At 24.7% G+C, this 72,089-nt stretch overlaps 3 protein-coding genes across 3 annotated transcripts; 2 read left to right on the top strand and 1 right to left on the bottom strand.

Annotated features, from left to right (window-relative positions):
• Positions 1 to 6,252: 6,252 nt before the first annotated feature.
• Positions 6,253 to 7,437, top strand: LOC134837983 (serine protease easter-like). Its single transcript, XM_063853396.1, has one exon. The coding sequence runs from the start codon at positions 6,277 to 6,279 to the stop codon at positions 7,432 to 7,434; it is 1,158 nt and encodes a 385-aa protein (XP_063709466.1). The 5' UTR covers positions 6,253 to 6,276; the 3' UTR covers positions 7,435 to 7,437.
• A 33,439-nt stretch (positions 7,438 to 40,876) lies between these two features.
• Positions 40,877 to 50,495, bottom strand: LOC134837869 (cilia- and flagella-associated protein 44). Its single transcript, XM_063853261.1, is given in 10 exon segments — positions 40,877 to 41,908; positions 42,524 to 42,946; positions 43,006 to 43,343; positions 44,188 to 45,383; positions 45,602 to 45,709; positions 46,032 to 46,661; positions 47,566 to 47,878; positions 47,881 to 48,957; positions 49,692 to 50,263; positions 50,326 to 50,495. Coding segments are annotated over 10 exon segments (5,859 nt in total).
• A 14,618-nt stretch (positions 50,496 to 65,113) lies between these two features.
• On the top strand, positions 65,114 to 71,330 carry LOC134837868 (spermine oxidase-like). Its single transcript, XM_063853259.1, has 5 exons — positions 65,114 to 65,382; positions 65,438 to 66,671; positions 68,922 to 69,199; positions 69,255 to 69,672; positions 70,515 to 71,330. The coding sequence occupies exons 1-5, from the start codon at positions 65,141 to 65,143 to the stop codon at positions 71,322 to 71,324; spliced, it is 2,982 nt and encodes a 993-aa protein (XP_063709329.1). The 5' UTR covers positions 65,114 to 65,140; the 3' UTR covers positions 71,325 to 71,330.
• Positions 71,331 to 72,089: the final 759 nt, after the last annotated feature.

Genomic DNA, 72,089 nt, shown 5'->3' with positions numbered 1-72,089 from the left:
ATTATTACGACAAAAAGCCTTTTGTTCTTTTTTTTATTTTTTTTTCTGTTAATATATTTTTAATCTTTGTTATTATTATATTAATGATGATTAAAAATTAAAAATAATTGATTTTTTACACTGAATCGTATTATTGTTTAAATTTTCGTTGAAAAAATATTTTTTTTTTCAATCACATTTCACAGTATTTTATTTTTTTATGAATATTTTTATTCAAGTGTCTCATAATTAATTTAATTATTTATTATGTTTATTTATATTTTTTCGTGCATATATTTGTCTTTTTCAACTTTTTTACGTTATTTAATGTATCCATTTATTTATTTAATTTTTTTTTCGTTCAATAATTTTTTTTTCGATTTTTTTGTTTAATTTATGAATGTCTCCCATTGCACACGTTCATTAAATATTGAACAAAAATTATTTATTTCTGTATATTTATTAGTTACATTCGGCAGTAAATCCTTTTTTATTTCGTGTCAATATGATAAAAAAGTGAATCACGATTTTTATTTTATTTTATTTTTTTTTTTAGAGGAACATATGTGTGATGGTTGAGTTGATGATGATGATGTAGTACAAAGTAAACTGGCGAAAAAAAAATTTAAACACGGATGAGGGATGGATTTAAAGATTTTTTTGTATCAACAATTTTTTTATTTATTTTTTATTTTTGTTTGTTGATTTTTTCATTTTATTTTTAATTTTTTTTTTTTTTTGTTTTTTTTTTCGATAATTTAAATTATCTTTTTTTTTCACATAATTAAATATTTTTTTATCAGCTGCGAAAAAGGAGACAAATCACCCATACACGTCCGGTTTAAAACGTTAACAGATGCAAACTACCAGAGATTCCTCAAACTGTAAGGAATTTTGCATCACTTTTTCCTGTATTACGGTACGGGCATGGAATTTCTGTAGGCAAGAGGATATCATCACATGTTTATGTTTTATTACAAAAGCCGAACGGAGGAAATGACGCATGCGCGGTTTGTTTGAAGTTTTCGTGGATCCTTTGAAGAGAGAGAAATTTTGCAAAAATGAAGTAATAGATTTTGTTGTCGGTAAAAATTTGAAGTAAATTTTTGTTTTTATATTCGTGGAATGCCGGTTGAAGTAAAGTTTAGAGAAAAAAAATTGTTGATTAGGTTTTCTTGAAAAAATATTGGATTTCATAGGAAATTCAAAAGTTTGATATTTGAAGCAATAAAAAAGTATGTAAAGGAAACAATATTGCAATTTTTTGTGGTTTCATGGTTTTTGCTTCATATTTCATCAGAATCAGAAAAATTTTTATATGAAAAATAAATGAATGCAATTTACGGATTTTTTTAGGATTCGTAAAATTAAAAGGTTTTAATATGTTTCTTAATAGTAAATATTTATATTTATCATTAAAAAATTAATAAATTCAAGAAAATTAAATAAATATTTAAAGATTTAAAAGAAAAAAAATAAAAAATAAAATGGAAGGATTTTCTGCTTAAAAATAGCTTCTTGAGAAGAATTTTCAGATTTCAAGTATTTATTATTTAATTTTTTGTACAGAATATTTCTTAATACATATTAAATTTAAAATATTAAAAAAAATAAAAGTTTAAAAAAAATTTTTTTTCTTTTTTCTTTTTTATTAAAACTCAAATTAAAGTTATTGAAATATATAAAAATATTTTAGAAAATTTATTTATTTTTAACTATTTTTTTTTTAAAGTAAAAATTTAATTCGAAAAAGTAATAATAAAAATAATTTTACGAAAAAAATATTAAAAAAAAAAATTAAAATTTTCAAAATTATTTTTTTTTATTTTAAATTTATTTTTATTAACTTTTGTTTTCAAAAAAAAAATGATTAAGATAAATTTAAAAAAATTAAAAATTAATAAGAAATATTTTAGAAAATATTTTCACGATTTTTTAAAAAAAATAAAAATTTAAAAAATTTTAAGTAAAAAAAAATCATTGCAATTCGCCTGAAATAAAATTCAATAAAAACCTGCAATTAAATTCCCAAACAAAAAAAAATGATTTAATCAAAACCCATATTTTACAAACACTTATATTGAACACTTAATCAATTACATCAACAAAATGCATGTCAAGTTGAATAAACATAAATATTTGCATGTGAAAAACAAAACAAATATTTGTTTCAATTTGTTTTGTGTACGCTACAGATCTCCCCGACAATATTTATTTAAATTTTTTTCATGCGATGTAAAATATTTACAATACCAGAGAATTAATCAACCATTTTTTGTGTCTCAAAATTATTTTATTTTACATTATTTTTTTTTTTTGTGAACAAAGAATTTCATTTATTTTTTTTTCCTTTCATTCCACAGAAAAAAAAGAAATAAATTCGTCTCCAAGTCTCTAAAAAAATGATTTACCGAAGAAACAAAATAATTATCTCCGTGCAACTGCGTCGAGACAACGATAAACAACATTAAACCCACAAACTGACATAACTGGTAAAGCCTTTGCATGGCTCGAAGTACGCCCGATGTACGGATAATAATTTATTTGTGCGAACCAGTTATAAATAAATTTATTTATTTTTCAGTAGCTTGGCAATATTTATAACTTTTACATTGACTATCAGGCTCGTGTGGCAAAATAATAATAATAATCATCCCGTTCTCCCATTTTCTCTTCGGACAATGCAATATACTCGTCTAATGATGCATTAAAATTTAATGCAGTGCTGCTTAAAAAAAAGATAAACTTTCCAGCCGGTTACCAACATTATTTGATTTATTACGGTTTTTTTTCATGACTTTGTATTTTATTTAATAAGAACAGCAATAAAAGTGAAGTCTAATCGATTTCAGACACGTGCTTCGACTTGATTGAAAAGAGAGAGAGAAATTTGAAAGCGAAGCTATTTTTCTGAATCAATTAATGACAATCGCACTTCTGACACTTTTACCAACTCACCTATAAATTTCCCGCAATTACAAAAGTTTTTTTTTCGTCATTGTTCGTAACCACTTTTGTACAGAAAAATACAAAGTTCTTTTTTTTATTGTCCATTGTTCGTTTTAAATTTGTATGAAAAAAAATGCTTTTTTACTCGCTTTTAGTGTGATTATAACATATGTATTGTTAAAAAAAAGGTTAAAAGGCTTAAAAAATTACGAACTAAACCGCATTTATTTTTTTAAAAATATATTCACATTTTCGTACTCCTCAAATTGATAATTTTTTTAATTTTCATACTCCTCATAACCTAAAAAATTTTTTTTGTATGAAATTCAATTTGAAAAAGCAAATTTTTTACCATTTTTATGTGTTGAATTAATTTTTTGTATTGAAACAAACAAATTTTAATATGAGGAGTACTAAATTGTAAAATGAGGAGTAATAAACTGTGAAAATTTTATAATTTTGTTATAAAACCTCACTTAATGAACGATAATAAAAATTTTCTTACTCCTCAAATTGATATTTTGTTCAAATTTCCATACTCCTCAATCTTAAAAATTTTCTTTCGTATGAGTTTTAAATAAACATACAAATTTTTCACAATTTTATACTCCTCTTTTTACAATTTTTAATTTTTTATAACTCTCAGAACTTTAAATTATTAAAATACTTTTTTTAAAGTCATTAATAGTATTGAATTGTAAAGTGAGGAGTACGAAAATGTGAAAATAAGGAGAAAATTTAAATAAAATAAAATTATTTACATTGAAAACTTATTCGTATTAAAAAATTTTATTAATGAGAATCTTTTTTTTTGGTTATGAGAAGTATGGAAAATTTTTTAAAATTTAATTTGAGGAGTAAGAAAATATTTTTTATTGATATCTTTATTAGATTTGGTGAGTTTTTCGGCAAAATTGTAATTTTGCACATTTTCATACTCCTCATTTTACATTTTTTTTTTTAATTTTTAATGATTCAGAAGTTGAGAAATTTTTGAGGAGTAAGAAAATGTATATTATCGTTCATTCAGATGGGTTTTTATAACAAAATTATAAAATTTTCACATTTTGTTACTCCTCATTTCACAATTTAATACTCCTCATATCAAAATTTCTTTAATTTAATTCAAAAACTGACACATTTTCCTCATAAAACCAAATTTTTTCTTCGAAATGCGTTTTTAAAAAGTGTTAAGTTTGCATGTTCTCGTGCCAATTTGCAAGTCTTTTCATTTTGTGCTAAGAGTCGCGCAAACATTAATCCTTTACAAATGACTGGATTCACTCAACATCGCGTTGTCGTTGTTCCTCCTTCATCCTCCTGCAGAACAATGCAGACAATTTTTTTGTTTCGCGATTGTGTTACAAGGTGTTAAACTCCCCACAATACTTACCATTCGGCGAAAAAAAGCATTGCTACAAATGTGACGCAAAATTGCGTGTTTCAAAACAACAAAAGCGAACAACAAAAAAATTTTCTCCGGGAGGAAAGTTAAAAAGTCATAAATCATAAAATTTTCCGTTGTGCAATTCGACTGTTGTAATTTTTTTTTTTTCGTGAGTGAACAAAGGTACACGAGACATCATCTCGTCAGTTAGTTACACAAGTAATATTTGTTATGTTTGAGGAATAACAACACTTGTGCGTAAGTGTCATAATGCCATCGCACAGGAGGAAGAAGAAGAGGAATTACGAAGACAGTCAAATGACAGACATCAGAGTATTATTATTTGAGGAGTAAATGGAGGGCGAAGAGTATGCTTGTATCAAGATATCATTTATCATCTGTTTGAAGCAGTTTGGTGTCATGTCGCTTCGTGCTGAAAAATATTTATGATGGAAAAAACAACTTTAAATTGGGGTTTTGTCTGTTTTTGAGACGACATTTGAGTCAATTGAACTTTCGTTTGACCCGTTAACTTTAAACAGAGTGAAGAGGAAATTGAAATTGGCAGAAAAAGTATTTGACACGTGTCAAAATTTGTTGTAAATCGGCAATTTTTATCGAAATATTTTTATAGAAAGTGTTTAAATTTTTTTAAAATTAAAAAATATATTTTTTTAAATATTCATAAATGCTTAATTTTTCAATAAATAATTTAAAATAAGTTTAAAATAAATAATAAATTTATAACATCAAAATTAATTTTTTTTAAATAAAATTAAAATTTTTAAATAAATAACAAATTTATTCATTTTTGATAAAAAATTTAATTTTAACAAAAAATATAAATTAAAATATACTTAAATAAACTAAATTTAAATTTTTAATTTATTTTTTTATAAATCAATTAAAATAAAAAAATTTTTTTAAATAAATAAAATATTTTTTTAATTATAATAAAATTTTAAATAATTTAGAGAAAAAATAATTTTATTTTTTTAACTTAAAAAATTGTTTTTATTTTTTTATTAATATTAAAAAATAATTAATTTTAACAGCTTTTATAGACCCAAAATAATTAAATAATATATTAAGTTAAAGTTTTTAATTTGAATGTTAAAAATGAATTTCAATAATTAAATAAATAAATAAAAAAATAAGAATTAATTAATAAGAAAAATAATCTACGAAAAATTTACTTTCATATAAAATTTAAAAAAATAATTAAAAAAAATATTTTTATCATTTGAACGTTAAAAATAAATAAATTAATGAAATTTAAACAATAAAAAATAACTAAATAAAAATAAAAATAATTTTAAAAAACATTTAGGTATAGTAAAAAATTATCATTTGAACGAAAATAAATAAATTTTTAAAAAATAAATCAATAAAATAAAAAATATGTAAAAAAAAATTATTTTTTTTATAAAAAAAATATTGGAAAATAAATTTAATATAAAAATTTAAAAAAAAAACTAATTTTTAAGAAAATTTGGAATAATAATTTTTGATAAATTTAAAAATTTATTTTTGAACAAATTTAAAATAAATTTTTTTTAACAAACATAAAAAAAAATTTAACAGAAGTTCAAAGTTAATTTTTTTTCAAATTCTGGAAAATTCGCGAAATAATTTTTAATAAAATTTAAAAATGATTTTTAAAAAATTTAAAAATTATTTTTTAAAAATTTGAAAATTATTTTTAAAAAATTTGAAAATTATTTTTTAATAAATTAAAAATTTTTTTTTTTTTTTTAAATTTTAAAGTTATTTTTTTTTTTGCAGATTCTTATTGACTCACGTACACATCAACAGATGATTCATCTCCGTTACCTTCCTCAAACGCCTATCTTGCCTCTCTTTCTGCACAATTGTCCATAAAACAAATAAATTTCTGTACCTGCCTCGCATCTGACGTAGTACTATTGTGTCGCATTGACAGTTGACATCCAAACAAAAACATGACAACATTTCACAACATTTGTTTACTAACAACCATCATCGTCGTCGTCGTCGTTTCCATTGCATTTGCGAAGCCCTTCACCGACGACTGCCAACAAGCAACGTCATCGATACCCGGAAAATGCGTGCATCTCACGAAATGTCGTGCGCTCTTTCAGCTTTTGTTGCGACAAAATCTCACGGAAACCGAAAAGCAGTTTTTGCGTGACAGCCATTGTGGGAATCGGAACGAACAACCGCTCGTTTGTTGCTCTCCCGATGCCATTCAGCGAGAAATTCCGTCGCAACAAGTCGCTGCCCGGCAATCGGAAACGCTTTTTCCCGTTCCTGGAAGTTGCGGAATTCAATCGACGGCGCGAATATTTGGCGGAACAAAAGCTACAATCGGGGAATTTCCATGGACTGCTTTGATAAAATATCGGAACAAATTCAATCAGAGCTCGTTTCAGTGCAGCGGCGCTTTAATTAACGCAAAATATGTCGTAACAGCGGCACATTGCATCAACGGGGTAGAAATCCACAAATTTTGGTATCCGATGGAAGTTCGTCTCGGCGAATGGGATTTAAGTACCGGCATCGATTGTATCGTCGATGGCATCGATTTCGATTGTGCTGATCCGCATCTCGATGTAAAAATCCAACAAATTATCGTTCACGAAAGTTACATTCCAACATCGCCGAATCAATATCACGACATTGCTCTTCTCAGATTGACCGAAAATATCCCCTTCACAGAATTCATTCGACCCATTTGCTTGCCATTCGCCGATCATTTGCGGAAACAAGACTTCACAAAGCTCAAATTTTGGGTAGCAGGATGGGGTCGCACTGAAAAATCCGGTAAAAGTAACGTTTTGATGAAATTATTGGTGCCGGGCTTCGATACGCAACAATGCAGCAAACAGTATAAGGGCGAGAGAATTTTCATCACGTCAAATCAACTTTGTGCTGGCGGGCAAGATGGCAAAGATTCGTGTTCGGGAGATTCGGGTGCAGCTTTGATGACAATCGATACGGAAGAAGGCGAGCAACCGTATTGGTATCTCGCTGGAATGGTTTCCTTTGGACCGAAGCCTTGTGGGATGAAAGGATGGCCTGGCGTTTATACAAAAATTAGCGAGTACATTGAATGGATTGAGGCGCATGTGAAATATTAAAAAAAAAAATAAGTTTAAAATTAAATTAAAAAAAAAATATTTTTTTCTTGAATTTTTTATATTCTTACCTTTTTGCTCTATTTTTTCCATTTTTATTTTTATTCATTTCCGCTTTGTATTTTTAAATTCTCCTGACTTTTATAATTAATTTAAATGATTTTTTGAACATGAAAAAAAAATTATTTATTACTCATATTTTTAACAAAACTTATAAAAAAAATCATTTCACAAAAAAAAAATCAAATATTAATTTTTCACATTTTTTATAAATTAATTTAAGTGTTAAGTTTAATGAAATTAAAAAAATATTTAAAAATTATTTTTTTTTTTCATATTTCAATGCTCAAAATAAAAAAAAAATATATTTAAAAGTAATTTATTTTTTTTCAATTAAATATTTATTCTAAAGCCTTAAACATATTTTTAGAAAAAACCAAAAATATAATAAAATTAATTCAATTAATTACTTCAAAAAAAAAATTATATATTTTAATTAATTTAATTTTTAAAAAAATTAAATTTTTTTTTTTTTTTTTTTTTTTTAAATTTAATTTTTTAAACACCTTAAAAGGTTGTAAATAAAAAAAAATAAATTTAATAAATAAATAAAAAAATTTAATTTTATTATTTTAATATTTATTTTTTCAAAAATAAAAAAAAAATTTAAAAAAAAATTAAAAAAAAATTTAAAAAAAATTAAATTTAAAATTAAATAATTTTATTTTTTTTTTAATTAATTAATTTTCAATATTCAAGTTTTTAAAGAGAATATAAAAACTTGAAAAAAAATAAAAATAATTAAAAAAAAAATTAAAAATTAATATAAATTGAAAATAATTAAATTAAATAAATAATTAAATTGTTTTAATTTAAAATTTAAAAAAATAAATAAATAAAAATTTTAATGTCAAAAATAATAAAAATAATACAAAAAAATAATAATCAACCAGTCATCTCCACACTTAAACTCGTTTCGCTAACACAATCCTTTTTTTAAATACAATCATTTATCATGATAAAGTTCGTCTTTCTTTCAACTTTTTTTTTTGCTCAACTTTTTTTTTTCGTCTAAAATTTATCTCCCTTTGTACCGTATAAAAGTCAATAAAATTTTCAAATCAAGTTACATAAATTTCAGCAAAGTCTTTATATTTGAATAAAGTGAACAAATATATCGGAAATAAACAAAATTCTTTTCCCATCAAGATGATTCATGGTTTCTTCATGTGCGGGTACAAGGTCGAGTTAAACAAGAAAACAGCAAAAATGGAATGAATATTTAACTGACATCGATATTTACCTAATCTCTATTTAATATCAAAGATTCCATTTGACATGAATTGGCATCGAGTACCAGATGAAAAATCTAAATAAAATGTAACGATGTATTTGATTTGATGTGACTTTGTAGCAAAATACGAAGAAAATGGGGAGAGAGGAAAGGATTGAAAACGTTTCTTCAATGAATGTTGCTTGGTAACTGCAATTTTGCTGCCAACGCAATTTATTTTTGATTTTCCATGAAAAACTAATTTTAGTAAAAATAATATTATATTTTGTCATAATGAACCAACGCGATTTGGAATTTGAATTCTTGGAAAAAAATATCTTTTGAAGTTATTTTTTTGTTTTTATAGTTTTTTGTGGTTAAGAATTTCTCAAAATTTTAAATAAAATTTTAATTAAATAAAATAATTAATTAAAAAAATTTAAAAAAAATATTTTTGTTTTAAATTTTTAAATTAATTAATTTAAAAAAATAAAATTTTTAGTTAAAATTTTAAATCAATTTTTTTTACAAAAATTTAAAAAAAAATTAAATAATTAAAAAATAATTTTTAGTTAAAATTTAAAATTATTTTTTTTTTACAATTTTAATAAATATAATTTCGCCAAATGCAATTTTTTAATAATTAAATTAATAAAATTTATTTATTTAATTAATTTATTTTTTTAATTTAATTAATTAATTTATTTATTTTGATTAATTAATTTTTTAAAAATTTATTTAATTAATTCAATTAAAATAATTTAGTTCTATTCATAAAATAGTTTTTTTGTCATTACAAAAATTTGTTTTACTTTTTTCAGTTAAATTTATTTTTTTTTTTAATTTTAATTATTTTTTTTTTAATTTAAATTTAAAAAAAAATATTAATTCAATAAAAAAAAATTTAATTAAAAATTTTTATTTTTAAAATCGTTGAACAAAATTAAACGAAAATTTGTAACAAGTTATTCAACAGAAAAATCTTGAAAAAAAAATTTTTTTTATTGTCAAGCAAAGATCATTAAATTATTTATTTTACAACAAAAACAAAATAATAACAAAAAAACCCTTTGAGCAAAATTTTCCTCTCACGCATTCCAATAAAATTCATCAAAAACAAGAAAATTGCATTCTCGAAGCGATTCAACGGAAAATGCATCCGCCCAAGTTACCTACCAATTAAATATAAAATACCCTTAATGGCATCAGTAATTATTGATATTATTTCAAACGCAAATTCTCGGCACATTTAAATTCCTTCATTGTGCGAAAATGTGCATTGTTTGCTGTTAATTAAGCAGATTCCTCTTAAAATTCTCGAGAAATATAATTTGCTAAATTTGATAAGCATAATTATAACATTAAAATATTAAAAACTATCATCAACGTACTTTATTTGTTTGGATAGTTTAAAGTTTGGCTAAGACAAGTGAGAGTTGGAAAATGAGTTGAAATTAACGTCCAAGGTGTCTTAAAATCTTTTTAATTTTTTTGTTGCCATAAAATAAAAAAAAAACTTTATCTCATATTTTTCTCACTTTTTTTTTGTCTTGAAAAATTTTCCGAGAAGTAAAAATATTTTTTTTTATCTTGCCAGACATTTTCTTAATTATTCTTTCTCGGAAGTTTAAATTTTTTTTTCGATTTTTATCAAAAATTTTCATCATTAAAAAAAAATTCCTTATTTTTTTTTTTTAATTTTTTTTACTGAAAAAAATTATTATGCATAAATTCAATCGAATGACGATAAAGAAGTCAAACGCCAACAAAGAAAAAATTGCGCACAATAGATATCTAATGTCAAACCTTTTTCACCTTTTCCATCGGGGATGTGCCCGAGCAGCTTGATTTTTGTGATTTATATAAATTTCCTTTGCATCAATGGCATCCGCATGGCAAGCGGGAGGATATGAGAGTGATTGATTATGAAATGGAGTCGAACGCAGAGCAAAGTTACGAGGAAATGTGAATATGAATGTTGTGGGAACGCCGATAAGAATGGGGTTGACATTCTTTTTATTACGAGATAGCTTCTTGTGATGACACGTTAGGCAAATATTTATGAGATCCAAGCGATCGTTGTAAAAATTTCTTTCAACAAAAGTCCTTTTTACTGTTAAAAGCCCTGAAAAAAGAGAAAAAAAAATTTTTTTTTCATAAAAACGTACTTTTACCGATTAAAAAGTATAATACCGCCATCCATTTGGGAATTGGGAGTTTTATTGTCATCTCTGTGAATTGTGACAACTCCTGACATGTGACATATTTATGACATGTTATTCTACTTGCCATTCCAAAACGTGGCTTAGGATGCCAAGGTTGCTGTTAAAAGTCGAAAAAATTGGGTCAAAACTTTTCTCATAAAAAACGACGAGGTAACACCCTTGAAAGAGAACGAAAGGAAAAACAAACAAAAATAAAACAATACAAAAATAATTAACAAACAAAACCTCAACAAGAAGAAAAAAAAAGTTTTTCCACAAAATTTACCGCACGAGTAGCAATAGTATCGAACAATAATAATCAAAGATATTAACTTGAATATTTGTTGATGGGAAAGTAATCCAACCGCAAGCCGAATATCTGCATAAGAACAACACTAATTTCAGTAGAAAAGTTTCTTTTTTTGTTTCCTCTTTTTTTTCTTCCTTTTTTCCTCAAACAACAAACAACAACTTCAACACTTGAACAAACACAACTAGCTTATGTCTAATTAAGGTTTCTGCTACTTAGACATTGTTTTTTCCCTTTTTGCTTGACTCTCATGTATTCATATGGCGAAACATGTGCTCGTTTGTAATCTTTTTGTTGCTAATAAGTTAACTAATAATAAACAACACGCATGGAAATAAATGCGGAGATAATGACATTGAACAAAAGTTTCGTTTAAAGTTTGTGTTTTTTTTTTCGGTGTGTTTATTAAAAAGTTCATCGATTTTTCCGTTGAATGACGTCTCGCAAAGTTAACTCTTAGAGACGAAAATTCGTCTCACGTTTTATCCATACAAAAGGTATTCAAATTTCGTGCCTTTTGCCTTGGATGGTTAAGTTACTTGCACTGCGGGGAGGAAATGGTTAAGTTTAAATATTTTGAGGTTAGTTTTGAGACCTCAAGAAAAAAATTTAAGACCTCAAGAGAAAAATTTAAGACCTCAAGAGAAAAATTTAAGACCTCAAGAGATAAATTTGAAGCTTAATGGAAAATATTGAGACCTCACGAGAAAAATTTAAGACCTCAAGAGATAAATTTAAGACCTCAAGAGAAAAATTTGAGACCTCAAGAGATAAATTTGAAACTTCAAGAGAAAAATTTAAGACCTCAAGAGAAAAATTTAAGACCTCAAGGAAAAAATTTAAGACCTCAAGAGATAAATTTGAAACTTCAAGAGAAAAATTTAAGACCTCAAGAGAAAAATTTAAGACCTCAAGAGAAAAATTTAAGACCTCAAGAGATAAATTTAAGACTTCAAGAGAAAAATTTAAGACCTCAAGAGAAAAATTTAAGACCTCAAGAGATAAATTTGAGACCTCAAGAGATAAATTTGAAACTTCATGAGAAAAATTTAAGACCTCAAGAGAAAAATTTAAGACCTCAAGAGATAAATTTGAAGCTTCAAGGAAAAAATTTAAGACCTCAAGAGAAAAATTTGAGACCTCAAGAGAAAAATTTAAGACCTCAAGAGATAAATTTGAGACCTCAAGAGAAAAATTTAAGACCTCAAGAGATAAATTTGAAACTTCATGAGAAAAATTTAAACTTCATGAGAAAAATTTAAGACCTCAAGAGATAAATTTGAAACTTCATGAGAAAAATTTAAGACCTCAAGAGATAAATTTGAAACTTCAAGAGAAAAATTTAAGACCTCAAGAGAAAAATTTAAGACCTCAAGAGATAAATTTGAAACTTCATGAGAAAAATTTAAGACCCCAAATTCAAAAAATATCGCTCAATAAGTAAAATTCGTCTCAAAACCAACAACAGAGCAAAATCCATACACGCATCATCAACATTTGAAGTAGGAAAAAAGTTAAAGACACGTCTCTTGAACCAAGAGAAGAAGCAAAAAACGCATCGACTTGAAAAGATGTAATATTGAGGTTTATGATGTCTAAAACGATGTGACGTGAGCTCCGTATGTTGTGACGATGACGACGACGAACTCATCCAAAAAGACATGGGAAACAAGAATGTTATCATTATTAGTTTGTGGTAAACATCTGCTGTCTCTTTTCTATAATTTTTGTCATTTTTGGTCAACACACAAGAAAACTTTTGCCGGAGAAAACTTTCTCTCACACAATTTTTACCACAAATTGCACCTACTTTTAATTACAATTGATGAGATTGGTCCATTTGACATCCATTATAATCAATTTTCTCCAAACCCATTGAAAATATATTTTTGTTTACCGAAACGTGTAATAATTTACCACACACACAAGGGCCGAGAGTTGTCTCGGAATCCACAACAAAGCCACAAATTAAAAATAAATCCAACTCAATAAATGACAAACAATATTAATTGACCAGTCTGACCAGGCACCATAAATCTCCTTCGTTGCCTTTCACGCATCTGACTTTGTTTGCGAAAACTGATAAACAACTTTAAAGCCATTAGATAAACAAGGCGCACAAAGTATCAACAACAACAACGGAGCACACATGTGTGCGAGCGAAATGAAAAAGTTTAATGAAAAACAATTTATTTGTTCTACTTTAATTTTTTTTTAAAGCAAGTGCAAATGTGAAACTAAAAAAAAAAAAAACAAACGAAAAAGAATCGAAAAACAAGACGATACATTTTTATTTATTGGTTTTAAATTGCTTTGGTCTAATTTATTTTCTATTTTTTCTGTTATTGCAAGAAGAAAACAGTGACAAGACAATATATTTTTCAATTTATTTCAATTTGGGAACATTTTTAAATGTGATACGCTTGTTTGAAAAAATGCTTAAAACTTTTTGAGGAGCTTAAAATCGTAAAAACCATATGAATTTTTACAGTAACACTTCAGATTATTATTTTTAAAAAAAAAAGTGAAAAAATATAAAACTTTATTTGTATTTTTATTTATGAAAAAAAAAATTGAGTACGTTAGAAGAGGCAAAAAAATTGATCTATATAGTAATATCGCACCGTTTATTAAATAAAATAAATACAAAAAACGAGGAAAAATTTATTTTTCAGATAAAAATGGATTTCATCGCATTTTTAATAAAAATGAAAATAATTTTTTAATTTAAATAATTAATTTAAATAAAAATTAATTAATAATTAAATAATTTTTTTTAATTACAAAATTTATTTTAATTATTTTATAAATAAAAAACATATAAAAATATTTTCATTCATTAAAAAAAATTAACAATATAAATTTTATTTTTGTAAAAATAAAAAAAAATAATTTTATTAATTTATTTATTATTTAAAAATAAATTTTTAAATAAATAAATATTATCAATACAATTAATTATTAATACAATTTTTCAAAAAATTAAATTTATATAAATTTTTAAAAAATAAAATTAAAAATTAAAAAAAAATAATTAAAAATTAAAAAAAAATATTGTTATAATAGTTTTTAATAATTTTTTTTTTTTTAATTAAATAAATAAAAATTATTATTTTTAAAAATTAAACAACATCATAAAAATATAATTAAATCAAAAATAAATTTTTTTTTCTTGACTTTTATAATTTTTGGTTTTATAATTTTTTGTATTATATTTAGTATTTTTTTAAATTAAATTAATAAAAAATTAAAAAATAAAATTAAAATTAAAAAATCTTGAGTTTCATAACTTTCGAAAATTTTTTATTATTTTTTTTAATTTATTTTTTAATATTAAAATATAAAATTTTATTTAAAATATAATTTTAAAAAAATTAATAAATTTAAAAATATTTAACGAATTTCTAAAATTTTTAAAAATTTTACAAAAAAATATTTTTTTATAATTTTAATTTTTTTTAAAGACTTTCAACGAAATGAAAACATCAATTAAACGACTTTTTTTTAAATAAAACACTTTTTAAAAAAAAATATTGTTTCATTTTGTTATTTTAGCTGTTGAGTTGAGTTGCTCCGCTGTCACTGCCAGGCTTATTTTTTCAAAAACTTTAAATTCATATTCATATTTTTTTCATGTTTTATTTATTTATCATCATAATATACATACCAACCAACTCTCTATGCGACACAGATACTCTACTCATGATTTACATAAACGGTATTATCCGGTCAGTAGGTTTTTTTTTCATTATTTTCCAAAACTATTATTTTAAGTTTCTAATTTATGATTTTTTGTGCGGAGTACGAGTGTGTGCAAATTTTCAACAATTGCCCCGTTGCGAAGTGTGTTAAAAATATTTTATGTCATTTCATAATATTTTATTTATGTTTGAAGCAAGCTGTAGTTTACACATCCCTTCGTTAGGCTGTCACAAAATTCGGGGGGATTTTTTGAATGATGTTTTGTTGAAAAATTATCTTTTTGCTGAAAATGCTGTTGATCCAATTTGCGAAGAATAAAATTTGAATGCAGCAACCTAATGAGCATTGCAGTAATTTTTACATGCACACATGTGTATCAACAAAATATATATTTTTAACCGTAAATATTGTTTTAGCACATTTTAAATATGAATAGCGGCAGATAGATTATTCACGCTGGCAGACAAAACTTTTTAGGCACCGCACGCAGCCATAAAACGAGTAAAAATTTACAATTGAAATGAATGATGATGGTAGTTGTGTAGAGACAATTGGCTTAAATTGCATTTTTCTCTGTGAAAAAAAATTGCAAAAATTATTCGATATAAAAATATTTTTGACACGAAATGTAACAAAATAATTTTGCAAAAAATTCCTCAAAATAAATTTACGGAGAATTGATTAAAATCTGTTACTTTTTTGCGAGTTCAGTGCGTTGGCGCTAATGAATTTATTTTAATCTTAATTAAATTCGGGTTAATTGAGTCAACGTTGATTATTCAAATTTTGCTTAATGATTAAATCAAATCACACAAAAACTTGATTTAATAATTAGGCGAACGTAATTAGTTAATGAAGTGTTTATCTATCTCCGTAGTACCGAGAAGGAGGTGACGCAGAAAATTTGGCGCTAATTTCTGCGTAAATTAGTAATAATGATAATTTTTTGGCAAATCATGCTAATCATGTCTTGTGACGCAGAGCTTCGATGAAAGGTGTCATGAAATTTAATAATAAATGAGAGAGTTTTACGAGATTTTTCGTTACAACTTGTTAACATCTTGTTATTTTAGAAATTTCGAGACAAGGCGTCTCCATTTGTGTTAAGATATTTTTTGTGAGGTTCTGAAAGAAAAAAATTCTAAAGGAACGTTAATGGATTTTTTGTTTGCTTCAATTATGATTAAAAGTTCCGCATGAACTTGAACTTTTATTTATTTTTTTTTGTAAAAGAGAGAAAATAAAATTTATATGAAAAACTTTCATTTTTATGCCTGTTTTAGTTCAAGAAAAATATATAAAAAATTTTGTAAAAATATCAGGCGTCTCCATTATGCGAAATAAATAGGAATTTTTAATAAAATATTAATAATATTAATAAATAAATTATTATTCTTAATTTAAGTATAAAAAAAATTTTAAAAATAAATTTTTAATTAAAATTTTAATTATTTAATTTTTTAATTTTAATTTTATTTTATTTTTTAGTTGATCAAAAATTAAAAAAAATAATAATAAATTATTTTTATAATTTTTTATTTTTTTTTTTTATTAAATCATTGTTTAAAATAATTTTATTCAAAATTTTAAAAAAAAAAATAAATATTTTTTTTTAATTAAATAAATTTTAATCAAATTTTAAAAATTATTTTTTTTAATTAATTTTAATTTTTTATAATAAAATTTTATTTTTATTATTTATTTTTATTTAAAAATATTAAATTAAATTAAATTAATGTTAAATAATATAATTAAAAATTAATTAGAAAAAATAATAAAAAAAATTAAAAATAAATTAAATTAATTATTTAATTAAATTAAATTTAAAAAAATATTTTTTATTTCTTTTTTATCCAAAAATATTTTTTTTTTAATTTAATATTAATTAAATAATTAATTTAATTTACTTCTAAATTTTTTTTTATTTCTTTTCTATCCAAAAATATTATTTTCACGTATAACGTTAAATTTAAAAATATACGAAAACTAAAAAAAATCATGATATTCCATACTCCGAAACAACTTAACGTAGGTCAAATAAATCTATTAAGATAATCCAATAACACCCCCGAGTCATAACAATTCACCGTAAGTTAATTAAACGTCTCGTCTTCTCTCTGATACACAAACAAAACGCACACTCACCTCGTGAACAATAAAATAATCCGATAAGTGGTTTCGGATATTGAAGACGATATAATAAAACAATACACATTTCCGTTCGCACGGCATCATAAACCACATCACTTATGATATTTCAATATTTTTTTTTTGTTCGTTCTTTATTTATGGTTATTATTATTTTTCTCCTTAACTCGAAACAGCACGAAATATATTTTCGCACAAAAAATATACGAATATACGGTAATAATAATATAACAATCATCATCATCATCATCATCATATACCTATAAATAAAAATATATATTTTATTGCAATATATTTTTGATTAGCTTTTATTATATATATTGCAAAGAGACGTATTTAGAAAAAAATATAACAATGTGTGGTATAAGAGTCGCACAAAAGTCGAATTTTATTGTGATGAAATATGAGTCAACTGCTTTTTGTTATTTTTCTTGAAAAATTATCATTTGAAAAAAAAATTTCTTTATCTTTAACGCAATTTTAAGAAAAAAAAATAATAAACCACGTGGTTAAAATTTTTCAAATGTGTATCAAGAAAAAATTTATAAATGTAAGTTGGGTCAAAAACAAAATTAAAATATTTGGTAGTTAAAAAAAAAATTAAATTCAATAGGAAAAAAATAAAAAATTCTTTAGTTTAAACCACGTGGCTTAAAAATTTATAAAAATTGATCACGTGGTTAAAGATATTAAAAATTTATTAAAAATCATAATAAATATAACCAAAAATTATATAATATGAATCCGATGAAAATAATTTTATTTAATAATTTCAATGGATTTTTAAAAAATTATTTTAAATAATTAAACCAATTAAACCACGTGGTTAAATATTTTAAAATTTGCTTTATGAAAAAAAAATTAAATTTGAGTTAAATCAAAATAAAAGATATTTTGTACACGAAAAAAATTCAATTCAATAAGAAAAAAAAACCAAAAATTTTACTAATTTAAACCACGTGGTTAAAAAAAATTAAAAAACTTGTCACGTGGTTAAAAATTTTAAAAATTATCAAAAATCATAAAAAAAAATGACAAAATTAAATAATACAAAACTGATGAAAATATAAAAAATTTTTAATGAATCCAAAACTTTTATTAAGTAATTATTTAAACCACGTGGTTAAAAATGTCACGTGACTTAAAATCAAAATACGTTATAATTTTTTGTCATTTTTCAAAAAAAAAAAATAATATTTTTTTATATAACCAAAGATAAATTTCTTTTATTAAAAGCATAGATAAAACTTCAAGTAATTAAAAAGAATAAATTGTTCAATTATTCGATTTCCGCACCTTATTGAACAATTTTATCTTGAACACGGAAACATCTGTTGCATTTTCTTGCTTCTTTCAATTATTTTGATCAAAGATTTTTTTCTATCAACCAAGAAATATTTTTTAAAAAATGAAATGCGGAGGCAGGGAAAGTTTTATAATTACATCAATTAGAATGGTTGAAATAATTTTCATGGATAACGCTTGAAATAAATAATTATCGCTATTTTATAAAAACTCGCATATTTTCCATGTAATTGATACTGAATTCGAGATGAATTTTGTGGCTTCTCTCATTATTATTTTTTTTAAACTAACAACTTCAATAATTAGCTTAAAAAAAGTTCTCCGTAAAAATAATAAAATTTTATCCATTATTATTATATTTTATTATTTTGAAAGCCTTCTCGAGTCGACTCGTTATTTATCCACTTTTTTCATTTATTTAATTTGCACGAAGGCAGAAAAAAAAGAGTATAATGTAAAGCTCATTTTCAAAAGTTTCGGCAAATCTCTCGTTTATTGCGCAGCACGTTCTCCAAAGCAGTCTCCCAAATAGCAACAACAGCAGCAGCAGCAGCAGCCTGAACAACAAAAAAAAACTTATCAAAAAGTTTTTATGTGATTTTGTTATTATTAGTATCACGATGGCTCGTTGGCTGGCAGGCATGGTTGTTGGACTACGAGGTACAATACACATAAATAAACAACAACAAAGAAGCATCATAAAAACTTTAATGAAAAAAAAACTCGAGATACAGATAAAAAGTATCCATTTGTGGATTTTTCTTAATGTTTTAAGAAAGTGTATAAATGTTTGACTTGAGACCTTTGGGAATTTCTTCTACTTTTTTTTTGGTAGAATTAGAACGTGTCTCCATTACAATTTCAAAAGATTAAAGTAATTGAGAAACGTTTAAAATATATAAAGAAAAAAAACTTCATTAGACACTCTCGTGATTACAATCACCTACATCGTCTCCTACCTGACACACGATTCAAGACGAACGAACCACTTAAGTGACCTCACAATTTTTAGTTTTGTCACGAACACAAATTTCATCCAGCAAATGGAGAAAGAGAGAGAGAGAGACAGTCACAACCTGCAATAAAATCCAATTAAATCAAATAATTTTCTTGTGTCATTTTCATGGCATAGACCATTTTATCCGTCACTCAAATACGAAATGCTCTCTCTCACACACACACAAGAGTGACTTTTTTGTAACCCAATTAATTTTTCTTTCAAGTATTGGTAAAGATATGAATAGAATAGGCGAAGGAGAAAGAAGAAAAATGTCGGAGAAAGGAAAGATGTGTCCATTTTCATTAAATCTACCTTGAATTTTTTAATTGTTTTTTGTTATGTTGTCGATCTGAGGACTTGTTAAGTATTCAAAACGAGTTCAATTGCGTCTTTCGAGTGAATGTAATGAAGTTTTGTTTTGAAAGAAATGAAATGAATTAGATTTTATATCAATAATGATGGAAATTGGCGCCATTTTTGTCATAATATAAATTTTGAGATCTTAAGATCAAAGAAAAATTTTGGATGATCTGTGAAAACTGACTAAAAGATCAAAATTTTGATGTAAAAAAAATATCAGCTTCAATTTTGATATTTTAACACTAACAAGAAATCAAGATCCAAACTAATCAATTTTTAGATCTTTTATGATCTTAAGATCAGATTTTGAAAGATCAAGCCAGATCGTTTTATCCTTTGACTCAGATCATGTTTAAAAATTTTTATATATTAAAATTCACATTCTTGTGCGCCATTTTGTCATAATAAAAAATGAGATCTTAAGATCAAAGAAAAATTTCGAATGATCTGTAAAGATTGATCTGTATTTAATCGTATAAGATCTAAAATTGGATGCAAAAAATTGATCAGTATGGATTTTTGTATTTTAAACAAGAACAATAGATCAAGATCCAAACTGATCAATTTTTTAAATCAAACTTTCGATCTTTCATGATCTCATGATCAGCGTCAAGGATCAGAATTCGATCAGTTTTCGATAGATTTAAGTTTATATTGTCTTTATAAAGGATCTTGATATAAAGATCATTCATAAAAATTGGAGATCTTAACTGATCAGATCTTGTTGGATCTTTAAGACTTAGATCTAATATTAGATCAGTTACTTTTGATCTCTTAAACTTAAGATCCTTTAAGATCAACAAATTTCATGATATGATCTAAACTTCAACTGATCAGTTCAGATCATATCATGAAATTTTTGATCTTATACTGATCAGAACAGATCTATCTTGATCTTTTGTTTACAAGCTCAGGATCTCATGATCTTTAAATCCTTAGACAACCCTGCTTTAAAAAAAACGTTTCCCGCTTAACTCGAAAATATTATTTTTTAAAAAACTTCCCAAAAACTTTGTTTATTCTTCTGTAAACAAAAAATATGAACTTCGTGTGACAGTTTTTTCAATTTATTATAAACAGACTCCATTTCTTTCTTTCTGAAAAAAAAATAATAAAAAATGCAGAAAGAAAAATTGTAACATATTTTGTTCGTGACTTTTTCCAAATCACGTTTCACAAACTATCTTTGCAAAAGGATGGCGGGAGAGAAAAGGAGAAACGAATCCGCTTGTCTTGTGCTCTCTAACAACATTCAGTTTAATTAAAAATACATGGCTTACGTTTGTTGTCATTATGAGAAAAAAAAACGGAACATATTGTTACATAAGACGCTGCTTCTTCAAAGGAGTCGAGCAAAAAAATGTTCTTTTTGTGTGTTAAGTTAAGTTCCTTTTGTTTGTCATTATATTTTGTTGTCACAAAGTAACTAACGAACTAAGTACAAGACCGAACGAAATGACTTTCGAGAATGATTTATGACAGAAACGCATGTGAAAGAGACAGACATTGATCGAACTGCGGGGGAGTGATGTAACTTTTTGCACGAAATTTGCATCACACACGTCATCTGCCGCCATAAAAACACGAAATTATCACTTGTAAAAAGAAAACTCGTTTTATCACATCGTTTCCCCGCTCATTATGTAGATTTGCACTTTTCCTGCCTGAGTGTTAGAACAACTACACTTTGTCACATCTTGTGTAACACAAGAAATGTTTTCGTGCAAAAAAAGCGAAAGAAAAGTAGGTACGAGATCATTTTTCTTTCAAAAACACAGCAACGAAAGCATTTTTCTGAACAACATGTAATAAAAAGCCAGAAGCAATACATCAAAAACATCTTATAAAACGAAAAAATTTTCGCAAACAGATGCTTCTTGTAACACTGCGCGAATGATATATGCTGCATGAAAATGCAACAAGAAGACGATGATGACGACGCGAGTGACGCTTACTGCCTGTTTGGGATGCTGTGCTAAGTGAGAGGAGCGAGCGAGAAGTAAATGAAAAAATATGAGGCAGAAAATTAAGTTGCATCTTTATGCCGCTACTTGCCGCTGTGTGTGTGTTATGTGTGATGAATTTATAAATTTTTTCAACATTTTTCATGTTTTTTTACTGCCAAAGTAGGAATTTTAGAAGGTACTTTGAATTAGCGAACGATTTCGGTTGAAGTAGAATTTTTTATTAAAAAAATAATTCTTAAAAAAAATCAAAAAAAAAAATTTTAAATTTACTAAAAAAGAACTTTTATAATGTTTTTTAAATTTCAAAAAATATTTAAAATTTTTTTTAAATTTTAAATTTTATTTTAATAAAAATCTAATTTTTTAATTGAATATCAACCTATTTAAAAATTAAAAAAAATAGGTTTTTAAAAAGTTGCTTTAAATATTATTAAAAAAATTATTTTAAAAAATATAATTTTATTAATTGAATAAAACGTTTGAAAAATAAAATTTAAAAAAATAATTGAAAAAAATTAAAATAAAATTTAATAAAAATATTTAAAAATTTAAAATTTATAAATTAAAAAAAAAATTTAAAAAAAAAATTGAAAAATTTTTAAAAAAATTTTTAAAAAAATTTAAAAAAAAAAATTAAATTTTTTTTAAATAAATAAAAATAAATAAAAATAATTAAAAAAAATTATTTTGAGAAAATTAAGAAAATTTGTGGGAAAATTTTTAAAATTAAAAAAAAATATAACATAAAAAAAAAAATTAAATAAAAAATTTTTTAAAATAAAAAAATCCCTTATAAAAAAATTATTTTTAAAAAAAAAATTTTTAATAATAATTTAAATTAAAAATTATGGACAAAAATATAAAAATATTTTAAAAAAAAAAATTAAAAAATTTTAAAAAAATAAATTAAATGAAAAAAATTTAATTTTTAAAAAATTAAATTAAAAAATAAAAATAAATATTATGAATTAAAAATTAAAATAAAAATAATTTTATTTAAAATTTTTAATTTTAAATTTTATTTTTTTAAATATTTTATTCAAAATATTTTTTATCAAAAATCAGGATATAAAAATGCATTAAAAACAAAATATAATATTTTTCGCATAAACATTTTAAAAAATCTGTTGTGCGGAATTAAAATGCACAAAAAAAATAAAAAAGCATCCAAGGAATGAATGAAGTGCATTCCAAATTACCAAACATTAATCTTGCTTATTGTTTGACGCTTCATTTTTACACAACCAGCTATTTCTTGAAAAGTGTGTTAAATTACAAGAAGAGTTATGCAAGTACTTTATTTTAATTTTCCTCAGCGTTAGATAAAGTTTTCTTTTTTTTTTCTTGAGAAACTTTGGCATTTTTTTTTGGTTTCTCCGAAAAAAGAATCAAAAAATGGCAACAAAATGAACAGAAAAAAAAATAAAATGTTTCATTGTGTGAAAACAATTATTTTTATCAGATTCTATAAATCTTTGGACACAAAAACCAAAACGCAAAAAAAAAAGAATCGAGAGACCTAAAATACCGCATCGATATAAACATGGCTTGTCGGTTGTGCTTGGCAACGGTGACGGTGTGGTCTGATAAAAATAAAATCAATGTAAAGTATGTCCGGTGTGAGTGTTTGTGTTTGTGCGAAAAAGTAATTCTGCGAGTGAAAAAAAAAATAAAAAGGGTTTATTTTCTACATGCACGACAAGAGTAGAGAGAGAGTTTATTGATGAGTGTGGGATTTTGTCTCGATTACCTATCGGAATATTGGTTAAATTTCGATGTTTGTTGTAAAATAAGTAATACGAGGCAAAATAATGGAGGCAATTACGATACAAATTGGAAGTGAAGAGGCGAGTAAGTCGTTAAATGAAACGAGAATTGCTCGAAACGATCGATTTTGCTGCAAAGTTTTTTTGTACTTTAAAATTTTATTAACCATTGAATTGTTAAAAAATTGACATTTTTATCTAAAAACATTTTTTTAAATAAAATAAAATAAGCCTCTTGAATAAAAAAAAATAGAAAAAAAAGAACAAAATTATTGAAAATTGTTAAATTAAAAAAAAATCCTACAGAGGTCGCTTTTAACAAATTTTTATAAAATCTTTAGTTTTGGCGCCAAAATTTGTTTTTATTTTATTTATTTATAACTATTCTGTATTTTTAATTTTTTTAATATTTTTTTGTGAAAATTGAAAAATATATAATTTTTAATTCAAAAAAAAAAAAATTATTAACACAAAAAAAAATTTTTCAGAATTCAAAAACAAGTTAAAAAGAATTTTTTATATATTTAAGTTTTGGCGCCAAAAATAATTAAATTATTTAAAAGATCAATTGATCACAAAATATTTATATTTATTTAAAATAAATTAAATAATCTATTTTTTTTTGTTTAATAAGAAAAAAATTATGAAAGAATCATAATAATTATTTTTTTTTAAATATTTAAATTTTGGCGCCAAAATAGTTAAAAAAATTTTTAAAAGATCAATTGATCAAAAAAGGTTTATATTTAACTAAAAATAAATAATTAATATTAAATAATAGTTGTATAAAAATTATTTAAAATTTTAAAATATGAAATATTTCATTTACTGATCATTAAAAACTTTTAAAAAAATCCGCAAGAGGTCCTTCATAGATTTGGCGCCAAAAAAGATAAACAAACATTTTTTCTAAGAATTTCTTCAGTTTTCATTCAACTTTTCTGTTTTTTCTTACGATTGTTTGTCTTTACATTAATTCTCCAACCTTTTTTAGCTCGAAGAAGTAAACATTTTCATAACTGAAGGACCTTTGAAGCGCAAAACAAACAAAACCTATTTATTTGCACGATGCCATAGATCAACTCTTGATTTTGTCAACTTTGTAACGATATCAAACTAATAAAAGATACGTCGTTGAATTAATCTAAACGATAAGAATCCTTTTGCCTTTATTCTGCAAATGCGGTACGCTTATTTGAATTTGTATAGATCTAATTTAAGGCAAATATTGAAACAGAGTAAAATCACATAACTCCGTATGAGGTACGCTTTTAAGCAAATAAAGAAACATCTCAATGCGAGTGATGTCTGTGTAAATATTTATTACACACTCGCACACACACATTCCGTGATAAATTACGAAAACTATGTGATGTGAGTGTCTCCGTTAAAATGATACTCCAAGAAAATTAATTAAAGATGTTTCCATTTAAATTGTGGAAACTTTTGATTAAGTAATTTATGTTTTTGATTAGAATTTAATTATGTTGACATGGAGTTCGTTCGGATTCGGCTCCCCGTCCCGTTGCGATGCGACAAACATTTATTGCGCGTCACTTAACTCGCAAAAACGGATAAAAAGTAATTAACCGCAAAAATATCCCCTGGAAACGCACAGAAAAAGTTTTGCGTGGGAATTTTGGATGGAGAGGAAATTATCCAAAAATATCTTGCGTTTAGCATCAAATAACCATAATTAAAGTGCTTAAAATAGATTATTATTTGGGTGATGACCTCGTTTGATGCGAATATTGTTTGAGCCGAGATCGATAACTACGAGCCATTGTTTGCAGAGACACTATTATTATTTTATTAATGAGCTACGATGATGATAAGATTTCATTCAATTGACGAAGCGTCGGTTAGTCGAGTGTCCTTCTAATCTATTAATATCTTGAATGTTGTCATAATTTTGTCATATAGAGTTAATGCTCTTAATTTCATTGTGAAAAAATGATAAAATGGTAAGTTGAAAAACCGCGAGATGGCGTGAAAATTAGATCAAAAGTTAAAGATCGATTCAGACCAACAGATCAATTATTTCGAATTTAATTTTTATTTATTTATTTTTTATATTAATTTTTTCAAAATTTTATAAGTTTATTAAAAAAAATAAAAATAAAAATTTCTTAAATAATTAAAATTATTTTTAAAAAATTGAAAATAAAAAAAAATTTAAAAAAAATTGAAAATATTGAATTTTTCTTTTAATTTTATCTAAATTTCGTATTTTGTTTTTTTTTTTGAATACATTTTTTTTATTAAATATTTTCTTAAATTAAAATTTTTATTTTTATTGCAATTTATAAATTTTTTTGTAACTAAACTGCCATCTGACGGATTTTCGTAAAGCTAATACAAAACAAATTTTCGCGCCAAAACTATAAATCAAAATAACTTTGCAAATTTTGACACTTTTTAGTTCAAAATTATCATTTTAAGCATTTAGATATAAAAATAATGAATTTCAGAAAGTTTTAATCTAAAAATTAAATAGGTATTAATTAAAAATAAATAATTAAAAAAACAATAAATCAAAATAAAAAAAATTTAAATAAAAATTTAAAATAATTAAATGTAAAATTTACATTGTAGGTAAATAAATAAAAAAAATTAATTAATAAGTTAAAATAATAAATTTTTAATTTAAAAAAAATTAAATTTTTAATTTAAATTTTTTTTAAAATTTTTTTTTAATAATTAATTTTTATATTTTTTTTTTATAAATTAAAAAAAATTTTTTATTTTACCGAAAAATTAAAAATATTTAATAACAAAAAAAATAAAAATAATTTTTTTTTTCTTAAAAAATAATAAAATAAAAAAATTCAACAAACCTCAAATTTCGCTTCAAAAAAAATCCTTCGCGAAATACAATTTCATCACAATCCACGCCGCAATAGCCAACAAAAGAGGAATCATTGACCCAGGAAATGATTGTAATCGTTGCTCATGACACAGCCTTCAACTCTTTTCTGCTTGTGTGTCTCTTTGGCTTCCGCATCAGCAAGTCATACGTCACTCACAATCGGGCAGCACACCAATTTGTAACTCATAAAATTGTTGTTGGAAGAGATAAATATGAGAGCATTTAACATGTGTCGTGCCTTATTCTCATCGTTCTCCGTCAGAAATTGTTTCTGATTTTTTTTCATCTTTTTTTTGTCCTCCGAGGCAATATTAGAAATGTTGTGCGAGTCCAAGAACGAAAAACAGAACAGCTTGCTACAACATTTTGATATTTATATAAAATAAATAAATGAAAATGAAGAAAATTAACGTAATTTATTATTGTGTCTATTTTTCTTCCTTCTTTTTCCGTCTGTTTTCCTTTCTTTCCATTATTTTATTTTATTTCTGATATTTTATTTTTGCCCGTACGACGCGGAGTAAAAAACAAATATTTTTCGCCATTGTCTTCAATTATGTTCCTATTGTGACTCATTTTATGGACATAAAGATTTATAAAATTTAATTGTGCGCTTCGTTGCTGCTGCGGAACATTTAACGCCGCATTCATGAGTCGACAAACAACCACAATAAAGATAAAAAGAAAAACAATCTTTCAACTAGCGAGCATTTATCGCTGCGAAAATGGCGAATTTCGGAGTTGTAAATTAGAGAAATAAAGAAGAAGAGATGGAAATGTGGTCATTTTGGGTTTTTTTTTTTAAATAAAAGGTTGAGAAAAAAAACGCAAAATAAATAAAGAGTGAATTATGAAGTGTGTCTTGGGTACTCTTTATTAACTTTTTTTCTCGTTTTTCAGGAAGAAGAACCGTTTATGCCTTTTGTTCATTCACACATTGTTCCAAAAATGACAATAAAATGATGTTCGTGATAATGTGAAGAAATATTGTTTCCGTGTTTAAATGACTTTTTGGGGTTCCCTTTTGTTACACGCCGTATGGGAATTCGTGCCAAGGAATAATTTTACTCGTCGTTTAACTTTCAACTTTTTTTTTTAAATTATCTCAATGAGGATTGAAAGTAGAAATTTTTAAAGAATTTTCGGAAAAATCCGTATTATTCATAAAATTAAGGCAACCTTCATCTTTATCATCTACGCTACGTTTTTCAGCTACAATAGGTGCACACACACACATAAAAATTAACATCTTTCAAAGTTATGCATTGCATGTTCGAGAAAAATTTGCATACAAATTTCTTATCTTTCAGCGCACAAACATGCTCGGGTAACTCTGTGAGTTAAAAAAAGGTAAACTTAACTACATTTTTAACCTCAAAATTTCAATTTAGTTTTAAAATAAATTTTTTTAGACCCTGAAAGTTAAATTTAGAAGTGAACAATTAAGACCCCAGAGAGTTCAAATTTAGACCTTCAAGAGATAAATTGAGACCCTTGAAGTTAAATTTAGACCTCAATGTCTTAAGATTCCAAAAATTTTAAATTTAACCTCAGGATCAATTAAGACCCCATAAAGTTAAATTTAGACCTCAAGTGAACAATTAAGACCCCATAAAGTTAAATTTAGACCTCAAGTGAACAATTAAGACCCCTGAAAGTTAAATTTAGACCTCAAGTGAACAATTAAGACCCTTGAGAGTTAAATTTAGACCTCAAGTGATCAATTAAGACCCTTGAGAGTTAAATTTAGACCTCAAGTGATCAATTAAGACCCCTGAGAGTTAAATTTAGACCTCAAGTGATCAATTAAGACCCTTGAGAGTTAAATTTAGACCTCAAGTGATCAATTAAGACCCTTGAGAGTTAAATTTAGACCTCAAGTGATCAATTAAGACCCCTGAGAGTTAAATTAAGACCTCAATTGAAGAATTAAGACCCCTGAGAGTTAAATTTAGACCTCAAGTGATCAATTAAGACCCTTGATAGTTAAATTTAGACCTCAAGTGATCAATTAAGACCCTTGATAGACCCCTGATCAATTAAGACCCTTGATAGACCTCAACTGATCAATTAAGACCCTTGATTTAGACCTCTAAATTTAAAATTTTAATAAAAAATATTTTTAAAAAATATTTAAGGCTCTCAAAAATTCTATAAAAATTTAAAAATTCATAAAAAAGTCTAAAATCTTTCACTTTTCCATCCACAGCGAATATACAATAAAATTGTGTGCACTTTTAAAGAGATGCAAAGCACCTACAACACATTTCATTGATGTCAGTCGCTGTATGGCTGTGAAAGAGTGTATGTGTGGTAAATAAATGGCAAATTGCATAAAAGATTCATGAAGCAACGACGACGGTGTACTTTTAAACTGAACCATTTTAAAAACACGCGAGCTACTTTTGTTATGAACTACCTTTTTATAAATTCCGTGTCTTCAATGGGTTTTGAGATATGAAATATTTTGGTAAGTAATTTAAATTTGAAAAAAAAAAATAAAAAAATAATTTTAGAACCCTTTAAAATTTTTTTTTGTCCGTCTCTGACACAAAACAAGTTATGTGTGAAAATCTCCATAAATTCACATTTCAATTCTAAATTTTCAGCTACACACACCAATAAATTAACTAAAAATTTTTAGAATCCTTCCTGCTCTTTGTCGTCGATTCGTGTATATATGCGAAAACCGTGCCAAATTTGACATCCTCGAGCAGTGCAGCTCATACAAGGTAAATAAATTCGTAAATTTTTACATACATACAGCAGCGAGCAGTGAAATGGAGACAATTAAAATCGTAGAACATGATGGCATTTTATTTGACATGAGCTTAGCACGTTACAGTTATATGGCAACACTTGAATAAATTTCCCTGCGAGAGTATTCGTCGCGTCTCTCTCTTGATAAATGCGAGGAATAAATTTTTCGGGATGCAGTGGCAGCAGCAACGACAACGCAAAACAATCATAAATAACATTTTATCTAGTTTTATAATATAAACAAAAATCCTCTTTGTCACATCATAGTCGTCGTCGTCGTCGTTCGTTGTCGTCGTCGCTCGAAACACGAAACAATGATATAATAAACCTTCTGTACGAAATTCGGTTGTAACTAACTGGTTTCACATGTTGTCGCCGCAAATTTTTGGGCAAAAACAGCGAAAAAAAGGCGTACGAACGACGACAGGTATTTATTTATTTGCCGCACTGTTTATAATTCCTGTTGTTTGGTGCATGTCAAAGATGTGTAACAAATTTTCCACGGCGAATTTCTCTTTTGTAGCACGTTTGTTACAAACACACACAAAAAACAAGAGTTTCGTAATGAAGGTAAAAACCAACAAAATTTATTGCATTAAAATGTCAAGAGGGGTTTTGTTCATTTCGTGAAACTTCCTCCCGAAAAATGTCATGATGAGCAGTTAATTACACGAATGTCACGAGGAGTTTTGTGCGTGTCAAAAAAAAATTTTTAGATGTGCGAAAATTTTTATTTTTTTTTTTATTTTTAGAAAAATTTAAAAATTAATTTGAAGAAGAATTTTAATTATTAAATATTAAAAAATTAAAAATAATTTATTAAAACTAATAATTTTGAAAAAAAAATATATTTTTTTAAATTCTTAAATATTATTTTTTTATTTAAAAGAAATTAATAAAAATTAAAAAAATTATTTAACCTATAAACTTTTGTTCATTTTTTAATTAATTTTTTTTTTTTTGAAAAAATTTTTTTTTTTTTTGAAAAAATCAATCTTACCTTATTTTTTTTATTTAATTTTTTTTCTTTTATTATTGAATTGCTAAGTTTAATTTTTTATTATTTTATTTTAATTTCATTTAATTTTTTTTTCATTTTATTATTACAATCTTTATCATACTTTTTAAAGCTAATTACAATTTTTTTTTTCATTCAAAGAAAAAAATGAAAAATTAATTTAAGGAAAAATTTTAATTTAAATGTTATTGAATATTTAAAAAAAAATTAAAACAAAGTTATGAAAATTATTTTTATTGAAAAAAAAATATTTTTGTTATTTTTTTTATTTGGTAAAAAAAATTAATTTATCTAATTAAAAAAAAAATCTTAAAATTTATATTTATTTATTTTTATTATAAACTTTGATTAATTTTAATTATTTAAAATAATAAAAATATTTTGTTTAATTTTTATTTTTTTTATTATTTGAAAGTCAAAAAATAATATAACATATTTTGCAAAAAAATGAATACTAAAGTACAAATAAATTAAAATTTTTAATACATAAAAAATTTAAATTTCAATATTAAAAAAAATAAATAATATTTCATAATTTAAAATTTATTAAATAGGTAAATATAAAAAATTAAAAAAGTAATAAAATTAAAAATTAATTAATTATAAATTAAAAATCAATTATTAATTAAAATTAATTAATTAATGTTGATGTAAACATAATTTTTCGGGATAAAATTTCTAAACTCTAATTTTAAAAAATATTTAATTTGTTTAAAAAAAAATTAAATAAAATATTTTCAGCGACTAATTATAATTCTTGAAAATTTTAAGAAAAAAATTAATTTCTTAAAAATTTCATAGTTAATTAAAAGAAGGTACAATGTCCCCTAATTTTCTCGTTCTTTCACAGAAAAGCCACAAAAAGAAGTCTGTAAGCAAGTAAAACTTTTGTTGAAAAATATTTGCATAAAAAAGCAGATTTTCACAAAAGAACGAAACAAAGACACAAAGTTTCCATGTCGCAACAGCAAGACAAGGCAAGTTCAGACACTACTTACTAATTATTGTTATTATTTGAGATAAAGCAAGACAAAAACTTGTTTTCTCTTGTTAACTAATTAACCGCACAGTTTTAAGTTAATTGTGTGTATGTTGCTCCCGCTCTCCGAAGTAAACACAGAGACAATAAAATAAAATTATAATGAGATTGTACCCATTCGACGTTAATGAATGAATGACTGAATGGCGAATGAGTTCGTCGGCAATAATAATTAAATTAACAACATCTTTACAGTTTTGTGTCTCAACCGTTTTTTGTCCTTCGTCATCGTCAGCAATGCGAAAGAAGACGTAGAAGATGCTTATCGTCTTAGGATTTTGCTAGTTTTAGCGAACAATGAGAGAAACAGCTTGAAAAGGAAGCAAGACAACAAAAAAATGGCAGTAATACCAAATTATTATATTTTTAAGCTGTTCTAAAGCATAAAAGGCACCGTAAAATGATCACAAAGGTTTAATATGGAGAGTTATGTTGTGCGGTCTTTGCTAAATCCAACGTAATTGTTGTCTCTCCGGGTATTACTTTCATGCCTCTTGTTGTTAGTTATTCTTGTTAGGGAGGGACATTTTCATTTTTTGACGCTAATTGGATGCTCAAAAGACACAACTGCTCAAAAATTGTCTTCAAACGTCAATTTTCCATCAAAAAAGAAAACTCATCAAAATTTTCTTTAAAAAAATTCTAAAAAAAAATTTATCCTTCAAAGCCAAGAGGGATTAAAATTTGTCATGAATATCAGGATGTTGTTATTAGAAAAAAAAGAAAATGCAAACGACAAACTTTCCTCACTCAATTTTAATCATCATCATCGTCGCTGTCGTCTCAACAAACAAGGAGGAGAAGGCGGAAACGTATGTCTCACCCAAAACACACATAAAAACAAAGATTAAATTATTTATCTCGAGAGTGTGTGTCAATTGTATCTCGCATCTCAAACAACAATGTTTCCTTCCGAGCAAAAAAAATTTCAGGAACAACAATAAGACAACATCAGAACAAGCCACAGAAAGAGGAAGAATCACATGACAAGACTACTGCGGAAGATGACAATTTGTTAAATGAATATTTTTGTTATTTTGAATAATTTTTAAAAGGTATTGTTGGGGTTGTAAAAGTCGTCGTTTTATTAATTTATAAATTGGGTTTTAAATTTTTTTAAAAAATATTTTAATAAATTTTTTTTTTTAAATATTTATTTATTTTTTTTTACAAAAAAAAAAGAATTTTTTTAAAGATTTTTTTGTAAATTTTATTTAAAGTTTTTATTAATTTTTTTAAATTATAAGAATTTGATTTAAATTTAAAAAAAATAAAATTAATAAAAAAAAATGATATTAAAATTTTTTCAGATATTAAAATAAATTTTAAATTCACATGTAAAAAAAAAATAAATTAAAATAATATTTCTTTTAATTTTTTAAATTAATTTTCACATTAATTTTTAAATAAATTTTTAATCTGTTTTAAAAACCGATAAAATTTTATTATAAATTTTTTAAAATTAAAAATATTTAAAAGTCATAAAATTTTATTTTAAAATAATATAAAAAAAATTATTTCGAATTAGCATGTAAAAAAATTATTTGAAACAATATTTTTTTATGAATAATTTTTTAATTTTATTTAATTTTATATAAATTTTCTTAATTATTGTTTTTAATTTTCAAAATTTAAATTTACAGAAAATAAAATGATTTAAAAATCTAAAAAAAAAATTAAAAAAAATATCTCAAGCATTAAAGAAAATCAAATTAAAATATTTTGTTTTTTACTTTTAAATTTATTTTAAATAATTAACTGTATAGTTTTTATTAAATATTTTATTATTTTTATTAAATCATATTTTAAATAAAATAAATATTTAAACTTTTAAATTAAAAAAAAATAATTTTTTTTGTTCACATTTGAGATTTTTTTATTTTTTATAATTATTTTTTGAAAAAAATTAAATTTCAGATGCATATTTTTTTACTTTAATATTTAACTTTAAATTCTTAAAACTTTATTTTTTTTATTTATAAAATTTTTTTTCTTAAAATTTTGATTTAAATTATTTTTTTATTTTTTTTAAAATAAATTATTTATTTTAATAATTTTTATTTAAATTTTAATTATTTAATTTATTTTTCTATTTTATAAAATAAAAAATTTTTTTCAAATTCTAATACGTTCGAAAGACCGACGACAAATTAACAGACAAAATACCATGAAAAATATCTCAACATTTAATTCTACCTCTCATTTTCTCGGTATCTTCATCTCTCTCGTATATATTTTTCAAATGCAAATATTTCATTTCATGTAAATGAAACAAAACTAACGACGCACAAGTTTACATTCATTAGTAACACAGCAAAAAAAAAAGAAGTATCTCTCTGCACAGCAATTGCGGTGCTCAAACTTTATTTCGGCTTGTAAATGGAAGAAGTCATGTTGTGTTTTTTGTATAAAGGACCACATCCGGACACCCTGTTGCGATTCACCTCACAACATCACACCTGATAAAATTACAGTTAATGAAGAAAATTACTCATTTAATTCATTTAAATGCAAATGCCATGCCATAATACTTTGTCATGTTCTCAGTAATTTATATAGCATTTTAAATGGAAGATTTTTGGGTCACACAGAAGAAGAAAGTCGTTGAAATGTGGTTTTAAATTAAGATTTTTGATGAAAATTTACAAATTTGCACAACGAACAAAATTGACAATTAAATTCCGCATTAAGACCATTTTGAAGAGGGAAAATTTTTGGGCATTGATTTATTTGTTTTTCGTGAAATTAGGGGGAAATTGTTGATTTTCACAACAAAAAAAGAAAAATTAGTTTTAATTTTTTAAAAATATTATTAAAATAATTTTTTAATTCAAAAATAAAATAAAAATAATTAATTGATTAAGAATAAATTTTTTGAAAATCACAAAATTAGAAAAAAATATATTAAAAAAATTAAAAATTTAAAATAAAAAAAAATTAAAAAAATAAAAAAATTTAAAAAATAATAAAATTAAAAATTTAATTTAAATTAAAATTAAATTAAAAAAATAAAATTATAATTCTATTAGTTTAATTTTTATTTATTTACATATTTTTTTTTAAATTTTATTTTTAAAAATTAAAATAAATTCAAAAAATAAAAATTTTAAATTTAATTTTTTTATTAAATAATTGTATATTTAAATAATTGTTTATTTAAATAAAAAAATTAAATTTAAAAAAATAATAAAAAATAAATTTAAAAAAAAATTCGTTAAAAAAGAAAATTGTCATTAAAGAACATTGAAACAATAATCAATCAACTTCTCTTTTCCTTGCAATGCCACAAAAACCAATAATTTACTCTATTTTCTTTTTTTCCTCTTTTTTTGTACCACAGCTGCATTTTTCTTCTCTTTCCTTTAACTAGCCTGACATCCAATATTGCAACAATGAAAATAATTGCATTATCCTTGTTTCGTTTTTTTTTCGCTTCGTAAACAACTTGTTTTAATAATGCCTTGCGAAATTACTTTCCTAACGAAAAACCCTAAGTATTAACTATTTGCGATTGATTCATCTTGTTACCACAATTCCTCTTCTTTTTTTTTGCTAACAACGTGTCGTGTCCTGTCTCGTGCTTTGTTGCCTTAATTTTGAATTGAATTTAATTCAGCTGCCTGACTGAGAAGGAAACGAAACCAAATCCATGGGAAATTGTTACCGCACATAAATTGGTAAAGGAAGTAAAATAACAATAAATAGAACAACATCGCTGAGAGAGAGAAAAAAAGAAATGAAGAGCAAAAAAAATACGAAACGATAATTGAAAAGGAAGTTGCAATGGTGGTTGAGCGGTTCTTCAAAACAAACGCGCTTCTCTTCATTTATAAAAAAAAAGTTAAAAAAAAAAAAAGTAGAAGACTTGCATTTGTTAAGCTTATTTACACAAGAGAATTCCCTGTTTTTCTGCTTATTTAAAAAAATAGAAAATAATGAGATACAAAATTGTCGTGAAATTGAAACTTGAACGCATTTACTCTATTTTATATTTTTTTTTATAAAAAAAATTTATGAGGTGTATTAAAAAGTGAGATTGTAAAAATCCCAATGCACAAAATTTTTAATCAAAATTTACAAATTTCAATCATTAAAAAATTATTTATAATTAATTTTTTTTTAATTTTTAATAAAAATTTATTAATTCTAAAATTATTTTTAATTTCTATTTTATTTATTATTTATTTTATTTTAATTTTTAATCAAAAATTTTAATTATGAGTCCATAAAAATTTTGTAATTAATTAATCAAAAAATTTGTTTATTATAATTTTTTGAATTAAAAAAAAATAATTTTAAAATTTATTGATGTTCGAATTTAATGAATAATTATTTATTTACATTAATTTATTCCATTTTATTTTTCTTTAATTTTTTTTATTTATTTATTTTAAATAATAATTTTTTTAAACAAAATTTAATTTATTAAATAAATTTATTTTATTTTTTTAAAAATTTATTGTTAATTAAAATTAATATTTTTTTATTTTCAATTAAAATTTTTTAAGTTTATTTATTAATTATTTATTTTAATAAAATTTTTCATATTTTAAATTAATTTATTTTTTAAAATATTTTTTTTTAATTTTTTTTAAAGTTATTAAAATAAAATGTGCATTGGGATAATTTTATATTAAAAACTTTAAAATAAACATTTTCGTACTCCTCAACTTCACGCAACAGACAAACGAACAAAATCCATATTTTTAATCGAAATTCCTGAAAATGCGGTTAAAAGTTTATGATGATGCAGCAGTAACTATACGGAAAAACTCAAAACAAAAAACAAAATTTTTACTTAAATACCTCACAATTATTTTTAATAAGGTATTTTTTATGGCATTCTACTAAAAAATATATTTCCTTTATTTTTTACTCTTCTTCTACTTTTCTCGCTACTCTCGCACTATTATAGCTGCATGCATTGTTTCGATATTATTTTCCCTTTTTTTTATTTTTTTTATTATTCAATACTCTCAGTTGATTGAAATTAAATTGATAAAGAGTTGTGGCAACACTCGTTCGAGCAATTCGCAATTCGTATCGCAAGAGAGAAAAAGCAGCGTGCAAAGTAAAATTAAGAGGATTCCCTTTTATTTAAATTTAAATTTAATGCGACGTTTATTGTTTGTATTGATTTATTCACTGCAGTTTTTATTATAATCGGAGGCAATGAAAGAGAAGACAATTACCGATAATGTCATGGTAAATTGAGTTATATAACTCTACAATGAAGGCCGTTTTTCCATTCTATAAGCGAAAATTTTATTCCATTTTATTCTATTTATTGCGAATGCAAAAAAAAAAAAATAAAATTATTATTATTATCATCGAGGGAAAAAATTGTGTTTAAACTTGAATTTATCATCAAGCAGCGCACCGTTTAAATAAATCATATTGTAATCAGGGAGAACACCTTACAATCGCAAACTAATAAGTCAAATATTGAGAGAAACAGAGCGTTTTCTTTTTTTTATTTTTTACCGGTTGCTTGAAAAATTAAATTCGTTAAATTTTTAAATGTGAACTGAGTTCAAAATTTAAACTTATTAAAGAATTTTTATTTAAAAAATTGATTTTTTTTTTATTTTAAAAATTTTTAAAAAAAATTATTTAAAAAATTAGTTTTTTTTAACAACTCTTCCAATGAAAAATTTTTGACCCAATGAACATTATGAATAAAAATATTTTAAAATGTTTATTGGGTCAAAAATTTAAAATGTGCAATGGGCAAAGAATTTGAAAATTTACAAATTAGAGTTGAGACAAAAGATTAAAATGTTCAAAAAAATTAAATGTAAACTGGGTTAAAATTATGAATTATATAAAGCTATAAAATGTTCATTGGGCTAAAAATTATTCAAAATGTTAATATAGAATTCGTAAAAAATTGCCAATAAAATGTCATTTGGGATTTTTTTCGAATTCAAAAATTTTAACCTAATGAACATTCTGAGTATAAAAAATTTTAAAATGTGCATTGGGTCAAAAATTAAAAATTTGCGTAAAAAATTGTCAATAAAATGTCATTTGGGTTAAAAAAATTTTTTTCACTGGTTTAAAAATTTTCATTAAGTCAACGATAAAAATGTTAACTGGGTAAAAATTTTTTAAATTTGTAAAAAAAATGCTATCAAAATGTTTTTTGAGAATTTTTTCGAATTCAAAAAATTTTAACCCAATGAACATTCTGAATAAAATGTAAAAGTATGAAAAATTTTAAAATGTGCATTGGGTCAAAATTTTCGTAAAATAATTTTTATGATTTTTTTAACGAATTTGTTGACAAAAACGCCCTGTCCTCCGCCGAAACAAATGGTCTTGTTGCAGATAAACAAACACAATCAAAATAATGTCATTGCTTTTCTCTTATCTCTCTAATGGCACACGCCACAGTCACATCTCGCACCGTAAGAAGCCATAAAATATATTGGAGGAGAATCTTATTTAAGCAAACAATCAGGACATGATCTCTCGAACAGACTCGCACACAGACACCCACACATCTAGTTCAAGGTAATTTGTTCTCATAATTTGGCAATAAATTTTTTGAAAATGTTACAAAGTATATTTATCTATCTCTTCTTCTCCTTCACGTGTCATTTTACCTGCTCGCCTATTACCGTTGATGCATCTCCGTTTTTCATGAAGAAGAACAACGCACGAAAACGACAAATTTATCGAGAGAGAGAAGATGGGTTTGTTTGTTTTCAGAATAATAATAAATTCACGAGAAAAGACGGAAAATGTCTGCGGTTTGCCCATTACCATAAATGTGTGTTGTGTATGTGTGTCGAAAAATGGGTATGAAACACAAAAACATTTCCAGACAATTCTCATTTAAAGTTCAATAAACATGAAAATTTTCCCAACAAAAAAATTCTTGATGTTTGTTAGTCAAGGCAAGAGGAGGAAAAATTTACATTTACGAACGAAATTTGATTTATTTCTTCTGGAACATGCATCATACGTTACTCGTTCACAACTTTTTGCACTTTTCTCTCTCTCTTTTTTTTTTTTTGTCTTCTAGTTGAGCTGCATGTCGATATTTTATTCATTCAGAGTTCTTATGAAAATGGAAATATTTAAAATTCAAGATTTAAAAGTTTTTCCAATGAAATTTTAAAATTTCACATTTTTGTACTCCTCATAAATTTTTATGTTAAATGGCAAAAAAAATCACTTTAAATTGTTGAAAATTCTAAAAAAAATTTTGAATGAGATTTTAAATTGAAAATAATTTAATAAAATTATTTAAATTAAAATAATTAAAATTAATAATTAATTAAATTAATTAAAAAAATATTATTTAAAAATTTTGAGGTTATGTTTGATCAAATTAATTTTAAATTTTAATTATAAAAAAAAATATTTTTATTAAAAATTATTTTGAAACATTTTTTATGTAATTTTTTTTATTTTTAATATTATTTTTTTTTTAATTTTTAAAATAAAAAAAATCTAAAAATATTTTAAAAATAATTAAAAAATTAAATAATTAAAAAAATTTAATTTATCAAAATTAAAATTAAATTAATTAAATTCATTATTATTATTAAATTATTTAAAAAAAATATTTAAATATTTAAAATTATTTTTTTTTAAATATTTTTTTAAATTCTTGTCAACTGTGAATTTTTCATTCCATAACTTGTACAAACAGATTTTTATATTATTTTTATTATTATTTATATGAAAATGGTGAAAACAAACATTTCTTTCCATCATCCATAAATCTGCTGTGAAATGTCTTTAATGGAGACGCCTGATTTTTCATAAAACTTTGCATCAAAAAATTATTTTTAATTTATTTTTTTTTATTTTATTTCTGCGTGTTCATCAAAAGTGCATTAAAGAATCTTCTGTCGCCGCGTGTCATGTCATGCAAAAATTTATTCTAAACAAATTCAGCTGTCACTCGCTCACAACTCTTCTTCGTTTCGAGCAAAGCAAAGCGTAAATCCTGTACACATCACAGCGCACAAAAAAAATTCCTTTTAACACAAATTGCTCCGTTTTTTGCTTGCTTTTGCTCAAATTTTCTGAGAAAACGCGGAAGTTGCACAAAAAAAAGTGTCGTTGTCGTCACTCACTCACTCAACTGACATAATTTATTATTTTTCTTGCGATTTTATTGTTGGAAGTGTATTTTGTGTGCATGCATAGATATGGGAACAAAATTGAGAAAAATGTTGCATGTCACCAGAGGATTTAAAAAGTTTTATTATTGCGAAAACTGACCTTTTTCCTACGAGAAAATCTCGTATTCACGAGAAGTTTAAAAAGTTATGCATGATTTTATGGGAAAAGTTTTGTTTGTGACAAAATTATTTTTACGACGAACGAGAGTAGAGAGAATTCAATTTTCGATACCAAATCAATCATAACTGGATCAAATAGTAAAAGTTCTTGAATTAGCAAGTAATTTTAATTGTAGTATAATTTTTCATACTAAATAATATTTTTAAAAATCTTGAAAATGTTAGAGTAAAAAAATTAAAATCAATAAAAACTTGAAAATTAATTAAAAAAAATATTTTTTTTTTTAAATTTAATCTCTTAAAATACTAATTATTTAATATTAAAAATTAAATATATTTTTAAAATTAACCAATAAATAATATAATAAAGATTTTTTTATTTTATTTTATTTTTTAGAAAATAAATTTTGATTTTTTTTTTCTAAAATTTTAATTTTTTTTTATTTTCAGAATTATTTTTAAGAAAAATATTTTTCTTTGATATTTTGACAAAATTTTATAAATTTTTTATAATTTTATAAATTTTATAAATTTTAAAAACTTAAATAAATATTAAATTTTCTTTCTCGTATAAAATTTATAATTTAATCTGTTTTCTAAATTTAAAAACTTAATTTAAATTAAATTAAATAAATAAAAACTTTCATGAATAATTTTAAATAAAAAAATTTATAAATAATTTTTATTAAGTAAATAATTTTTTTTTAAATAAATAAATTTTCAAGAAATAATTTTTTTTTTTTGGTAAACATTCAGAATTATTTTCATAAATCCTTTTTTTTATTTTTTATAAATACTTTTTTTTAATTTTATTCAATAATATTTTTTTTAAATCTTAATTTTTAAAATTTTAATAAAAATTTAAAGAAATATTATTTTTTAGATTATTTTATAATCTTACAGACTTTCAATTTTTTTTTAAATTATCTGGATTTCCTCATTTTTTAAACATTTTTTTTATGAATTTTCTTGACCTTATTTTTAAATTTTTTCTTAATTATTTAAAAAAAAATCTATTTTTTTTTTAAAGAAAACTTAAAATTTGAAAAAAAAAATAATTAAGTTAAAATTATTATTAAAAAATTATTAATTTGACAAAAAAAGACATTAATTTTTAATAAAATTTATTTTTTTTTTAATTTTTTGTAAAAAATAAATTTATAAAAATGGAAAAACGTGCACTTAAAATAATGTAGAACATGTGTCATACAAAATACGATAAATAGAGTGTGATAGGATTATTTGCTGCATATTTATATGGCAAAACTGACAACAAGCATCAAGCGACAATAAATTTCCCCCAACATTGATGTGAATTGAAACATATTGCCCGAATGATGTTGTTTTCCGAAGAAAATCTTGATTAACAACGGATTTTATTGTTTATGCATCAAAATACTTGTCTGCATCTGCAACAAATATCAAAAATTCATGTGTCTTAAATCAGCTCACGTTCTCTCCGCTCACTTTTGCTGCACATGATAAATAATTTTATCGATGAGATTTTTGATGAAATCCTGATCGAAATCGTCCAAATAATTTTCGACAGCGTATTTTGCCACATCTTGCACCATTTGCCGCACATTCAACGAGCTCACATTGAATTTCTTTCCACGAATTTCCTCCGCCACTTGTTTCAGGCGTTCGTCGTCGCGCACATCGTGCAACCGCAACGTCACAATAAGCTGCTTGCAGATTTCCGTGAGCAAATTCTGCGAATATTTCGGATCGTTTTTCGTCATGTCGCCGAGGGCATTTGCGATAATTTCCTTTACAACGTCTGCCGGCTCCATGTCGTACTCATCGGGGAAATTTCCGACAATGTTCTCAATTAACTCGGCAATGTCCTTCTTGCGGATCTGCTTCAGCACATCTTCCGGGAAAAATTGTTGAAAATTCTCAATTATGTCGGGAAGGAGTTTTTCCGTGTGTGACGGAGGGAAATTTGCCGCAATGTTCGTCAAATAACGCGAAAGAGTGCAAATTAACGTTTGAACGACGCGACTTTCGAATTTCGCGGGAACAGTTTTCATCAAGAAAAGTTTAATAACGCGCGAAATTTCCTTAAAAAGTTCCATATTTGGAGTGCTTGCCTTTGAACTGTCGCCACGGGACTCGACGATGTTCGTATAAACCGAATCTTCGAAGATGCGTTGATGGAATGTTGGAGCGGGAGCTGCTACCGAATGATAATTTGCTTGTTCTGTGCTTTGAGAGGCAGAGGGTTTGGTACATTTGTAACTCAAACCGTGAATTTCCTTCTGCAAAAGTTCAATTTGCTCTTTTTGATGTTTGGAGATGGCGCGGAGCTTTAAAACGTCGCGTTTGTAGTCGTGATGCTCCTTGGATTTGGATTTTTCTTCTTGTTTTCGTTGTTGAACGAGAAGATGGTTCAAGTAATTTTTCTCTTCTTGAAGAACTGTGAGGATATTTAGCTTTTCTGTGCCTTCTTGGATGACTTTTGTGAGCTCTTCTTCTTTTGATGCAAGAACTTTCTACAAAAAAAAAATATTTAGAAAATTATTCGTAAATTAAAAATTTTAATTAAATTTCATTTTTTAATGATTTTATGTGGTTTTTACAATTTTTTAATTATTTGAATAATTATTATTGCATTTTATAATTAAAAAAAATTATAAAAATTAATTTGACATAAAATAAAAAAAAATTAATTTTTATATTTTCAAAAATATTTTTTGGTTTTAAAAAATTAAATAAAAAAATAATAGGTATAGAATATTTTTTTAAGTTAAAAATTTTTTATACAAATTTTTGAGCAAAAAATAATTTTAATTATTTATTTAAATTTTATTAATTAGGTACTTTTTATTATTTTAAAATAATTAATTTATTTTTATTAATTTTTAAATATTTTTTTTTATTTAAATCTTTAATTTTTTTAAAAGATAATTTTCTATTAATTTTTTTATTATTATTTTTTTTTTTGAAATAAGAAAATTTTTTTTAAAATTTAAAAAAAAAAAATTTGAATATTATCGAGTTTTTCTACTTTTTTCAATAAAAAATATTAAAATTTTTACATAAAAAATACAATTTCGGTAAAATTTAATTTAAAAAAATAAAAATTTTATTTAAAAGAAAAATCGTACCTTAACTTCTGCAATTTTTCGAGAATATTCTTGCTTCACATCTTCCTTATTGGTGCTCATTTCAAACACAAATCTTCTCAAAATCGCCTCTTCCAATTCATCCAAATCAATAATTCTCCCAAATTTCTTCATCATCGCTGAATTAATTTCCTCTTTTAGCTCCAAAATTCGCTGCTCCATAAATTTAATGTCAGCTTTCATGCGACTCAAGTGCACAACATTCACGCGATGTTTCCTTTTAACTTCCAACGTCTCCAAAGCCAACTCTCCAATTCGCGCGTACAATTTCGTAACATTCGCATTACTGAACAAAAGTGTGTCTTGAATATTTCCCAATTCGTTCGCATCTTTAAAAAATTGCATTTGATCCATTTTTAGAACAACCACAGTTTCAATGTCGTTTAACATTTTTTGCTTATCTCGCTAAAAATTTAAAAAAAATCAAAAAATTTTAGAAAAAAAATTAAATTTAAATTTGTTACCCGAAAAATTTGAATATCCTGACGAACTTTAACCAATTCGTCTTTCAACTCCAATTGGCGAACCATGAATTTCTCAATTTCTTGATTAGCTTTGATGATTTTTGCGTCGTTTTCGATGAGAGATCCTTGCAGGTAGTGATATTGAACGCGTGAATCGTGTGCCAAACGATACAATTCCTTGTTACAATCGTCGGGACATTCGTGCTCGTCTAACGAACTGAAATCAATTTTAATTAGTGGTTTTTGGTTTTCGCTGTTTTCTTCGTCGTTTTCATTTTCGTCCTCGTCTTCGCCTGAACTTTGGTATAAATCGCTTAAAGTTGCGTCGGAATCAGTTTCTATAAGAAAAATAAAGGATTTTAAGTTAATTAATTTTTTAAGGCAGAATTTAAAAAAAAGTAAAAAAAATACATATATTGAAAAATATTAAATTATTTTTTTTTTATTTTTTGAACCAATTTAAAATTTTCATTTAAAAATTTAAAATTAAAGAAAAATAAAATTAAAAAAAAAAATAATTTTTTACAAATAATTAATAAATTTTAATAAAATTATTAAATAAAAAAATTATTTTAAATTTAAATTTTTTATTTAAAAAAAAATCGTTTATTTGAATTAATTTTATGATATAAAAAAATAATTAAAATTATTTGTAAAATTAAAAAAAAAAAATTCAAATATTTTAAAATAAAAAAAATACATAAGAAAATTTTTTAAAATAGAAGTTCAAATTATTTTTATTTTTAAAATTTTTAGTTTTTTTTTTAATTTTTTTTTTATTATTTTTAAAATATTTTTTTAAATAGTTAATTAATTAATATAATTTTAATTTATTATTTTCAATATTTAAAAAAAATTAAAAATTTTAAATTAAAAATTTCATATTTAAAAAAAATTTAATTAATTAATTGTGAAATGATAAAATTTTGATAAAATTTTAATTTATTATTTTCAATATAAAAAAAAATGCATAAGAAAGGTTTGTAAAAAAATAAAAATTAATTTAAAAAAAAATTGAAAATTGTAATAGTTTAAAAGAAAAGAATAAAATATTTCATAATAATTATTAAATAAATTAATTAAACTTCAATGAGAAGCTCAAAAATTTTTTTTTTAAATTTTAATAAAAATAAAAAAAAAATTCTATATTTTCCAAAATTAATTTTTGTGAAAAAAACTTACCATAAACAGCATCTTCATCCAAATTCCGTTCAATGGGAATACGAGGCGGTCGATATTTCTTATAAAAAATCTTCCTAAAATACTTCCAATAAGGATTACTGCGACATTTTTCGATAAATCTCGCTTCAACGTCATTTTGTTGCTCCTCAACTTCCGAAATTTTCGCTTTGTACGTGTCAATATCATTTTTCTCCTTAATAACTTGCATATGAATTTGATTTTGTTCGAAAATAATTTGCTCCATGCGATCAATTAACTTCTCCTCGAGCTGCTCAAAATCCTTCAAAACCCACAATTCCTGATTCAAAGTCAATAAATACTGCTCGAGGAATTTCGCATCGACATCTACTTGCAACCGTTCTTCGTACATGTCTTGAAGTTTGGCATCAAAGGCTTTGACGCGTTGATCAATTTGATGCAAAATCCTGTCTTGCTCGTACAATCGAGTTTTTAGGCGAAATTGGATGAGATCTGCTTCGACACGTGTCAAAGTGAGGGGATCTTGCAAAGAAGTCTTGCCCAAAATCTCTCTTTGTACATTCGAAAAGCAATTAAAATCCGTTTCCGGCGGTTTTGGATGATAAATTAAATCCTGTTCTCGCAATTCGGGCTTCAAGTACATTTGAATGTCGAAATTTCGTTCAGGATATTCCAAATTTTGATCGATTTTCACGACAATTTCCGCATGTTTTTGCATTTTCGGGTCCAATTCTTTGTGAATCTCGTTCAATTCCTGCTTTTTCGCCTCCACAAAATTCAAAACTTCCAATTTTTCGTCTCGCAAGGCGAAAACTTTTTCATTGTAAGCTCGTCGGATGTCATAAATTTCCTTTCGTGCCTTCAAAAGTTCCTTAAATTTCTTCAGAGTTGTGTCGCGGATCTCTTCTGGTGCATCGTAACACGGATCAAGCTTCAATTTGAAGTCGCCAATTGTTCTTTCAGCTTCAGCAATTTTTGCGTCGTCTTCGGGATCATTTACGTTCGGATCTGGCTTGATGGCGTTAATGTCATTCCATTCTTTTTTGCGAATTGCTTCTTTTGCTTTGCGATCGCGGTATTTACGGAGCAAACGACGACATTTGGTCTCGAGACGGAGTTCGATGTCGGATTCTGTGAGGCCTTGGAGAAAAGATTCGAGTTGCTCGCCTTGAAGTTCTTCCGCAATTTCGACTTTTTCTTCCGAGGAAACTACCATTCTGAAAAATTTTGGAGAAAAATGTTAAAAAATGCTTTAAAAAATGTTTTTGGTGCAAAATAAAAAAAAAAATCACACGTGAGAATTTTTTATGAAAAATGTCATAAATACCCTTCTTCGATCAATTTTTCAGTCTCCTCCATGAGACTGAGATGCGAGCAAGGAAAAAATTTTAATAAAAAATGTCATTTTAAGACATTTTGAAAATAAAAATCTTACCGCTTTCGTTCAAAATCTTTTAAAATTCGTTCTTCCAAATCTCGTACGGAGTCAAAATACTCTTGACTTAATTTGTGGATGCGAAATGACTCGACAGCAGCATTTTTTCTAAAAATTTTAAAATTAAAAAAATCAAATTTAAATTAATTTTGTTTAAATTTTTAAACTAAAAATTAAATTGAAAAAAAAAAATTTTTTAACAAAAAAAAAATTAAAAAAAATAAATTTTTAAACAAAAAATTAAATTAAAAAAAATAAATTTTTAAACAAAAAATTAAATTTAAAAAAAAATAAATATCTAAACAAAAAATTAAATTTTTAAACAAAAAAATAAATTTTTAAACAAAAAATTAAATTTCTAAACAAAAAAAAATAAATTTTTAAACAAACAAATTTTTTTCTGAATTTTTATGTCAAAAAATTCGCTTACCTGATGCCCAAAACCTTAATTGGAAAACTATCCAAAGGCTCCAAAAAATATTTCACTAATTTTTCTCCCCCAAGTCGTGCTTTTTCAACGTCAAACTCCTTCTTCCGCTTCACCAAATCCATTTCCTCATCAAAACGCTTCTGCAAATTCGCCGTTATCCTCGGATCCAATTCAAACACGTCATACGGTAATTGTTGCGATTCTGGAAGTGCTTTATTCCGTTTCATTAAATTCTCAAATTCTTCTTTGCAGCTTGCGATTACTTTCAGGACGTCTTTTCTTCGATTCAAGGCGATTTCCATTCGTCGATCGTGATCTGCTTTCTGTTTGTCCTCCTCGAGACTCAAAAAGCAAATGTCAGTGATGTCTTCGACAGATTTTTCGAGTTTTTCGGCGGGAATTCGTTCGGGAGGAACAATTGAAGGAGTGTCAGAATTCCATTTGTATGAAAAAAGATTTCCATCTGCACCGCCTGTGAAAAGGATTTTCTTGTCGTACGAGAAATTCATTGCCAAGATGTGCTGTTCGTGCATATTTAGGATCCAAAAGTCGCTTAAATCCGTGAAATCTTCTTTTAAGCGGTTGATGCGTAAGGAACCGTCGCCCATGCCGAGGATTAGGTATGAGTCGCTGTAAACAAAAAAAATTATAATAAAATAATTTTTTTTTTTTTGAATAATTTAATAATTCGATTAATTTTTTGATAAATTCAAATTTAAAATATTTGTTGATTAATTATTTAAAAATTTAATTTTATTTATTTTTTTTTTTTAATTTTAATAATTATTATTTTATTTTTATAATTTTAAAATTTTAAATATTTAATTTTTCTTAAAGTTTTTGTTTAACTTGAAAAAAAAATTTAAAAAAAATTAAAATAAATTTATAAAATTAATCTGAATGAAAAAAAACTTTAAAAATTAATAGAATTTCTTAATTTATATTTTCATTATTATTTAATCAAATTTAAAATAATTTATAGAAAAATAATAATTAAAATAAAAATTTATTTAAAATTATTTTTTAATTTTTTAATAATTTCAAAATTTTCTAATTGCTTTTTTAAGTTTTTGTATTTTGTTAATTTTTATATTTTTTATATTGATTTAATTATTTTTTTAAATTTTTTTTTCATTATTTTTTTATTTTTAAAATAAAAAAAAACAACAAAAAATTAATAAAAAAAAATTTAAAAAAATAAAAAAAATAATTTTTTAATAATTTCAGTTCAAATTAATTTTTAAGTTTTTAACAAAATTTTTATGAATATTTTATTTTTTTTAACTAATTTTATATTTTTTAACTTTTTTTATAAAAAAATAAAATAATTTAATTCGTTAATTTATTAATAAATTTGAATTAATAATTGAGAAATTTCTTAAATTAACCAAAAATACCCTTTTTTAATTAAATTTATTTTTTAATAGTTTTTTTAATTTTAAGTTTTATATTTTTTTTTATTTTTAATATATTTATTTTTCAGACAAAACGTCTTAAAATTTTAAATGAAAAAAATGTAAAAAAAAATACTTACAAATAAATATAACAATTAATTTCCGTATCTTCCGCCATAGGAATTACCGTACACGTAACAGGACCTTCTGTATCAAAATCATATTCGTAAATGTATCCCGCATCATAACCTCCCATCGACAACCAAATTGTCCCATTCGAAGTATATTGCGCCCATAACACTGGATTTGGCGTTTTTGGAACATGAACAGGTCCCAACTCCTCTTCCGGATCAGAATCCTCAAGGTAAGCTTCCTCATTTATCTGCGCTCCCGGATTTCTCTTCAAAATTTGATCCAATTTCTTCTGTTTTTTCCTCCTTTTTCGCAATTTCTCTCCTCAATTTGTTTCAAAAGTATTTCTCGCCTCATCTGACCTTTGGTTGAAACGAATTTCAAGACTCTCGTCTCAACGGATGTCAAACGATACGAAATATCCGTATAAGATTTCGGTTCTTCAGGCAATTCTGCTTCAAGAACTTCGCCTTCTTTGCATCCAACTAAAATCGTGGCATCCATATCGGGTTTCCAGTTGATGCAACTGACAGCGGAGGGAGTTTCAACGAGTCCTATGGGTTTCAAGACGACAAAAGGCTTCTCACGGGATATTTCATGAATGAAAATTAAGTTATCATCACCGCCCGACACTAAAATTGTTTGATTTTCATTGATGGAAAGTTTACGAATCGGTTCTGAATGCGATTTTAGCACTTGAATCAGTTGCACAGGTTCTTCAATTGCCTCGTCTTCCGTCAAATCGACCGTAATGACACGAATAACGCCATCATCGAATGCCAAAACGAGCACAATTCCGGTCGGATCGATTGTCACAGGCAACCAAATGACGTCGTTGCCCTGCGAGATGAACTGATGCTTGAAAATTAATTTCTTCGTTGCATAATTGTACATGAAAAGTCTCCCATCTCTGCCGAAAGTCACCAAATGTTCGGAAGTTGGGCTCGTTGCAATCGTAAAAATGGGTCCCGAATGACAAAACATCAGCTGTTTCGGCGGTTCATCTTTCCGATCGGGACTAATGTCATATTGCCAAATCCCGCCGTTGCCATCTTGCAAGTGATATTTTTGTCCTTCGATGCGTTCCATGGCAAGAAGTTCGCTTGTGTAGTTCGCGTCGCCGATGAAATATTCGTAAATCGGTTCAATTTCGACAAAACGATTGTTTTCGGGGGGATCTGCGAGATCGACAGTCTCCCAAAACCAGATGCGGATGTAACCATCAGTGCCGATTGTGACAATTTCGCCTTCGCGTGCGAAAATTTTCGTTATATTTCCGCTGTGACAACGACGACGTCCTTTGCGACACACTTCGAGCGTTATTAAGCCGTGTTCCCATACGAGAATGTTTCCCCATTCAGCGCCAGCTAATACTTTTTCGTCGGGCATCGGGAAAACTCCTAAAATGTAAGTAAATTTTGAATTAATTTTGATATAAATTAAAAATAAATAAACAAATTAATGAAAAATTTGAAAAAAAGGAAAAATTATAATTAAAATAAATAAATTTTTATTTAAAATTTTATTTTTTTAATTTAATAAATTTTTCAAAAATTAAAAAAAAATTTTTTTTTCATAAATTAGTAATTAAATTTTTAATTAAAAATAATAATTATCTAAATTAATTAATTAAATTAAATTTGATATAAATTATTTTAAATTAATTTTTTGTTTTTTTTTAATTATTTTTTTTTTATATTCTTAAATTAATTTTTTAATCTTAATTTTTTTTATTAATTAAATAATTTTAATTTTTTTTTATTTTGCTTTTTTTAATTTTTTTTAAATAATTATTATTAAAATTAATTAATTTATTTATTTTCCTTTCACATTTTAAATGTGAAAGTTAATCAAATTAATTGTCGTGTTATTCAAATTTTTTACATTAAATTCCAAATTAGATTTTTTAGACCTTTAATTAAATTTTTAAATTATTTTCAAAATAATAATAATTTAATTTAATTTTTAATTTTTTTATTTATTTATTTATTTAGTTTTTTTTTTTTTTTTTTTTTTTTTTGTATAAAAAATAGCCTTTGAACCAATTTTTTAATTAAATATTTAACAAAATTTTCTTTTTTTTACAGATTTGAGTAAAAATTCCATAAAATCATCAAATAATCAAAATTCTTACCTGTAATATCTGAAATTTCAGTCTTTCCAAAACGTCCCGTATCTCCTTGCAACTTCAATCCCGTGAAAGTATGCGCCATTTTCCAAAATTTTATATGACCAACGCCGCAAGTTGTCATCTGACCCGGAACTGAGAGCGAAAATGCCACTGTAAACACCGTATTATGATAAGATTTGACATTCAAAACCACATGAGACTCCTTCCAATCCCAAATTGTCAATGTATAATCCGGATCGCCGCCTTGCGACACGAGCAACTTCCCATCTGGACTGTAATCGAGACAAGAATACGTTTTTGTCGTGCCTTTTCTCAAAATAGCGACAACTTCCATGCTCGGATAGGAATAAATAAAAATCGGGGGATTTTTCCCATTTTCCGCAACTGTTAAAAGAGGCTCGACGGGATTCTTTTTAATTGCGCCAAAGCCTCCGCCGAGTGCGGAACGTCTCGTTGTACTCGTGCTTGTGGTTGTGTTGAAAAAATGCAACAAATTTCCCGAAGCGAAGACAATGACGTCACTTTCCATCACAACCAAATTGTGACTTTTCTTGCAATCGAAGGAGAAAGAATGTCTGAAACGAAAAAAAAAATAAATTTTTTAAAGAAAATCACAATTTTATGGGGAAATTTTTACATAAATTCAACAATATCCGTCGGCACGGTAGAATCTTTGCTGAGTTTTGCCTTGGAAAAAATTGCACTCTCGCTAAATGATAATTCCTCCTCTTCGTGCGCTGCATCGCTGCCAACATCTTCACTATCATTATCTGATTCGCGGAACGACATTGTTTCACGCAAAGACATTTTTTCTTTTTTATTCTCTTTTTTTTACAAAATTAATCAAGTCGATAAATTGTTAACACAAAAAAAGTGACGCTGTTATTTTGTGTTCCCTTGGATAAGGAAGCCGTGCAATGTCAAGGAGACAACGTAACAAACACCTGTTGCTGCGTCATTGTCGTCGTTGTTGTCGTCACACACGATAAATAAATAAAATGAAACTTGAATTAGCAAAAAAAAATTTAGTATGAATTTACAAAAATATATTTTATTAAAATTAAATAAAATTAAAAAAAAATTAATTAAATTAAATAAATTTTTTTTTTAATTTTTTATTATTTTATTTTATTTATTTAAATTAAAAATATTTTAATTCAATTATTTATTTTTTTTTTTCTTTAAACTTATTTTATTTTTTTTTTTAATAAAATAATTTTTTTTTTTTTTTTGATAAATTATAATTTTTTTTATTAATTAATTTATTATTATTTTAATTAAAAATAATTATTTTTTTTTCTTTGATTTTTTTTTTTTTTTTTTTATTATGATTAAATTTAATTTTTTATTAATTAATTTTTATTAATTAGTTTTGAAAAATTTTATAAAAAAATTAAAAATAATTATTTTTTTAAAATTTATTAAAAAAAAAATTAAAAACAATATAGCACATAAAAAACACAAAAACTCACCATTTTACTTCCCTTAGCAACGCATTTAATGCACGCTCCTCTAAATTACTTCAAACATATTTTTAATTAAGCAACCAACCAACCTAAAACTGAACGCCTAAAAAGTTGCATGGCAATAAATTTTCTGCCTTAAAATTTTTCGTAAAAGACTCAACCAAGCCATAAATATTGGCCAGAGCTGCTTTTTAAGTACAAAGTAAAGGCAACACACGCGTTTTTAATGTTCTTCTCTCTCACAGCAAGTGAGCGAGCAGCAACAGCAGCTTTTAATGGAAAAGTAGGTTTCTCCTCAATGCACTTTTGTCTGCTGCTCCAACTGCTGCTAAACTTGATTCATTTATCAGAGAGATAATAAAATGAATTTAGTGCACTTTTTGTGCCGTTATAGAGAAAAAAAGAAGAAAGAGGTTAAGAAACGAATAAAGCACTTTTTTTGGTGTCGTTACGCGAAATTCGTGCCCATCCATTTATGAGAATGACTTTTTTTTGAACGCAATATTTAAAATAAATCACAGAAAAACTTTCGTTTTTACAGCTTTACAACAATTTTGAAAAAAAATAAATATTTTGCACGTTTCAATGTCTTTTAAAAAAAAAATTAAAAAAAAATATTTTTAAAATTTAAAAAATATCAAAGAATTTACTAATTTAAATTTTAAATTTATAAATAAAATAAAAAAAATTAATAATATCTAAAATAATTATTAATTAATAAATTTTAAGTATTTATTTGGGTATTTAATTTTTTATACAATTTTGAAATTAATTTAATTTAATTTAAATTAAATTTAAAAATAAATTTGAAAATTATTTCACAAATTCACAAATTTGACTATTTTAAAAAATTCTAAATTAATTAAATTTAAAAAAAAATAAAAAATACGAAAAAATATTGAATTAAAATTTCTTTTAATAATAAATAATAAAAAATTGAAATTAAAAAAAATAATTTAAAAATAATTATATAGTTTGAAAGAAAGAAATAAAAATAATTTTACCATTTTAAAAATTATAAAAATAAAAAATAATTTCAATATTTTTTTTTTTATTTTTTTTTAATTTTTTAAAATATAAAATTCATAAAAATAAAAAATAAAAAAAAAAATTGTCAATAAAAACTTTAAAATTTATTTAATTTCATTAAATTTTTAATAATTTATTTTTTTTTAGTAATTTTTTTTTATTTTTTTTGGGTAATAAACCTCTTTTAGTTAATTACACGACAACTTTCATAATTTTGACACAAGATGCCAATAAAAACCACCGAACGAGATAAAGCAGCGACAGACAACGTCTCCTTTTGCGAAACGAAAAGATTAAAAATGAAGAATATTTAACAGCATGACGTAAGAAACGCCGTCCGAAACGTGTTTCGGAAAGCAATTGTACGATTAGAATTTTTTTTGAAATATGCGAAAATCTCCCTCACACGTTTTTCTAATGCCACACGGGGATATGCGAGTGAAGCGAACTGTTCAAGCGAGAAGAAAAATTATATTTTTATAACTTATGGTTCTGGATTAAGAATCACATCCTCACCGATATTTTGCAATAACTTTTTATTTTTTACAATTTTTCTTGTGAAAAGACGAGATTCTTCATGCCTCGCAGACATTCTCGGGCAAAACGTGTGTGAGGCACGAAAAAAAAGGGAAGAGAGGAAATAAAAATATAATTTCCTTTCATTCTTCTATTCAAACAATTTTTTAATATTGTACGAAGCAAGCCTTGGAACAATATTATTTTTTATTTATGGGGTAAAAATATTTTCAACAATAATTTATTTTCCATATTTTTTTTCGTCAATAATTTATTTTCCATAATTTTCTTAAACAATTATTTATTTACCATATTTTTTTTTAGAAAATTATTTATTTTCCATAATATTTTCGAATGAAAAATTATTTATTGCAATATATTGCAAAATATTGTCCATATTCAAATTCAAAATAATAAAGTCTTTATTATAAAGATTTGATATATTTTTTGGAAAATTATATTTTTTTAATTTTTACTCACGCATTTATTTAGAAATTTGACAAATTTAAAACATTTCTGGCAAATTTTTAGAAAATATTTGAAAAATATATGTGAAAGTGATTGAAAATTCAGTCAAATTTGCAGATTGACAAAACAAAATATTTTTTCCATAATTGCCCCATAATTTTTCTCGACAATTATTTATTTTCCATAATTTTCCTCAACAATTATTTATTTTCCATAATTTTTTCTAACAATAATTTAATTATGGCCATATATGGCAATAAATAGTATTGAACAATATTATTGTTCCAAGGCTTGGTACGAAGTCGTTTCGCATTTTTTCACATTTCTAAACTCACATCACTCTTTCTACGAAGTTTTTTATTATTTTTCTTTTTTTTTTTTAGTTGCATCGCACGTCATGCGTCAATTCTTATGGCTTTTATTGTACCGCATTTCATTCAACCAATTCTGATGGAAATTTCATTACATTTTTCCACATTTACTTCGAGTCAGGCAACTTCTTCGTCGGTTCTTGCGAAAGTAAGGCAGTAGGAACTCGACCGACAACTACGACGAAGGATAGATGTCTGATTGACGTGTTGCTCGTAATTGTTTAGCTTAGCACCTACTTCTCCTCTCTGTCGTTTGTGGATGAATTTCTGGTTAGTTGCCGTGTGTGTGTGTGTGCGTTGATTGTGGCGACAGCAAGCAATCAATTGATGCGGTAAATGAGTGGTTAGGAGGTATGCGTGTTGATCTGCGGTGAAAATGGTGATAATTGGATTGAGGAAACGAATTTTCGAGAAGGTTTCAAGTTTTAACAAAGTTTCTGTTGCGTGTGAGAAATATTTCGCAGAATGCCAATCAATTAAAGGTTACGATTTTTTCACTTTTTTAGTTGAAAAATCGAAAATTTTTAATTTTTTTCTGTTTAAAACTTTAATTTAATAAAAATAAATGATAAAAAAAATATTTTTTAATAAAATAATAATTTTAATAAAAATAAAAAAAAATAAAATAAAAAAAATTAATAATTTTTTAATTTCCAAAGATTTTTTTATTTTTAAAAATTTTAAATTTTTAAAAAGATTTTTTAATTTAAATAAATTAGTTTTTAGTTAAAAAATTAAACTAAGTAAATTCAATAAAATTAAAAAAATATTTTAGAAAAAAATAATTAATTTATTAATTTAAAATTTATTTTTATATATTTTTTATTTTAACAAATAAAAATTTAAAATATTTGATTAAATCAATTTTTTTTAAATTGAAAACCAAATTAAATTGAAAATAAAAAATTTAATATAAAAAAAATAAAATTTATTTAAAATATTTTTTATTTTTGATATTAAGACTATATTTTTAAAAATTTTTTTTTAAATTAAAATAAAAAAAAATAAAATTAAAATAAAAAATAATAATAAAAAATTTATTTTAAATAAATAAAAAGAATTAAAATTTTATTATTTTTTTTAAATTAATTTTTTTTTTAATTATCTTATTGAACTTCATAAATTTTAATTCTGTTCTGTATTAAAAAAATTGTTAAAAAAAAATTCAATATAAAAAATAAAATTTATAAAGAACAATTAAATTATTAATTTAATATATAAAATAATTTTAAAACCAATAAAAAAAATTAAATAATTTTTTTTTTTAATTTAACAATTTATTTTAATTAAACTAAATTTAAAGTTTTTATAATTTTTTTATTATTTTATTTTTAAATTAAACAATTTTTATTTATAAAATTACCTAAAAATTACTTTAATTTAATTTTTATTTAAATTAATTTTATCTTTTCTTCAGTTAAGAAAACTTTCTTGTTTGTTTTTCCTCCTTTCAACCAAACTTTGGATAAAAAACCTTTCTCGTATTTCCATTTGCCGCCTTCTTATCCTCAACCTAACGCAACACAAAATCATCAAGAACAACAACGCTGCAAAGACAAAAAAAATACGAAACGAAATTGAAAATAATTTATCTTGATAAAAGAAAAATAGAAGATTAAAGCATTTTTTGTGCCTTTCAATTCGCGGCGCGATACATTTATTCATGCAAATGCAAAAAACGACGTCGGCGTTATCTTATCACCATAATCTTCATTAAATTGGGTTAACATTCTCTATCGCGCGCGAAAAAAAAAATAGAGCACTAAATGGAATAAATTTATCCAGCAATCAGGTTAAAATAATTTGCATGCAAACGTCGCCGTCGCCACGGACAAATCTAATAAAAATAATGAATAATTGATTTCAAATGGAGAGATTTTAGGTTAAACAGAAAAAAAGGAAAAAAAGACGTGCGACAAAGTAGGCAAATTAAGTGTCATTCAACTTCTAATAAATTAAATTGCTACTTGTTTGAGCAGTGATCTCCTTTTCTTTTTTAAGAATAAATTATCGAAGCAGGCAAAACGTATCAAATTACGGCGGCGCGTGGAAGACGAAGAAGCAATCACGGAATTAGTTTGTGCGGAAGAGGCAATTAATGATGTCTAAGAGCGTTAAGTGTGCTTAATTAGAGATGCATTACAGGCTTCCGGTGACACAGACAGCGTCTATTAGGTGAAGTAATTATGTTTTTTGTTTATTTTTCTTCTAATTAGGGGATTGAATTTGAATTTAAATGAAAAATTTTATTGAAAAATGGAAAATTTTTTAATTAAAGATTTTTAAATTTATTTATTTATTAATTTATTTTAATAAAAAAATCAAGAATTAATTTTTTTGATTATTTATATTAATCTTAATTTTATTAAAATTAATTTTTATATTTTTAATATTTTTAAAACTAATTAATTATTTTTTAATTTTAAATATTTTTAATTAAATTAACATACTAAAAAAAAAAAGTTCGAAAATTTTCAAAAAAAAAAAAATTCAGATAAATAAGTAATTTTTAAAAACTATTTTTTTTTTAAATTTTTTAATTTTTATTAATTATTTATTTATTATTTAATTATTTTATTTATTTTAATTATTTATTTTAATTTAATTAATTTTTTGTTTAATTTTTAAAATAAATTAATTATTTTTATTAAATTAGGTAATATACTTAAAAAAATTTTATTCCGAAAATTTTTATTTAAAAAAAAAATATTTTAAATTAGGTAATAATTAATTTTTACAAACAAATTTTAAAAGTCAATTTTAAAAAAAAAGACAAATCCTTCAAAAATCACAAATTCGAAATTTTTTAAAAATTATTTAATTTTTTTAATTATTTTTTTTATTTTATAAGTTATTTATTTTTTTTATTTATTTTTTATTTTAAAAAATATAAAAAAAATATATTCTTGAAAATTTTAATAAATATCAACTCAATCGAAGTTAAAAGAGAAAAAAATACCTTCAATAATTAAAAAAGAAATTTAATCTTTTTTTATTTTTTTACTCAGCTAATTAATTTTTTCATCCCTTCGTTAATTATTATTTATTATATTAGGAGAAGAACAGAGATCGCCTGAACAGCATCGTGCGCATTCATTTTGCAACAGACTGAACAGACCGAGTTGAAAATTAAAATACATTGTGAGATAATTCAAAGCAATAATAAATTAATTAACGGGAATATTGCAAAAGATAAACTAATTATCGGACAAGTTATGATTTCTATGGAAATTCATGCAAATGACGTTAATTTTTATTATTGAAATTTTTAATTATAATTTTTTTTTTTTTTTTGCAGAGATAAAAGAGAATTCTGTTCCGGTGCGCGTTGACACGAAAAAAAAAATCAGCGACACGTTTGAATAAAATATATCTGTGCCATTACGACTCTATCAAATTTTCAATTATTTATCACAAATCCATCATTTGTTACCGGAAATAATGCGCGCTCATAAATAAAGCGACAGCGAAAAAAAAAGAGAAAGAAATCACAACAATAAATCTTAATACGCTGTGTGCGTGTCTCTGTTTGTCTTTTTTATTTCCTTTTTTGTCACTTTAGTCACTTTATTCTAAACTAAAATCCTCGCCATAAAAAAATGTGCAAATAAAATCCATTATCTGCCTGAATAACAATGAGAAAAGTCGTTCGACTCTTTACTGCATTTCAGAAAAAAAATTTTTTTTTCAGTTTTGGTTTCTGTCTGTTTTTTTTTTCATTAAAGTTTATATTTTTTTTAAATTTTAAAATTATATAAAATGAGTTTTTTTTAAATTAATTTTTATTTAAATTAATATAATTTTCATTAAAAACTAATTAAAAACAAAAAAAGAAAAAGATTAAAAAAATAATTTATATTTTTTTTTGTCTTTTTTTAATTTTTTTTTAAATTATGAAAAAATGAAATTTTAAGATTTTCCAATATTTTAAGTATTTCAAATAATTTTTAAATCATATTTTTCAAAAAAATTCAAAAATTTTATAAAATACGAATTTTTATAAAATTATTTGAATTTTAATAATATTTTTAATATTAATTTTATAAGTTATTAAATAATATTAATTTACAAATTAACAGTAAAAGAAATTTTTTTTTTTACTTTATCATTTTATGAACATTTTTTTTAATTCTAAAAAAATAATTTTTAAGATTTTTCTAAATATTTTTTTTTACGAATAATTTTTTTTTAATAAAAAATATTTAAAAACATTTGAAATAAATATTAAAATATTTTTAATATTTTATAAAATGAAATTAACAAAAAATTTTTAATTTTAAATTTTTTTTAAAAATAAATTAATTAAAATTTTGAAATGAAAAAATGAGAAAAAATATTAATTAAATTTTTTAAATTGGGAAAATAAAGTAATTAATAATTTTAAAATAATTAAATTAATAATTTTTTAAAAAATTATTTATTTTAATTTAAAAAATTAAATGACTTTAAAAAAATGACTCCAAAAATACTCCTTTCACAACGACAACTTTCATATTATCATTTTTTATTACGAAATTCCTCAACAGAAAAAGAAGACGGAAGAAAACATCAGCGGCAACAGAAAAAAAATATTATTTAGTTAAATTGCATTTCATTGAGTCGTCTTATCATTACTCATTTTCACGGTTGCTTGAATATTTTCTTATCAATGTTGCTCGTCTCTGTTTGGTTTTTCCATTTTTTTTTTTTTGTATTCCGCTCTGAGACCTAACATCATCAACTCACAACAGACAAAAAAAAAAGAGAAAAAAAATAAAAAGGAGAAAGAAAAAATGAAAAGACATTACAATAAAAGCTGTTAAAAATCCTCCGTTATAAATTCAGTCGAGAACGAAGAAAAACCCTTAACAGTCATTTCTTTTCTTTTATCCGCATTTTTTGTGTCTCTCTACATGTGCGCGGCAAAGACAAGACACGTTTTTGTATTGTACATTTTTTGCTGTTCCTTTTTAATATGTATAAGAGTTATTATGCGTTTTTTTTTATGTCGCACAGTTTTTGCTTCTTGCAAATGGAAGATATATGCGAGAAATAATAAAAGACGGAAGAGGTATTCAAAAAGTAAAGTCAAAATGAAATTATTCATGTGATTTATGTGCTAATGCTACGAGGACCATCGATAACGTGGAAAAATTTGCAAAGAAAAAAAAAATTCCAAACGGATTTTGCAATAAAAGAAAGTTCCGGCACAACAGATTTTAAAAATTTCCGTGGCGAAGCGTGACATTTTCAACAAAAATTCAAGATTTTTCATTAAATTTCCTCTTTTCTCCGAAAAAAATCTTTAATCTTTATTTACTTGACAATAATCGCTCTCAAAGTTGCTCCAAATTCCATTAAAATCACGAGATAAGTATCACTGAGACATGCCGTGACACACAAAGGAACTATCACACTTGTACAGCTTCGCAGCAAAAGGGTTCATTACTTTGCTTTTTTTGCCACTTATCGTACGTGTAAGTTCAATCAGACGACAAACGGATAAAATATTTGCACGGAAAAAGGGTTTCGACATCTTAAATAACGACAACGACGACGGTAGAGCGAAATTACGACAGTAATGGAAAAGTATAACGACGCAGAAGACGACGTCGCAGCCTCTGGCGAAAACATTTCATTTAATCCAATCTTGTATTCAGATTTATCTTTTGTTGAACAAAAGAGCGAAACTCATATGCGACGCTTTTCACTATTATCTGGTTCGATGTTCACATGAATCACAGTTTAGTTCAGCATGGCATGGAAGAGATAAAGTTTTACCTTTTGTGTCAAGTTGAATCACTGTCAATGATTAAATGGTACATGATTTTTCGAGGAAAAAGTACTTTGATCTGCGTATTGAAGGTATTTTAATATAATCTCGTGATTTTTATTAAAAAATATACGGTAGAGGGCGTTGAATTGCTCTAAAAGTAAAAATAAAGCGCCCTCTTGCGGATGTTTTTTTATTCAAAAATAATTTAAAATTTATTTTAAAAAATATTCTTTAATATGATCAAAAATTTTTATGATTTTTGTAAATAAAAAATTATACAAAAGAGGGAATTTGAATTATAAAACGCCATCTAGCGGATTTTTTTTTTTTAATTAATTTTTTAATTAAAAAAATAATTTTTTGATAATACAAAATTCTTATGATTTTTTTTAATTTTATTAAATTTTGAGTCAATTTATGAAACGCCATCTAGCGGATATTTTTTTTTAATTAATTAATTAATTATAATAATTATTTTTATTAATATTAAATTAATTTTTATTTCAATTAAATTTGAAATAAAAAATTCAGGATCATTTTTTAAAATTTTATTAAATTTTTAAAATCGTTTTTGGATTTTCTTTTAAAAAAAAATTAAAATTAATTATGATTATTTATTTTCAAATCAATTTAAATTTGTATTTTTAATATGATTAAAAAATCAAAAAATTTTCTTTAATATGATTCAAAATTTTTATGATTTTTGGAAAAAAAATATACAATAAAAGAGACATTTTAAAATATCAAGCGCCCTCTTGCGGATATTTTTTTTTCTATTAAAAATCTGTTAATTTTTCGAAATTCATTAAATTTTTAAATAAATTGAATAAAGTATCTAACGCCTTCTTGTGAAAATAAAGAAAATTTTCTTTAAAATTTTTTTTTTTTATTTTTAAAAAAAATTATTTTATTTTTAAATTTTATTAATTTTAATTAATTAATTTTATTTAATTTAATTAAATTTTTATTAATTCTTTTTATTATTTTTTTACCGCATTTTGAAGAAAAAATGCGGTATTAATTTTTTTTCCATATTAATTTTCAATAACTTTTCACTCATTAATTTTTCAGCTTTTCAAAAAGCTTTCACAAACTTTTCCAATCATATTTAATGCACGCACTTATATTCCAAAGATCATTTCAATTCCGCATTTTCTATTAATGCATCCCAAAAAAAATCTTTAAACAAACACAAAACTTTTCATTTATTTCATCCTATTCATTCATCGTCATAATTACAATAAAATTACAACTCATCATCTCACTTTGTGGAATTGCTTGTCTTTCATTAAAAACACGAGAAAACTCTCCTTTAGTGTTTGAGTTTTGATCATTCATGCAATATTCATGGAGATTGTAGACAAAGATATTCTCATCCGAGTTATGAATTTTAGAATTAAAAAGTTTGTCATCATCGTCATTACACATAAATTAAAATTACCGTTCCATTTTTCATTTTCTTCTCCTTCTTCTTTCACGTTGCCTCTTTTTTCACAAGATGAAGAAGAGAAAAAAAAAGTAAGTACTCGTCTTTTGTTGTTTTGTCTCGTAATTAAATTCATATCTTTTTACTCGGTAATGTACCTTGTTGTTGTTGTAAAAAAAAAGTTTAATGTAGACTTGTTATTTACAGGAAATACTTTGCCATGCCGACAACTTCGAAGAGGAATGAAGAAGGAGGAAAAAAGTGTCACTATGCCACATGTGACCTCATTAAGTTTGTTGTAAAATAACTGGAAAGTAGTTTATTTATAAACAAGTGCCTTAGTTAGAGTACATCAAAGAACTTTTTATTGTGTGTGAGTATGCGTTTGCTGCAATTTTTTGGTCAGTAAAAGTTTTTGTCGCACGTGTTTGAATTAAATTTTAAAGTTAAGAAGATTATTTTAAAGTGACAATTTGAGTTTAAAATTCGGATTTTATATATTAGATGAAACAAATTGACTCATGGTTTAAAAAAATTGCCAATAGATGGCGTTTTATTTCTTTTTGAGTTAAATAAAACGCCCTCTAACGGATATTTTTTTATTGAAATAATTTTAAAAATAGTTCATTAAATATTTTTTTCAAAATTTTATCAGTTTTATTTTTCATTTAAGCTCTTATTAAAAATTTAGGTATCCAAAAAATTATTTTAAAACATCCGTTAGATGGCGCTAAATAAAATAAATATTAGATTTACTTTCAAAGGAAATAAAAAATATTTTTATTTTCGAATTTCATTAAAAAAAAACTTAATTATTTTTTTTTTGTGAACTATTAACCTTGAATTTAATTTAATTTATTAAAAATTAATTAATAAATTAAAAATTAAATTTTTTAATTTTTTTTAGAATTAAGAAAAATTAATTTTTTTTAAATGATAAAAATTATCTAATTTTTTTTTTAAATTTTACCTAAAAATATTTTTATATTTGAATTTCATCAAAAAAAAAAATTAATTAAAAAAATTTTAAATTTTTTATTAAAAAAAAAATTTGTGAACTATTGACCTTGAATTTTAATTTATTTATTTTAATTTAATTTTTTTAATTTAATTTTTTTAATTTAATTTAATTTTAATTTAATTTAATTTTTAATTTTATTTAATTTTGATTTATTTATTAAAAATTAATCAATAAATTAAAAATTATTAAAAAATAAATTTAATTAATTTTTTTATTTTTTTTTTTTAGAAACACGATAAATTTATTTTTTATTTTTTTTAACGATAAAAGTTACTTAATTTTTAAAAAATTTAATTTAAATTAATTTTTTAATTTTTTTTTTCTGAAAAAAATTAAATTAAAATTTTCTTAATATTTTTTTTCTCAAGGTAATAAAGAAAAAAAAGAACTTTCTGTTACCATTTCCCCTTGACAATACCCTTTTAATTTTTTACAAGACTTCCTCATTTTTTTTTTCATGCAAAAAATTTTCCATTCTGATTAAACAATCAATTAATCAAAAAAGTGTTCGGGTGTTGTTGATTGATTTCGTTCTTCGTTATTTCAGACTACTGATCCGTATAATTTTTGACAAGGCGACAGAAAGAAAAATATTTTCCTTGGCAATTTCCTTCGGCAGCATCTTGTATCAAGTTACTTCGATCTCAAACACACACACATGGCAAAAAAAGGAGGAAAATCGAATCTGCATACCAAAGAGAAAGAGAAAAACGAGCGAGATACTTATAAACAGTTACATCCCTAAACGTTTATCGAACATGAAAAACAGATTTTTCTCTTTTATTTTTGATTTTTTTTTTTTTTTTTGCTTTTCATTCAAAAACAGCAAAACAACTAGAAAATTCGAGAATATGTAAAAGTTTGCCAATGGCATCAAAAAACATTAGGATCACTTTGCGAAGACTTACAAGACGGTAGCATGGCTTCTGTACAATTATTTACATTTCCTGTGTGAGTAAAACTCTTGTTTGTATGATGATGATGTCAAAACATATAATTTTCTCGCACTAACACGCCCAAAGCATGTCATTTTGTGTGGATGTGAGTTCAATTTCTTTTGACATCGTCCTGTTCTTTTGACAGTTGTTTTTTCGTTTTTTTTTTCTTTTGCAGCTACTACCTGATAAGTTGGAGATCATTTATCATGAATTCCGTTAAACATATCAATAGCACAAAGGAACAACAGACAAAAGTAAGAGGGTAAGCAATCAAAGTTGTCTGTTGAGTAAATCGGTTTTTAAATGTTTGCACGATTTTTTTTCTCGACGCGGTCATTCACATTGCCGTCAATGTTGAGGTATTCTCGAGAGACTGCCAAACAAATAGACAAGATAGGAGATAAAACAAATCACCTTGACAGATGCCAGACACAAAACCCGAAAATTTGCGTTAATGACTCGACATTTTTGGTGTTTTGCTTTGTCATTTGCAGTTCCCGAGCCTTTGAAGGGCATCTGAAGGGTAAGTTTCTTAAAACGTAGCATTCAATTTATTTCAATTAATTCAAACCAAGCACACCATTTTTAATCATTTTATAACTCAAAACTGCCAAAAAATTGAAACTGAAAAAAAATTTTTTCTTTGACATAGTTTTGTTTTAAAAACTAAATCAAGAGCAAAAAACTGTGTCAAAAACTGTGTCAAAGCTATTTTTGTCAAATCTTGCTCCAAATGGATAGAAATTTGTCAGAGGGCTCTAATTTATCATTTTTAATCATTTTATAACTCAAAACTGCCAAAAAATTGAAACTGAAAAAAAATTTTTTCTTTGACATAGTTTTGTTTTAAAAACTAAATCAAGAGCAAAAAACTGTGTCAAAAACTGTGTCAAAGCTAATTTTTGTCAAATAAAAACTTGCTCCAAAAATGGCTCCAAATGGATAAAAATTTGTCAGAGGGCTCTAATTTATCATTTTTAATCATTTTATAACTCAAAACTGCCAAAAAATTGAAACTGAAAAAAAATTTTTTCTTTGACATAGTTTTGTTTTAAAAACTAAATCAAGAGCAAAAAAACTGTGTCAAAAACTGTGTCAAAGCAATTTTTGTCAAATTTTGCTCCAAATGGATAAAAATTTATCAGAGGGGCTCTAATTTATCATTTTTAATCATTTTTTAACTCAAAACTGCCAAAAAATTGAAACTGAAAAAAATTTTTTTCTTTGACATAGTTTTGTTTTAAAAACTAAATCAAGAGCAAAAAAACTGTGTCAAAAACTGTGTCAAAGCTATTTTTGTCAAATTTTGCTCCAAATGGATAAAAATTTGTAAGAGGGCTCTAATTTATCATTTTTAATCATTTTATAACTCAAAACTGCCAAAAAATTGAAACTGAAAAAAAATTTTTTCTTTGACATAGTTTTGTTTTAAAAACTAAATCAAGAGCAAAAAAACTGTGTCAAAAACTGTGTCAAAGCAATTTTTGTCAAATCTTGCTCCAAATGGATAAAAATTTGTCAGAGGGCTCTAATTTATCATTTTTAATCATTTTATAACTCAAAACTGCCAAAAAATTGAAACTGAAAAAAAATTTTTCTTTGACATAGTTTTGTTTTAAAAACTAAATCAAGAGCAAAAAAACTGTGTCAAAAACTGTGTCAAAGCAATTTTTGTCAAATCTTGCTCCAAATGGATTGAAATTTGTCAGAGGGCTCTAATTTATCATTTTTAATCATTTTATAACTCAAAACTGCCAAAAAATTGAAACTGAAAAAAAATTTTTCTTTGACATAGTTTTGTTTTGAAAACTAAATCAAGATCAAAACTAAATCAAAAACTGTGTAAAAAACTGTGTCAAAGCAATTTTTGTCAAATCTTGCTCCAAATGGATTGAAATTTGTCAGAGGGCTCTAATTTATCATTTTTAATCATTTTATAACTCAAAACTGCCAAAAAATTGAAACTGAAAAAAATTTTTTTCTTTGACATAGTTTTGTTTTAAAAACTAAATCAAGAGCAAAAAAACTGTGTCAAAAACTGTGTCAAAGCTATTTTTGTCAAATCTTGCTCCAAATGGATTGAAATTTGTCAGAGGGCTCTAATTTATCATTTTTAATCATTTCATAACTCAAAACTGCACACAAAGTTTTAAAAATAAACCCATAAACATCAAAAACTCTAACTCCGCCTCTGAACATCGACCACAAAAAAAAACAAAGGGCAAAATCTCAATAAGGATTGATGATTTGGGATTTTTTTTAAATCCTCCTGTAACGTTGACTGTTCGTCGCAGCGGCATCATTAATCGCATAAATATTTACGTGAAATCAGCTGAGAGACATCAACAAAGGCTATCAGTCATTTCATCAAAGGTCAAATTACTTAGAACGCACGTTTACTTATTTAAAATTTATTTTTGCACATTCCATTTGTGAAATCAACCTCAAACGAGAGACACACGATGCGGAACTTGCTTGTGTCAATATTTTTCGCGACAGCTATTGTCAGTTGTTATGCAAGCGATTCAAAAGACAAAAAAGTCGTAATTGTCGGGGCAGGAGCTGCTGGAATTGCCGCTGCGAGAGAACTTTTCAAGAACGGATACAAAAATGTTCAAATTTTAGAGGCACAGGATTATTATGGAGGTCGAATTCGGGAGATTTTCGATGAGGATGGACAAAAAATAGAATTTGGAGCTAAATGGTAAGAAAAGTAAATGAAAAATCAGAAATTTTTCAACTGAAATTTACAATTGAAGGGTTGAAGGTCGACAAGGAAACTCTGCTTATAAAATTCTACAAGATGCAGGAGTTGCTCCTGATCCAGACTCTGTCCCAAATGAAAGTAAATCGAAATCAACTGCAGAGTCAGTTAAAGCTGAGGATAAACTTTATGTTCAATCGAATGGAGATCCTTTTCCCGCTGATGATCTTAAACCCTTTTTCGATGCGATCGATAAAAATTACGATGAGATCAAGAGATCGACTGAACTTTTATCCGACTTCATTCGAAAAAAGTTTGAACCTATTTCAGATGATAAAAAATTACTTGGATTAGCGACAAGTTACGCTCAAATAATGGCAGAAACCGATTCTCCTGCAAGTGATTGGGAACAAACTATCGGAATAGGATTTGGTCAACGCCAATCCTTACCTGGAGGGCAATATACTCCTCCAAATGGCGTGAAACAAGTTTGCGATCTTATGATGTCAGATCTTCCAAATGACATCCTGAAACTCAAAGCTGAAGTAACGAAAATTAACTATGACGCAACTAAACCAATTGTAACTTATTTGGATCACACTACGAATGAAACTCATTCAATTGAAACAGATTTCGTAATTGTCACAGTTTCATTAGGAGTTCTAAAAGCTTCTCACGAAACTCTGTTCCAACCTCAATTGCCCGAAAAAATGACAAAAGCTATCGAATCATTCAACTTTGGTCTCGAAAATCAAATTTACTTGAAATTTAACGAACGTTGGTGGCCCTCAGACAAAGAACTTGTCATCATTTGGCGTCCCGAAGACAAAGCAGCACTTCAACTGAATGATCGTTGGTTGCCCAAAATTGAAGTTTATGCTCCCTACAACAATGATACTCTCATGGTTTATGTAATGGAAAGCGAAAAGTATCACACTGATGATTTAACAGAACAAGAACTGATCGAGAAGATCATGCCGATCATTCGACGTGGTTTCCAACATCAAGGTTGGAGCATCACGAATCCAACGAAAGTTTATCACTCGAGATGGTATGCGAATCCCTTCGTTCGAGGCGCTTTATCTTATCCAACATTGAAATCGCATCAAAATGGCTGCCAAAACTCAGATTTGGCGCCAATTTTGAAAAGTACAGAGGGTAAGGCAAATGTATTTTTCGCTGGAGAAGCAACAAGTCAAAATTATTACGGATCTGTGCATGGAGCGATCGATTCAGGTGTTGAAGCAGCGAAAAATATTATGACAAGCGGTTCAATTGAGACACGAGCATAAGAAAATATTTACATTGTAAAGTTTATAAATATTGCTATCAATGTTTTGATGTAATTGATGTAAACAAAAACATAATAAAAATAAATAAATGAACATCTGCAACGAAAATTTTAATTACTTGAATTAAATAATTGTTTGTTTTTGCAATATTTACAAAAAAAAAATATAAGTTGATAAGAAACAACGCCCTTGAACTTGTTAGGGATGTCAAATATGAGTATTCACATTTTTGTACTCCTCAATATTTTTTTTGTTTTCCCTCCAAAATTTTTTAAATTATTTTGTTTTCAATTATTTACTTTTTGTTTAATTTTATTAAATTTTTAACCAACAAAATTTATTTGATTAAAACTATTTTTCATAAAAATTAAATTTTTATTTATTTTTTTAAATAAAATAAAATAATTTTTTTAGTAAATTTTCAAAGAAATTGATCTGATCTCAAATCAATAAAACAAATATTATTTGATAAATTAAATTAATTAAGTTAAAGTTATTAAATAACAATCAAAACTTGATTAGAAATATCAAAATAATAAAGCTTGAAATTAATAAATAAACTTTTCTCTTGTTAATGGTCAAACTAAAATTTTTGAGGTTACTTTGAAAGATCAATCTCATCCCAATGAGCAATTTAATATCAGCATTATTTCAATTTATTGACCAAAAATGTGAAATTAAATGCCTTAAACAAACAAAAACTTACCGACTTGGTTTCAGCAAATCCGATAAATTCCTCTTTCGAAAACTAATTAGACAAACTTAATTTAATAAATAACAGACAAATCCTCAAACACATGAAAACAATGAAGCTCTCTCTCTCTTGTTGTAATTAGATTTATCGGATATCATGCATACACAACCACGCGCCATTGTGTACAAGTAAATTCAAAATTTGATATCGCAATATTGATTTAACTTTCATCGCAAATCATCTGCATCTGTACATTGTTTTTCGGGTGAAATGCATCATCATCATCTCTTCTAAACCAGTCGACAGATGGATAGACTGTTGATAAGTACATCACGTTTGGTGCTTATTGTTGACCTGTAGGTACCTACGACGAGATGATTAAAATTGCATGCAAGCTTTAATTGAATTTTGATTTATTTATTCTGGGAAATAGATGACATGCAACACACAAAGTGCCAGTGGTAAATATCAGGCATATCAGTTTGGTGCAAGTAAATATTGAAGTTTACTGTTTCCTCTCTCTCTTTCTCTGTTTTTGTTTATTTTTGAGCCGAATCATCGTCATTTGTGACACGAATCGGGATTGTTTATGTATTTTTTGAGAGCGAATTAGAGGATTTTTGTTTAAGTTGCAAAATTGTATTTTTAAGATAAGATAAATAATTTTCTTTTTATATACCTTATTTTTCAAAATTTAATTTTTAAATAATTTTTATTTTTTTTTTTTTAAATTTTTTTTTAATTTTTTCAAACTTTATTTTGATAATTTTCTTCTATTTTTTTAATATTTTAATTCATAAATTTTTTTAATTTAATTTTTTATAATTTATTTTTTTTAATTGAAATTTTTAAATATTTTCGCTTTTTATTATTTTAAATTTATTATTATTTTTATTTTTTTTAATTTATTTTTTATTTTATTTTTTAATGAGATTTATTTTTATTTTTAATTTTATATTTTTTTTTTTTATGTCAAATATTTTTATTTAATAAATTTTTTAAACATTATATTTGTTAATTATTTTTTTTTAATTTTTTTTTAATTTAATAAATTTTTAAAGGTTTTTAAATTAATTTTTTATAATTTATTAGTTTTTATTTTATTTTTTAAATATTTTTTTTAAAATTTTTTTTAATTTTTTTATATTTTCTCTTATTTTTTTTTTATTTTAATTTTTTTTTTATTTATTTTATTTTATTTTATTTATTTATTTTTTTTTTTTTTGAAACACTTTTATTATTTTTAAATTTTAATTTAATATTTTTTAATAAACTTTAAAAAAATTATTTTTTCAATTTTTTAATATTTTTTTATACACGAAATTTTTTTCTGTTCTTGATAAAAAAAAATTCGCTTGATAATTTAAGAAACTCAATTCAAATTTCAATCCGAAGAGAAGTGACAAATTTACGAATCGTAAAAAATTTCATTCATCGTCACCTCGTTATCGCTCTCCGAAAAAAAATTTATTAATTAAAAACTCACACTCACTCATCCAAAAAAGGTTATCAGGCACACCCGAAATCTATCTCTGTAAAATTGATTATGTTACCTAGCAGTTACCGTTCAGTCTTCGAAAATGTTTCCGACAGTGCGAACGACTTTCATCGCTTACCTTCTCGTGATTATCGGCAATTTTGTGCCGCTTCAAGCAGAAAATGACCAAAAAATTGTCGTAATTGGCGCAGGAGCATCGGGACTTGCAGCTACTGCAAAGCTTCTTGAACATGGATATCGCAACATTGTCATCTTGGAAGCGGAAGATCGTATCGGAGGACGAGTTTGGACCGTCAATAATGGCGATAAATTGGTCGAAATGGGAGCTCAATGGTAAAAAATTAACTTTTTTAATTTTTCAATAAAAATTTTTTAAATTTTATTTTAGGATAATGGGAGAAACAGGAAATATTTTATACGAAATGGCGAAAAAACATTCACTTTTGAAGGAAAAAATTGAAAATTTTAACGAAACGTTCGTCAAATCAAACGGAGAGTCGATTCCTGATGGATTTTTTGATGATTATTACGAGATTTTTCAAACTCTTTTGAATAAAAGTGAAAATAATGAGGCTTTACTGTCAAATATCTTCAAAAATCATGTAGAAGAAGGAATTTCTAATCAATTGGAAGCTGAAGACAAACATTTAGTCATGCAATATTTCAAGAATTTAGTTGAATCCGTTACGCCTGCAGTAGATTGGAATCACGAAACTGGTTCGGGTATCAGTTCGTTTGAAAGTTTGCCCGGCAGTACAGCAATCAGCATGAAAACCGGGTTGAATGCACTCCTTTTCATGATTATGGTACGTAAATATACAAATATTTTTTTAAAAAATTATTTTTATTGAACTTTAAACTTTTTGCACATTTTTTAAAGCAAATTAAATTTTTCTTGTTCGAAATTTTTATTTTACATTTTTTTTATTTTTATTTTTTTTTTTGCTAAAAAATTTTCTTTTAAAATTATTTTCGATTTTTATGTTAAATTTTTACTTTTTTATAAAATAAAAATTAATTAAAAAAATTTTAATAGTTAAAAAAAAATAATTTTTTGACATAATTTTTAATTTTTTTAAACATTGAAATAAATTAAATTTAATTTTTATTATTTATTTATTTTCTATTATTTATTAAATTAAATTCTAAGAATTTTTGAAACTTTAAAAAAATAATAAATTTTAATTAATTTATCAATATTTTAATTTAAAATAATATTAAAATTTTTCAAAATTTTTAATTTTTTTTTTAATTTTTCAATATAATAATTATGAGAAATAATGTTAATTTTTTAAAGATTTTTTTTACAGAATTTTAATTTTAAGTTAAATTTTTATAAAAAATTATTTTTAAATCTATAAAAAAAATATTAATTATTTATTTAATAATCATAAATTTAAATTAATTATTAAAAGTTGCAAAATAATTTAAAAAATTTTTTCAAATATTTTTTATTTTTTTTTTAAACTTCAAAATAAATATTAATGAACAATTTTTAAAACGAAAATTAATAAAAAAAAAATTTATACTCTTTTTTAAACTTTAAATTTTTCAAAATAATTTTTAAAATATTTTTTTTAATTCAAAATAAATAATAATTAAAATTTTTCATAACAAAAATTAATAAAAATTTCTTTTTTTTCCACAGAATTCATATCCCAGCTTGGAAATACCCGAAAACTGGAAAGAAATGATCCATTTTAACGCAAAAGCAAAACACATCAATTGGAATCAAGACAAACCTTTCGTTCAATACTCCTTCACTGACGACACAAAAGCAACTCACAACATCGAAGCCGATTACATCATCGTCACAATTCCATTAGGCGTCCTCAAACACGATCGCGAAGAGTTATTTGTCCATCCCCTACCTGAAAAGAAAATCCAAGCTATCGAAAACTTATCATTTGGCACTGTCAACAAAGTTTTCCTTACCTTCGAGGAACAATGGTGGCCCAACGGGACTTTACTTTACACATTATTCACGGAACACGATCTCCAATCGCTCGAACCTTCCGACAAATGGCTTTCCAACATCGTCGGTTTCTTCCCCGAGGAACATTACCCCGCGACACTTTCCGTTTGGTTCGCCGAAAAAGATGAAGTTTCCACAGAATCGCATCTCGACACGGAAATTTACACAAAACTGACGAAATTCATCAAAAAAGTCTTCGCGAATCAAGGATGGAGCATCACGGACCCAATTAAGACGCGACGTACGAAATGGCAACAAGCCACAAATTTCAGAGGAAGCTATTCGTATCGCGGCGTAAATGCATCGAAAGCGGGAGTAACGTTCGCTGACCTTCGAGAGCCCTTGAGAAATCACGAGGGGAAGATAACGGTACTTTTTGCGGGGGAAGCGACGCACGATAAACATTACTCGACGTTGCATGGCGCTGTGGAATCCGGATTTGCTGCCGCTCAAGCGATAATGGATGCGAATAAAAGTGCTTGATTGATGAAAGGTCTGAAAAAAAATAAATAAAATTAGCAGACTAATTTTTTATTTCCTTCTTTCGCTTCAATTCATGTCGAAAAAAAAATGCGAAAAAATAATGAAAAGAGTCCATTTGGGAATAATTACATCACAAGACAATTAGACCACTTTTCTTGTTTTCGCATCTGCTATTTTTTTTTCTTTCACTCACTTTCCCTTCAACTCTCGTATAATTGGAATGAATGAACATTTTTCTAAATTAAAAACAAAGTGTCTGCTTCCATTTACCTTTTTTCGTGTGCAATTTTCTCCGTCTCTCAATTATTTTTCAACAACCGATCTCCAACAAAGTGTCTACTTCGGTGCACGAGAAAGGTACCCGACAATTAAAACCAGATTGCTTTAATGGGTCTGTTTCAACAATAAATAATTTGTGTGTAATTTATTCATTAGGATCATTTATTTATTTAAAAAACGAAAAAAAAAGATGAAACGAAAATTGTTGTCTCATGAATAATTTCAAGATTTTTCGGGTTCGTTAGACGAACGCTTATGTGAAATATTTTTCGGGGGAAATTTATTAAGATTTTTGGGTTACGAAAATTTCTGAGGTAATAAAAAATAATTGATTAAGGGTTGACAGGACTCTGAATTGCTTGTCTACATAATAAAGTGAATGTTTAAATGATGAAATATTGCAGAGAAGGAAAGTTAAAGGAGAATAATAATTGTTGTGAAATTAATTCAAGAGTCTATTATAACTTAAATTAGGCAAAATTTTGA

Source organism: Culicoides brevitarsis, chromosome 1 (assembly GCF_036172545.1).
Source record: "Culicoides brevitarsis isolate CSIRO-B50_1 chromosome 1, AGI_CSIRO_Cbre_v1, whole genome shotgun sequence".
NCBI classification, from domain to species: Eukaryota; Metazoa; Arthropoda; class Insecta; order Diptera; family Ceratopogonidae; genus Culicoides; species Culicoides brevitarsis.
The sequence above is the reverse complement of the archived record's forward strand: the minus strand, read 5'-3'. Positions and strand labels throughout refer to the sequence as shown.

Excerpts from the sequence above, each read along its gene's own strand:
- LOC134837983 (XM_063853396.1), top strand. The coding sequence starts at position 6,277 with ATGACAACATTTCACAACATTTGTTTACTAACAACCATCATCGTCGTC.
- LOC134837868 (XM_063853259.1), top strand. The coding sequence starts at position 65,141 with ATGCGGAACTTGCTTGTGTCAATATTTTTCGCGACAGCTATTGTCAGT. Across the intron at positions 65,383-65,437 it reads ATAGAATTTGGAGCTAAATG|GGTTGAAGGTCGACAAGGAA; the intron begins GTAAGAAAAGTA and ends TTACAATTGAAG. Across the intron at positions 66,672-68,921 it reads GTTCAATTGAGACACGAGCA|CTAGCAGTTACCGTTCAGTC; the intron begins TAAGAAAATATT and ends TGATTATGTTAC.